Source organism: Chelon labrosus (assembly GCF_963514085.1).
Source record: "Chelon labrosus genome assembly, chromosome: 12".
Taxonomy (NCBI): Eukaryota; Metazoa; Chordata; class Actinopteri; order Mugiliformes; family Mugilidae; genus Chelon; species Chelon labrosus.
The window spans coordinates 3,185,107-3,257,195 of NC_140345.1; the positions used below are offsets into that span (position 1 = coordinate 3,185,107).

General features: G+C 40.9%; 2 protein-coding genes and 1 long non-coding RNA gene across 4 annotated transcripts; all 3 read right to left on the reverse strand.

Annotated features, from left to right (window-relative positions):
- Positions 1-5,906: 5,906 nt before the first annotated feature.
- On the reverse strand, positions 5,907-21,983 carry LOC311496319 (protein NLRC3-like). 2 transcript variants are annotated; one of them, XM_084556132.1, is made up of 13 exons: positions 21,967-21,979; positions 20,356-20,449; positions 15,150-15,239; positions 14,937-15,026; positions 14,724-14,813; positions 14,511-14,600; positions 14,162-14,225; positions 12,297-12,525; positions 10,114-11,917; positions 9,847-10,020; positions 9,128-9,301; positions 8,401-8,447; positions 5,907-7,896 (listed from the first exon to the last, which is right to left on the reverse strand). In XM_084556132.1, the coding sequence occupies exons 2-13, from the start codon at positions 20,433-20,435 to the stop codon at positions 7,364-7,366; spliced, it is 3,465 nt and encodes a 1,154-aa protein (XP_084412258.1). In that variant the 5' UTR covers positions 20,436-20,449; positions 21,967-21,979; the 3' UTR covers positions 5,907-7,363. The 2 variants fall into 2 exon arrangements, with proteins under 2 accessions (XP_084412258.1, XP_084412259.1); XM_084556133.1 differs by lacking the exon at positions 15,150-15,239 and having other exon boundaries at positions 21,967-21,983.
- A 14,318-nt stretch (positions 21,984-36,301) lies between these two features.
- Positions 36,302-39,043, reverse strand: LOC311496329. The gene is made up of 3 exons (XR_014699349.1): positions 37,718-39,043; positions 37,429-37,623; positions 36,302-36,644 (listed from the first exon to the last, which is right to left on the reverse strand). It is a non-coding gene; the product is annotated as an uncharacterized lncRNA (long non-coding RNA).
- A 6,097-nt stretch (positions 39,044-45,140) lies between these two features.
- On the reverse strand, positions 45,141-55,262 carry LOC311496328 (uncharacterized protein). The gene is made up of 4 exons (XM_084556143.1): positions 53,613-55,262; positions 53,329-53,470; positions 52,637-52,789; positions 45,141-47,077 (listed from the first exon to the last, which is right to left on the reverse strand). Exons 1-3 carry the CDS (start codon positions 53,658-53,660, stop codon positions 52,650-52,652), a joined length of 330 nt encoding a protein of 109 aa, XP_084412269.1. The 5' UTR covers positions 53,661-55,262; the 3' UTR covers positions 45,141-47,077; positions 52,637-52,649.
- Positions 55,263-72,089: the final 16,827 nt, after the last annotated feature.

Genomic DNA, 72,089 nt, shown 5'->3' on the forward strand with positions numbered 1-72,089 from the left:
ACCAAGACATTACAGTAAAGAACAAATCTATTTTTCTTCCTTCTTGGTTCGCAAAAGGTATTTCTTTCATTATAGACTTATTTGACAAGAATGGAAACCCCCTTTCTTATGAGAAATTTCTTGTTACCTACCAGTTTCCTATAAGATCTAAAGAATTTAATCTTGTGTGCAATGCAATCCCTACTGGTATCATTCAGTTAATGAAATATCACTTGTCATACAGCTCAAATGTCAGTGTAAACCCTACTCTAGCCATTGATAGTTGCCCTCTCCTTGATAAAAAATGTAATAATAACTTTATTCGTAACGCTTTCCATGCTAAAAAGAAATGCTCTCCTAGAGGGAAATTTTTCTGGAATAAATCAATTAATGATATTGACTGGAAGAAGGCATGGTTATTACCTTATAAATTTTGCCTTACCAACAAAGTTAAAGAATTACACTTCAACATTTTACACAAAACTTACCCTTGTAATGCATTACTATCTACATTTATGGATATGGATAATACATGTACCTTTTGTGATATGGAAGAATCTCTTTCTCATGTTTTTTATGAATGTAATGTTGTTTTTGATTTCTGGGTTGATCTGAGAAATCATCTGTCTCATTTGTTGAGTAGGTCATATATGTTTTCCAAAAGAGATGTTTTCTGTTATTTCATCCATGACGACAAAGCGATTGACTTTCTGACCAATTTCTTTATTCTTTTATGCAAGTTTTTTATCCACAAACACAGACTACTTAAAACCAAACCAAACCTGAAAATATTCTTAATAGAATTTCAATCTCTCCTGAGGTCTCTAAAAATGGTGAAAGATAGAAAGAATGCACTGCTTCTTGAATACCATGAAAAGCTAATGTCTTGAATACTATGACAATCTAATGTCTGTATGACCCTCCTTTAGTTAAAATTGTATAACTATGTGACCCTTGTATATCTTCGTTATTATTATTATTTTTATTTTATTATTATTTATTTTACTTTATTTTTATGTATGTGTGTATTTTTTATTTATTATATGTTGATGAAATGAATACTGTTATTTGATTGGATATAGATTACTCTATATTTGCATTTGTACTTGCACCCTTTTGCAATAAAAAAAAAAAAAACCTGCCATATTTTGTCCTCGGAGCCGAGCCGTCCAAGTAAGTAAATTTTAAATGGTTTTAGCTTAGTTAGTTCAGTTGGTAATGTGCATTGGTCTTCTAATGTCTCTCCATCTCAAATAATCCGTCAGTTTAACCTGTGATGAATGTTTCATATTTGTTCGTTTTTCGGAAATACGTTAGCATGTAGCGCTAGCTAGCTAGCGCCGCCAGTGTCACAGCAAGTATTTAATGAAGGGTTGAGCCTCATATTCGACTGTAACAAGTATTCGGCACCGATAGTATATACGAGTGAAACAGTGCGAGACCTGTTCTCGTTTTTATGGAAAAATGTGTGAACAGTGGGAACATTATACCCGGTCAACCAAACCGCCAATTTAACGTTAAGTGACGTCGCGACTGGTACAAGAAGCTTTGCTTTGCTCGCACTCAATCAGCCTGGCACAGCATTGGCAAGACAGCGAGATAACAGAACAACTCATAGTCCGTGGGGAAGAGGACGAGTGTGAAAAACACTGACCACCGCGGTAGTGTATGGACTATATTTTGTGTGTAGAGTTAGATGCTGTATAAACACGTAGTGATAGGTGATTGTTTTCATGTGCGTACTGATATGTGTGCCGTTACACTGTGTATCCATGGCAACGCGCAGCAGTGGGGGTGAACGGCCGCGCAGCCCGCCAGCATGAGATCAGACTTGGGTTTTTTGGCCAATGGGAAAGGAGCCCTATGTCATTTGAAAACGGGTCGACCCGCGTTTAAAAAAACAATATATATATATATATATATGATACTACATTCTGCTCTGGTTCTATTCCAGAAGTCTGGAAATCAGCCCTAGTGACCCCTTTACATAAAGGAGGGGACCCAAGTGATTTGAATAACTATAGGCCAATCTCCAAGCTCCCATGTTTAGCTAAGATGTTTGAATCCTTTGTAAATGAACAGTTTCGTTCCTTCTTGTCATCATATTCTATATTAAATCCTTATCAGTCTGGGTTCAGAGCTGGCCACAGCACAATTACAGCAGCAACTGCTGTAGTAAATGATATAGCTACTGCTGTTGACAGTAAGAAACATTGTGCAGCTTTGTTTATTGATTTGTCAAAGGCTTTTGACACTGTTAATCACAGGTTACTTCTTGAAAAACTGTCCTCTTTTGGTCTAGATGAAGTTTCCTTTAAATGGTTTCAAGACTACCTCTCTAATAGAACTCAGTGGGTAGATGTGACAGGATCAACCTCAGAGCCATTGAGACTAAATAATGGTGTTCCACAGGGCTCAATTTTGGGGCCACTGTTGTTTACGTTGTATATCAATGACATCTGTGCTTCAATAGAAAATTGTAAAGTACATTTCTATGCAGATGACACAATCCTTTATGCCTATGCACCATCTGTAGAGCAAGCAGTGTCATATCTTCAATGTGCATTTGATTGTGTGCAGAAATCTTTGAAAGATCTTAAACTGGTTCTGAATGAAGCTAAAACTAAGTGTATGATCTTTACTAGATCAAGAAAGTGTGACCTTGATGCCTATAACATCTGTTCCTTAAATGGGACACAAATTGAGCAAGTTTCTCAATACAAATATCTGGGTATTTGTCTAGATAACAAACTATCATTTAGAACACATGTGCTTGATCTCACAAAAAAGGTAAAAATTAAATTAGGTGCACTTTACAGGATTAGATCTTGCTTCTCTTTAGAAAACAGAATGACCATTATTCAAGCAACTATAATGTCAGTCCTAGACTATGGTGACATTGTGTATATGCATGCAGCTCCTTCCACTCTGAAATCACTGGATGCAGTTTACCACAGTTCACTACGTTTTATAACTGGAAATGGTTTTAGAACTCATCACTGTAATCTATACCAAAATGTTGGATGGTCTTCCCTCTATGATAGAAGGGAAAGGCACTGCCTCCTTTTTGTTTATAAGGCATTAATGGGAAAGTTACCTTTTTACCTAACTTCTCTTCTTAACATAAAATCAATCTGCCACAATACACGTTCACAGGGATTTATATCTCTTCAAACTCCTCAAATTAAATCTGAATTTGGTAAATTAGCTTTTACATTTTTTGCATCTAATAAATGGAACAAATTGCAAGAATTATTAAAATTAGATAGGTTTGTGTCTCTTGACCAATTCAAGGGTATGATTGATGATATGGCTGTTGTACAATGTTCTTGTTTTGACTAATATTTTAGACCTTTTTATATCATTATTATTATTATTATTATTATTATTATTGTTTATACATACATATTCTTCTTTTCTTTCTGTTTATAATAATTATTATTATTTCATTTTTAATTATTTTATTACTTTATACTTTTACCATTATTATTATTATTATTTTGCCCTTTTTATCTTTTATTGTTCTTGTTTTGTTATTCTGATTATTGTTGTTGTATGTTTTTGTAACTCAGGGCATTGCTGTAAAAGAGCTTGATGCTCAGTCAATTTCTCCCTGAATAAAAAACGGTTGATGATGATGATGAAATACTAATGCAATCAAATCAATTTTGCTGATAACGGTTTGTTGTAGTTGTGGTCCACATTAATTGTGCAACCCCACTGAGGAGAGGGACCAGGATGTAGATTATGACAGACAGTAAACCTCCTCTAATTAATGTGCTTGGATATGCAATTTGATACAGACTGAATGAATAAGAAAATGAAACAAGATAGCTGGCTCTGTAAGATGGAGGAGATGGAGAGAAACTCTGGGTTTGTTGAATGAAACCTGCCAGTGAAAAGGTCAGAGTTTAAGTTACCGCTCTTGAAGTGAAATCTCAGTTTCCATCATTTGAGGGTTGACAAAAATCCGAGTTCTGATATCAACTGAATTCACGTATCATGTTTTTGCAGGCATCAAACCAAAGGAAGAGAGCAGCAGCTTTGCAGGGACTGCCATGGTACATGAAGGGAAATCCTTCTAATTGATGAAGAGATGTGAGGTAATCAGCAAAATGTCGTTCAGTGATGCAAAAATAGTTCACAATGGGCAGGGCTACACGTATCATTTCAGGCATCCTCTGTGTGGATACACTATATAGCAAAACATGTCTAAAGCACAGGCCCCTTTTTGTTTTTTGTTTGTTTTTGCATGAAGCCAACAGATCCTGGGGAGGACGTCATCAAGGGAATGGTGATTGGAATCCTTTTGGTCGTTGAACATGTGAAGGAGCCCCTTCCAGTTTCCTACAACGATGTTGCTGTCGTCATTGAGGAAAAGATTTTGTGACGCTTTTGTGCACCTGCTGTACGTGCTGAACCTTGACTATCCAAAAGACTTGAAATACTTTTGAGGTGATTCAACGCCTGTTCATGGGAATTGTGTCCGAGATGTGCACTCCCAGGGTCCACTCTCTAAAGAATAAACTGTTCAGTTAGAGGGATGGTTTAGGAGGATGTTTCTGCATTTGGCCCTGAGGAAGAATTCTCATTTGTTTAAGAGGAGATGAAATGTATCACACCACCTTGTTTTCATGTTCTGACTTATTTCTGTTGCTCTGTTTGGAGGAACACTAATCCATGTGATGTTGCAGAGAAATTGTCAAGAGAGTGGAGATTTCAGTAATGTTTGAATGTTTTCATTTTCAACATTTTGAGCAAGTTCCTCAGAGATACATTTATTTTTTTGTTTTTTATGAATCTCTGTGCAATTTACTGCAGCAATTCTGAACATTCACATTATTGTTTTTCCCCAAAAGAAGGGTGCTCTTCTTTTTATGTATTATATTATTATTTATGTGTGTGGCAGTGTAATTTCAGTTTGTAATTTCAGATCTTTGTTGACATCTCGACATCCATTGACTATTATTTTGAAGCAAGGCTGGTTGAAGTGGGACTTGTTGGGGTTTTAATAAAGGTCCTTATTGAATTGTCTTTTCAGCTATTTTTTCATGTATTAATATTTAAGTTTGACTGGCTAATTCTCATATAGATTCTAGTAATTTCTGTAAACTCAAGTAACTTGGCAATAGAGCATGAGAAAAAAATAATGTTGCCCTAACTTGATAAAATAAGTTCAACCAACATCTTTTTTTTAGTTCTATTAAGTAATGTTTTCCAGTCCACATCCACAACAAAACGCAAGTTGTATCAATTATGTATTCCATGTTGAGCCAACTTGATTCACAGTTGTAGGAACTTGATAAAATAAATTCAACCAACATATCTTAAAGTTATTTCAAATAATATTTTTGAGTCCAACTTACTTGATACAGGAAGTTGAGTCAACAGACTGCATGTTGCATCAACTCATGTTTTGAAGTGAAATGGACTTGACACTATAAGTTGACTCAAATTAACTCAGTCAAAGCAACAAGATGACTTGACTGAGTTAAGCTGAGTCAACAAATCTTTTTTTACAGTGTAATGCGAAGGTTCAGTAAGGACAGTCTGTTCACACGCTCTCTGTCCCAGCTCCATTCTCTTCATCAATTCCTCTTTCCAACGTTGTCAAAATCCTTCTCAATTTCAATGTCACTTCTCTTGTTCAGTCGTCTGTTTGCCACCATTTCTCTGCATCTGTCGGTTCCATGTCCCTGTTCTTTAAATTCATTGCAATTCTGGCACTCTTTCTTTCGGACCACCTGTTGTGCTTCACTCCTCCTCCACATCTCCACGTCTCCATCATCCTGTCTGGTCAACTAGTGTCAAGCTAGTGTCTAGACTAGCACCTATGATCGACCTTCATCTGGGACTCTGCTCTATGATGTTGCTTCTCATCAAAGTACCTATTAAAATATTACTTACACAAACTTATGTTACTTCAATAACTTTATTTTTTTACCTCCAAACTAGTGAGTTTATATGTTACATAAACAGAACATGCATGAAATATGTGAAAAACGTTCTCAGTAATGTCCACTGGGATACCGCCAAGTTAAACAATTAATTCTTTCATATTTCGGAAATGTGACTAGATGATGACTAGATAGATAGATGGATAAATGGTAGCAGTGCTGTTGAACTCCATAAAAGTGTTACAAAGGAAGATGAAAGTCTTATTATCTACCGTTTTCTTTCTAGGATCTATATGTACACGTGTATGTATCCTGCTGTTAATTCTGTAACCATGTTAAAACAGAGACCTCTTTCCCATGACCTAAGACTGTTCCATGGTTATTGTGTCAATTTCTTATGAAACTGTTTTCTCTGCGGAGAGTATCACTCTCCCATACTTTCTGCAGAGATTCATTTTCTGTACTGTTACACAGTTCATGCTTCTTAAATATCTGTGGTTGCTCCATATCTGTTCTGACGTTCAATTCAGTATTTATTCATTAAGAGATATTTTCCTAAGTTCTGAAAGAGATTTTTACAAAACTAATTTGCAAGTTGAATAAAAATAGAAGTCTGACCAGGTGTATTATTAAAAATGTTGCATACGCCTTTGCTTTTATCCAGCTCCTCTCTGTGGTAATATTTTTAAATCCAAAATGCTGTCACACATCAGCTTTCAGTCCTCACAGCTGAAGCTTTTCAGAACCCTCACACGTGGGCTCATGTCATTGTGTGGTCTCATAAGACTAGTCATGTAAAGCCAGCGTCATGAGACTGCTGTTATATTTCAAAATAGAGAAAGACGTAAATTTCATTTTTTTTAATAATTCAATTCAAGTATTTAATGAATTAATATCAGATCTTTTAAATAGAGATGCACCGGATCCAGGTTCCGGATCCGGATCCGGCCGGATAATGGCGTTTTTATGGGGTCCGGTTACTGCCGGATACCTAGCGTGGCAACCGGATCCGGACCCGGAAGAACGTGATTACGCGGTTAATGTTTAGAGAAGCCATCCACTACATTGTGTTAGCAGTCCTCGTCGGAAATGGAAGCAGGGAGCCGAAAAAGTGCTGTGTGGCAGTACTTTAAACTGGTAGAGGGAGATTCAAGTCATGCGATATGCACGCTTTGCTGTCAAAGTTTGTCTCGAGGTAAAAACGTTAAAGTGTACTCAACATCTCCGCTGTTTTACTGCATTATAATGTACAAGCTGATGATCGGAGTAGGATCCGGATCCGGTTCCGGATCCGGCAGGATCTTAAGCAGTGGATCCGGTATCCGGCAGGATCCTAAAAATCAGGATCCGGTGCATCTCTACTTTTAAATGAAGACCGATTTGTCTCGGAAAAATGCTTTTTAAGCATAGAAAGACTGAGGAACTTTTTCAGTCCCTCCAAAGTTGTGTCCTGGTCATTGTGACAATGAGAATAAGCTTTGCTCTATCTAACACAGAGACACTGATGAGTTAAATGGCTCTGTCCTTATCCTGAAAGCAGGGTAGACTGGCTCAGTGAATGTGGTGTAGAAGGTGTGAAGGTGGATCAGTTTGTCAGAGGAGACATTGAAGAAGGACAGAGTGCCAGCACGCCAGTCCTGATACACTCCAACCTTCCCACTGTTGGAAGGAGTTTTATAGATGGAAGATGGTTTATTACTGTGTAGACCAGAGTATTCACCATCAGAGCACTTGAGGCTCCAGGACTGATCATTCATTCCAAGACAACAGTCATTACTTTCCCCTTTCCTTCTGATTCCTTTGTAAGTCACTGCTACATACACGTGTCCTTCCCACTCAACCTCCCAGTAACGGCGACCAGTCAGGCCATCAGTACACAGCAGCTGTTTCCAGTAGTCAAACCTCTCTGGATGATCAGGGTATGACTGCTTCTTTTTCCCTGCTGTCACTTTTCTGTTAAGATCTGACAGAACAAGGTTTCTGTGTGCTGTGTCTGGATCCAGTGTGAGTTCACAGGCATCTGATGGAAAGACAAAAGACAGAAGTAGTTTATTATTTGAACAATTTTAAACATTGGCAATGATTTACTAAATTTACTTTTATTTATATATGCCATTGTTTATAAGTTGTTCTAAATTTGATTCAAAACTAATTTTAAGTGTGCTACATGCATTGTGAAGTTATTATTTTTCCACCTAGTACCCGTAATGTTTGACTAAGAAAAAAAATCAAACAGTTTTATGGGGACTGCACCTAAAAGAGATATTGGGCATGTGTTTTTTTCAGGAGCACTAGAAGAGATGTATTATATTGAATGAAGACACACAAATGAAATATTGTAGTTAAAAGATTGATTGCTGTTTTGCATCAGGATGAGGTCCAGCGGCTTGCTAGTTTTGTGTGTTGGTGCAGTGCAGACCTATTCAAAGCTCAAATGACAATAATATGGATAGATCCTGCACCCATGGTATGAAGTCACATGATTAACAACTAATGGCTTAAACATACTGTCATTCAAACTTACATTTCTTCAGACCAGGTTTCATAAACTGTGATCCATCACCGGCAATGCTGGAACAAAAACAAAAAACAGCAATTAAGATCTAATAACAATGTTATAGGAGCCACATCTCTTTATTTGTCTGTCTTTCATGGGTTACGTCAGGTCTCCACAGGTGGCAGTATAGCGTTTTCTTTATAAGCACGGCGCAGGTAATCAAGAGTGGCATGGGGTGGAAGATCATGCGGTTTTTACCACTCACATGACTCACTCACCTCACCTTCGTTTGTTTTCCAGCAGCATCACATCGTCATGCTATCAGTTATTTTTTGCATCAGTATAATCATGTTTTGTTGTAACTTTTGATCATTAAATGGGAGCGTCACCCAAACGTGGACAAGCGTATGGAGACAGTCTCCCACACCCATGCACGAATGAGTACAGGAGGGCAGGATAGTCGCTATACATGTTAATCCGTAAAACAACATTGTGAACTACATTACATTTACATTAGAAATAGCAGTAACAGTAACAATAATAGTCTCTCTGGAATATCCGGAAGATATATTAAATCTTTGAAATATGTGGATATTTCAAATCTTGGGCAAACACAACTAAAGCTGTCTGCACAGATCATTGGAGTGTGTTATGAATGTATCTATTTTGTATTATATTTCTATTTGACATTTTTAATTAGTTGTCCAGTTCTGAATCTTTAACAATCTCAGACTACACCCCTGCCTGTTCATACCAGAGAGTGTCCAGTGTCCACTTTGGATCCTCCAGTCCAGCAGAAAGCAGCTTCACTCCAGAGTTTCCAGGATGATTGTATCTCAGGTCCAACTCTTTCAGATGAGAGGGGTTGGAACGCAGAGCTGAGGCCAACGTAGCACAGCCTTTCTTTGTGATTAGACAGCCTGACAACCTACAAACACACACACACACATAAAGAAAGAGAGCGAACAACAAGATGATTTGCAGCAAACAGCTAAGACTTGTGGATCTGCCAGTTACAACTTGGACAATATTTTGCCTACCTGGATGCTCTTTGTAGGCTATTCAATTGTCTGTTGACCACAGACATCTAAAAGGGTTAACCTGCCTCTGCCTGAGTTACACAGTCTGCATGTGATACCGGCATGTATCAGCCACTGATTGCTCACTAAATCTCCCAGTTCTAATTTTTAAGAGTCAGCCATATAAAGTCTTGACTACGCAAGCTAATGTATGAGAATTAATTTAAACTTAGCACTGAAACATAATTACTCAGTGCATACTGTGTCTGTCTTTGTTCAGTACAAATATTGTACATAAACTACTATATACTGTATCTTAGAAGCTGTATAATATCTGAGACTGTGAAAGTCCTAAGGAAAAAAAGTACTGTGGAACTGGTCATTTAATTTAATATGTTTTAATCTTCTAAGCAATGATTTGGATCATCTGGTGAAAGATTCTATGAGTTCTGACCTGAGAGCTTCCAGTGTGCAGTGAGGACTCTTCAGTCCTTCACAGAGCAGCTCTACTCCTGAATCCTGCAGGTCGTTGTTACTCAGGTCCAGCTCTCTGAGACTGCAGGACTCAGAGCTGAGAACTGAGGCCAGAGCTTTACAGCTTCTCTCTGACAGGTTGCAGCAACTCAAGCTAAAGAGTAAAAAAAGAATAAAAAGTAACTGTTTTTTTTCTTTTTACATTTTAATATACTCGTGCATAGAAGCAGCTATTTCCTTAACTTACACAGCTATAGTGGAGGCTTTGATCACTGGCAGCAGCCTCACCAGAGCCTCATCTGAAGCAGAGTATTTCTTCAAATCAAACTTCTCCAACCTCTCTTCAGAAGACAGTAAGATGAAGACCAGAGCTGACCACTGAGCAGGAGACAGTTTTTCTGTGGACAGTTTTCCTGATCTCAGGTATTGTTGGATCTCCTCCATTAGAGAAGTGTCCTTCAGCTCATTCAGACAATGTAACAAGTTGATGCTTTTCTCCGGACATGGAATCTCACTGATCTTCTTCTTGATGTACTGCGCTGTTTTCTGATGATCTGGTGAACTTCTTTGTGTCTGTGTCAAAAGGCCTTGTAGAAGAGTGTGATTGGTCGGAAGTGAAAGACCCAGGAGGAACCGGAGGAAGAGATTCAGGTGTCCATTTGGACTCTGTAAGGCCTTGTCCACTGCATTATGGTAGAGAATTAATGGATCTGGTGTGTCTCTAAACAACTTCCTCCACAGGGTGGTTGATGGTCCTCCTGACAGCAGACTGACACCAGTGTTGAAGAATGTCAGATGGACATGAAGAGCAGCCAGAAACTCCTGAACACTCAGATGTACAAAGCAGAACACCTTATCCTGGTATAGCCCTTTCTCCTCCTGAAAGATCTGTGTGAATACTCCTGAGTAGACTGAGGCAGCCCTGATATCAATGCCACACTCTGTCAGGTCTGATTCATAGAAGATCAGGTTGCCTTTCTGCAGCTGATCAAAAGCCAGTTTACCCAAAGACTCAATCATCTTCCTGCTCTCTGGACTCCAGTGTGGATCTGTCTCAGCTCCACCATCATACTTGACCTTCTTTATTTTGGTCTGAACCACCAGGTAGTGGATGTACAGCTCAGTCAGGGTCTTGGGCAGCTCTCTTCCCTCTCTGGTTGCCAACACTTTCTCCAGAACTGTAGCAGTGATCCAGCAGAAGACTGGGATGTGGCACATGATGTGGAGGCTTCGTGATGTCTTAATGTGGGAGACTATCCTGCTGGCCTCCTCCTCATCTCTGAATCTCTTCCTGAAGTACTCTTCCTTCTGTGGGTCAGTGAATCCCCTGACCTCTGTGATCAAGTCAACACACTCAGGAGGGATCTGACTGGCTGCTGCAGGTCGTGTTGTTATCCAGAGGCGAGCAGAGGGAAGTAGTTTTCCCCTGATGAGGTTTGTCAGCAGCACATCCACTGAGGTGGACTCTGTATCATCAGTCAGGATCTCATTGTTGTGGAAGTCCAGAGGAAGACGACACTCATCCAGACCGTCAAAGATGAACACAACCTGGAACTCTTCAAACTTGCAGATTCCTGCTTCTTTGGTTTTAGGACAGAAGTAATGAACAAGTTCCACCAAACTAAACTTTCTCTCCTTTAGCACATTCAGCTCTCTGAAAGAAAATGGAAATATGAACTGGATGTCCTGGTTGGCTTTGTCTTCAGCCCAGTCCAGAGTGAACTTCTGTGTTAAAACTGTTTTTCCAATGCCAGCCACTCCCTTTGTCATTATCGTTCTGATTGGTACGTCTCTTCCAGGTGAAGCTTTAAAGATATCTTGACATCTGATTGTTGTTTCTGGTCTGTCTGGTTTCCTAAACGCTTTTTCAATATGTCTGACTTCATGTTCACTGTTGACCTCTGCAGTCCTTCCCTCTGTGATGTAAAGCTCTGTGTAGATCTCATTCAGAAGCGTTGCATTTCCTGCTTTAGAAATCACCTCAAATACACACTGAAACCTCTTCTTCAGACTAGATTTGAATTTATGGTGACACACGAGCCCACGAGTTTCTACAAAGGAACATACAAATTGAATTAGATTACACCGGTTTCTGCAGGTGCCTAACTTCCATTAACCTTTACTAATATGGAGCAGAAAAATCATAATTGGCATTTTCAGAATTAATGATCTGAATGCATGACTTAAGGTAAACAAATACATGAATAATTCATAACTGTCTCTGACAAATGTTTTTTTGCCTCTTTGCCAGTTCGTTTGCCAACTGCTCCTTGTGAGAAGCATATCAGCCAGAAGTCAGCAATTTTTCATCTGTCTTATGGTTTCTGCTTTTGAGTCCTTATGTTGCCTTGATAGATTCTAATAACTGGCATATTCAGAGCAGACTTTAGATGTGTTTGTGCTGTACCTAGAATATTAAAAGTCTCTTACTGTTTTGCAGAGATTCAGCCAGCTCCTCCTGCTTCATTATCCTCATGAACTGCAGTGTAATCTCCAGAAAAGCCTCTTTAATACTTCTTTTCTTCGCTCCCTCTTCTCCATTAATCACCTCATTGTCCTGACCTTGGCTCTCAAAGCCTTCTGGGTAATCTGGACTCAGATACATCTGATACCTCTTCAGCTCATGCTCCATAAACGTGTTGATGTTCTGCTGGAGAACCTGTAATTAAATAATGCAGGGGTCCAGATTTAAAACTGCATCATTTTGAACAATAGCAATATGTGGTGCATTCTTGTCCTGCATTTGACATTTCCACTGAACGAGAAGTTAAGGATACACATACAATTGGTGAAAACAAGCGCAATATGAAGGCGAAGGAATGTACAAGGTATTTTGCTCTCCTACAAGTATTTTAGGAGACTTCGGTTTAACAAGCATGTATCCCCATACTGATGTGTACATTATTTCTTACTTCATCTTCTTCTCTGTATTGTTTTTTTTCCCCCTGATGAACATCAATCTCAGCTGTGTTTGTCTGAAACGATTATCTAAAGATAAAATAAGAACTAATTGAACTATGTGCTGCCAACTTGCCAACATGTCCACAGTCACAATGCCAATATGCAGGCTCAGAGTGTGTCCCAGTTACTGTCTGACATGAAACCTAAATACTGCACATACAGTGCTCTGTTTTCTGGTTCTATGTGCAAATACCAGAAACAATGCTTGAACACTGAAGATTCAAAAGAAGCTAGAAGATAGTTTTAAAAAACTAGGCTTGAAACCCACTGTGATGATACAAAATTTTGGATTCTGACTTTACTCTGTTATTCTGCCACAAATTTCCATTTTGGACTTATATTGCAGTTTGTACTTACTGTTTTACTTTGAAAGGATCTATTGATATACATATAGAGGTTACATATAGATATAGAGAAACAGAGGACGGTCATTCTGATGATGCGTGTGAAATGCATCATGGGATACCTGGCTGTACATGGGTGCAGATCCTGGGGTGGTGTGGGGGGACATGTCCCCCCCAATTTCTGAAAAACATGAATCCAATTTTTTGGATTCCTGGTTACATCCTGGTGGACTTTACTTTTGTTGGACTGAGTTTTGGTAGATTACCTTTTGTTTGGATACCCTGCCTGGCTGTTTTAGCTACTCTGTGATCTTATACAGCAGGGATGGGCAACTTAAATGATGGAGGGGGCCACAATTTTTCATCGACACTACTTGAGGGCCACATAGGACCGCGCACTTAACCAGATATGATAAAACTGCCATTTTAAATATGTTTGTGTGTGTATAATTAGATTATATTTATATATATATTTATAATTATATATGTGTGTGTGTGTTTATTTAAGCAAAAAATAACCACTTACTGGGATTTTTTTTAATTTTTTTTTATTAATTTGTGCATTTTTACACTAAGAAAGAGTTCAACATTTTCCCTGTATACCCACTCTACCTCACCACTATCAGTAGTGGGCTTTGGTAAAATGCCGCCTTTGTTTGCGTACTTTTGATTTAAGGTCCGCTACGATATCAGCCCTTGCAGCTTCAGTATACTTCTCGTATTTAGCTTTGTGCAGCGTGTTGTAGCGGCGACTTAGATTGGAATCCTTCATGGCAAATAACGTCTCTAAGTAGACTAGTTTGCTTTTACATTCTGTAAACAGATAACCTTCTTTCATCTGAAAGACCCGATTTTCTCAATCAAGTTTTCTCTCTCCTCCGCTCTTAGCCACGGCTCAACGTCTCTTCTTCACTGGTAAAGAAGACCCGGTGGAAGTGTGTGCGAGGCAGCCCGCGGGCCGTTGCCCATCCCTGTTATACAGTTACTAACCTTAAATATGGAGTCAAGTTCTGTTTGATGACCAGTGGAAACCTCTGATGACTCCTGGGGAAAGCTGTGGGGAACATAATATTCATTAGTGATGATGAATGGATTGCTTTTAATGTGAAGAAGTGTAGTGAGAACTGGGCCTTGAGGTGGAACATCTACCAAGTACTTTTGAGACATAAGAAAGAAATGAACAGAAACCTAATTATGAATGATTAAAAACTGTGATCGATCAGTGAACACGTAGTCAAAGCATACCTGTGATTATGACAAGACTAAACAGAAAGTAATGTTAGTGTTGTCGTTCTATTCCATAAAGACTTTGTTGGCCTACCATGAAACTGAATCTTACCCTTTGAAATCAATAGGATGACCCCTGGATTTATCGCTCTTTATGGATACGCCACTTGGTAAAGGAGAGTTTTCTTTTTCCTGTTTAGTCCTAAAAGAAATGGAGCATTGACAAAAGTCAGATGGAGGATGCAGAACTGATTACAAAAACATAAAGCAGACCAGGTTTGTGCAAGAATAAATTATGTTGATTTACATTAAAAATGAATCTTACCCTTTGAAATCAGTAGGATGACCCCTAGATTTATCGCTCTTTATGGGTATGCCGCTTGGTAAAGGAAAGTTTTCTTTTTCTTGTTCAGTCCTGAAAGAAATGCAGCATTGACAAAAGTCAGATGGAGGACGCAGAACTGATTACAGAAACATGAAGCAGACCAGGTTTGTGCAATCAAAAATTGTGTTGATTTACATTAAAAATTAATCTTACCCCTTGAAATCAATGGGATGACCCCTAGATTTATTGCTCTTTATGGATATGCCGCTTGGTAAAGGAAAGTTTTCTTTTTCTTGTTCAGTCCTGAAAGAAATGCAGCATTGACAAAAGTCAGATGGAGGACGCAGAACTGATTACAGAAACATGAAGCAGACCAGTTTTGTGCAAACAAAAATTGTGTTGATTTACATTAAAAAGTAGTCTTACCCTTTGAAATCAATAGGATGACCCCTGGATTTATCACTCTTTATGGACACACCACTTGGTGATGGAGAGTCCACTTTTTTGTCCTTGTTCCTGTCAGGACCATGTAGTGTTTGTAATTTTTTTTAGTTCAGTTTTCTGTCCTTTTTGTCACTTCCTGTTTTATTTTGTAGTGAGTCTTCTGAACTCTGTCTTCCTGTTTAGTTTTGTCTGTGATTGCTTTCCCCGCCCTCATGTGTTTCACCTGTGTCTCATTGTCTCCCTCTACCTCGTGTATTTAAGCTGTATTCCCCACTCCTTCTGTGTCAGATTGTCTTGTAGGTTTACCTGAGGCGTTCAAGACAGTTTCTTCGATGTGATTACTGTGACTTTAGCCTATCATTATTACCTGAGTTTTTTGCCTGCCGGATCACTGTACCTTAGCCTGTATCCAGACTTCCTGGTTTTGACCTTGCTTCTGAATAAAACGACCTCTGAGCTTGCCTGATCCCTGACTCCTCCATTGTGTCCACCTGATCTCTATCTGATAGTTACTTATAGAAAAAGAGCTGTCAAATGTCAGGCGTACATTTGTGGTACTCAAACATATAATAAACTAAATTACGCTGGGTTCCAAATTATTATATCGTATTATATCGCAATATGGATTTTAACAAAATTACCAATGATGACTATGGCATTTTTTGCAAAATAACTCAAAATGCAGTGTTCCAAATTATTATGCAAACCAGAGTTTTTTTCTCCTTTTATGCCCATAGCAGCCAAGGACTCAATGGTATTTTTTGCAGCATGGGATGCATGTATTGCATGAAAATGAATGGCAGCAAAAGGTCAGTCAGGAACTCCACATATTTTGCAGAGGTCTTGCTGGGACATGGTGGCCATCCACCACCCATCCAGACTCTTTTAGTCTCCTAAATAGCCTTCATGTATTTCTGAGCCCACTGCAATTGTTTCTCCTTTTGGGCATTGGTTATGTGCGGACGAAATACAGCTTTATGCACATCAGCAAGCCAGCGGCTGCAAATACCTGTTTGCTACTCATAAGTGGCTTTTTCACAGCTGCTCTCTTAATAAAATGAATTTGCTTAACTTTCTGTAGATTCTAAATTGGCCGTAGGTGTGCATGTGAGTGTGAATGGTTGTCTGTCTCCCTGTGTTAGCCCTGTGATGGACTGGAGACCTGTCCAGGGTGTACCCTGCCTCTAGCCCGATGACAGCTTCCCCCCGCAACCCTTCACAGGACAAGTGGTTGTAAAAGATGAAGATGACGATGAAACTTTCCTTAATACACACTCTCTCTTCACTTCTCATTTAATATCCAGTGTTTTCATACATTTAGCAATATACTGCACACTTATCATCTGCAGAAGGATCTTACATGAAACCTGTGACTTGCTTGATAATGTGGAACAAGTAAGCAGTCTCCATCTAATTAGACTGACCTGTAAAACTAGTAATCAGATCTGTCTGAGCTAGGTTTAACAGACAGGAGAAGCAGCACAATTGAAAACTTTCACTGAAAATTTAAAATCAAACGTTTGTTTAATTGAAATCGTATTTGTATAATCATTTGGAACATAGTGTAGAAAAAACCTACTCACATTGTTCAATTCAATTTAATTCAATAACAATATTAATTGTCTCAAGAGGCTTTACGAAACCCCCAGAGCAAGCCTGAAGGCGACAGTGGCAAGGGAAGACTCCCTTTTAATAGGAAGAAACCTTGAGCAGAACCCAGCTCATATGGAGGGACACATCGGCCTAAGGCCAGCCATTGTCATTATATTACCATTGTCCAAAATTCAAATCCAAAGTATCACCTTATGTATTCCGCGTTGACTTTTTATACTCTTCCCAGTACAAAGGGGCCCTGCCATGCAATGCCTTCTAAATTCATTAAATCTCTGTACAAGCAATCCAAACATACTAAGGGGATAGCAATATGTTGTTTTTGTCTATCCATACCAGGGGTCGCGTTAACCAAATATTTTCCGTCATTGACCGTTTTTTTAAAACGGTGACGGAAAAATCTGAAGGCCATCTGTCATTTTGACAGATTGCAATTCACACCCCAGACCACTTGGCGGCGAGTGAGCATATTAACTGGCTCTTGTCTGTCTTGATTAGTACTGTAAGAGTCAGTTAAGTTTCGTTTCTCTGCAGGCCGAATGAGTGGCTGCTGACTATCGGTTAAGCAGGGATCCACGAGCAGCTGCGTATTGTGCGTAAGCAGTAGCGGTTTTAGGCATGGGGCGGCATTTTTTCTTGACACAAAGGGGGCGGCACGAGCACTTGGGAAAAAAAATACATATAAATCTGCACCGCTACATGGTTTTCTGTTATCTGTCATAGGTGCCGTGCACAGAAGCTGTGTGTGAGAAAGTAGAGGTGGGCGGATCGATCCAAATATCGATAATATCGATACCAACGTTGGTATCGAGATTGATCGATACCAATGTAATGAGATCGATACTTAAGTTTCAGTTTCTCTTGTTTCATTAAAGAAGCGACCTGATTCTGCTTGTCCAGATGCCGCTGCTGTCACAGAGCAGATCAGGCTCATTTTGCTCCTCCTCCCCCTCGCGTGTGTTTGTTGTACCATCACGTGACTCCGCGGCGCCAGGTGATCGAACAAGCCCACCGCTACCAGCCAGGCCCGGCCAGCAGCAACGCATTACACACAACGAGAGAAAGAGTAGGGCTGTTTGGTTATATTTTCGGGCCGAAAATGAAACGACAGCAAGTTGTGCTGTTTGTAAAAAGGTGGTAAGATACAGTGGTAACACAACAAACTTGTAAAAGCATATAGAAATTTTTAAAATCCCCGCCCACTTGGCCCCTACAGATGCTGATAAGAAGAAAAAAAGTGCACTAAAGGGGAGAAATGTTGTCTTATTTTTGTATTGTATTGTACTTGCTAAACACGTCCTTACATTATTTACAATATTTGTTGTGGAGTGATAATTTTCTACACTTTGTTTATTTAAGAAAAAAAAATCCAGAAAGAAGTTCAATGACGGGAGAGATTTAGTTTTTATTGTAGTTTCTGAACACTCTGCCTGAAAAATAATTTTTTATTTGTCCTCAAGTGATCATTTTGTGTTGTTTCTGAACAAAAACTTTTATTGTGATAAAGTATTTTCTATTTAATTATAAACCAAATTCTGTACTGGACTTTAACTGATTAATTATCCAAAAGGCAAATCACGAAAACACTTAAAATGTCATGAGAATTAATTCAGATTTAGATTGATTCAGATTGATGGTGCATCCACCTTAATTTTTAAAAAGTATCGATATCAGTATCGGTATCGGCGATACTGGCCCAGTATTTACTTGGTATCGGATCGATACCAAATCTAGCGGTATCGCACACCTCTATGAGAAAGAGAAAGGGAAAGAGAAAGGGAAAGGGAAGGGGGGGGGGGGGGGGGGCTCACCTCTGGGTCTCTCCCAAATTAAACGGACGGTGGGGAATCCACTGTATAAAAGGGCTACAGTCAGTCACACCTTGACTTTCTTCCATATAACGCATATTTCATTCATAATATTATGAATTATTATCCTGCACGTTTTTGTTTTTAGGAATTTTGTGAAATGGCCAAATAAAAATAGGTAATACAAAACGATTATGTGGTCACCAAGGTGAATTGGTTTAGTCTTGACTTCTGGTCGTGAGTGACAGCTTTGGGGGATGGAAATCTGTTGATTGTCGAGTGTCAAATAAACGCAGAGATGGACAGAAAAAGGTCAAAGCCATCAGGTGCCCAGTTTAGGAAAAAAAGAAAAGAAGAAGAGGAGAAACGAGCAAAAGATAAAGGTATGCTATGTTCCCTCTGTATGATTACAGTCCACGTCATAAATGAAGGGCTAATGTTAATTGGTGGTATAAGTTTGTTAGCCTTTTTGCTATGATCGTCTTAACATACACCAGATCTAATTTCACCGTAAGATTGTGCTTTGCAACAAAACTGTTACAAGTTCAGTTATTTTTTATTTCCACGTTGGGTCCTAATTAGCCAACGGAATTTTCATATCTGTAGGTAGTTTCAAAGATGAACATTTACCATTTGCTACAACTCTATTTTGTGTCAAACATAGTTTAACCAGTCATAACTAAAAGTGTGCCAAGCGTAGAATTCGAGGCAGTAACCAAGGAGCTAATTGTTCCTCCCTGAAAGATTAATTTATTATAGCGTCTAATGACAGACATTTAGCGTGTAAGGGCATGTTTATTTAAATTTGCGTTTTGTATAAGAGTTATATTGTAGTCTACGGTCTTTTGATGTCAGTTTCAACTGCAATTTCAGGGGCACTTCTAAAATATTTTGGAGCATCCTCTGCCACTGGTCAGGGTGAACCACCCACCTCCCCTGCTAGACAAGACCTGCCATCTACCTACCAATGTTGGAGGTGGAGATTGTTCACCTTAAAAAGGTGGAGTGGGTATCGCCCGGGGAGTATTCAATGCAGAACCACCACTGTGCGTAAGTGAGTGAGTGTCTGAGTGCCTTAGTTGTATAGTGGTCAAGTCGGCTAGTAAGTTTTGATTCTCTGTCGAGTGAGATGTAAGATGTTTGAATGGTGCAGTTTATTGATTATATATCAATCAAACGTGGTAGGACTCAACCGAGCCGGTTAAACAAACTCTAGATTCATGATTCTTGAGTCGTCTCTGATGGCCGGCCAAAGATTTGGCTCATATAACCGCGGTTATATGAGCCAAATCTTTTTTTCCACCGCTACTGAATATTAATTGAAAATGAATGAAAATTAAATGCTATTGAATGTCATTATTATCATTTAAAAATAAATAAATAAATAAAGTGACGGGTAAAAATGGATTATGACGGGATTTTTATGACCCTGTCAGTCAAAATGACGGACAACGAAAAAGTCTAGCGCAACCTCTGATCCATACATATGTCTATCACACACCCATCAACAATAGTCTTGACTCATTCCCAGTTTGTGCTCAGGTACGTGCACTCAATGATCCTGGCAATTCCTGATGTGTCCCCAGAACACATCCAGAAAGGCATGATTCCATAGCTAACTTACCTTTAATGAGATATTAACTGTAAATAAAAAAGTTGTTGTTTTTGTACGCACGCTCCACTTTCTTGCTTTTTTGTTTCGTTTTTTCAGTTCCCAAGGTTTAGCCACAGTCCTGATCTGACATAGACATGATGAATCATAAGCTTACCTTTTTGGTTTAGTCTCTTCTCCAGAGGTGCTGTCATGTGAGGATGGGACACTTTCATCTTTCTTCTCAGGCTCACTCATGGTAGCTTTTATACCTTTATAAAAACAGACCAAACATTACCTGAACTAATTAATTACAACTTGGCTGGTGTCATGTAACATCATCAGTTTGTATCATAAGATTCCACATGTATTCTTTAGTCAGATGTATGTATCTATGACAGATGTATGTTTATCTTGCTGTTCTCTTGTCTCTCTTTTCTGTCTGTACCCGGCTGGCCTTAGGCAGATGGGTCCCTCCATATGAGCTGGGTTCTGCTCAAGGTTTCTTCCCGTTAAAAGGGAGTTTTTCCTTGCCACCGTCGCCTTCAGGCTTGCTCTGGGGGTTTCAGGCCGAGTTTTGTAAAGCGTCTTGAGACAATTTGTATTGTCATTGACGCTATATAAATAAAATTGAATTGAATTGAATTGTACGACATTCCTAATTCATTATTTCATTTACAATTGCTTGATCTGATCAATGTTTTTCCTCTGAAGAAGTCACCAAAGTGATAAATTGCAGCTTTTATTTCTGAGACACCAGGATCCTCCTAGTGGCGCTGTGTGGCTTCTTCCGGCACTCGGTGTGTTTATGGGTGAGGCGCAGTAGGCGCTTCCGTGATCCTTTGTGACTATTTGTGCCAATCGTGTTGTATTGAAATTAAATTAAACAACACTGACGTGACATTTAAGCAGCAACAGGATGCAGACAGATAAGGACAGGATATGACTCGGTTGTATTTAAATAGTCTCCATCCTGTTACTGCTCAAATGTCCACTTCGTTGTTTTTATTTTACTTATACATATACGTTAAATAAAAATTAAAAAAAATCATGTTGATCAGCCTTGTCCCTGCCCTGCTTGCGCCAGCGAGTGTCAACTGCCGAGAAACATAATTCAGAATCACATACTGATGACGTGGATCAGGAAGTGCGATCCAGAAAAGTACTGAACAAAATTGGTGCATTATGAATTATGTGAAATGTTAAAGCTAGTTGTGTTGAATCATTAACAAATAACTATGCTGATTAAATGTTTTGTGTTCACAATATTAATCTACATCCCTGTCACTATACTGGAGAGCAAATACTTCCTTAATGCAGTAACACCACCTGATCCTGATTATTATTGTTCCACTTTTGTCAGTGAAAAGTACAGTTAAAAACAAATAGAGAGCCTTGTATATTTATTTTCGCTTTCAACACTACTTCGCAAAACCTGTTTTACTTGTAAGCAATTTCCCTTGTGGACCATTGGCGTTAAGTCAATCTAAGTCTAAATTAATATTAGCAGTTACTAGGTCTTTTTAAACGGTAATATCAGTAAGAATGTAAATGTCTGTCCAATTTGAGACTACATTCGCATTTAATACAGCTTAAAGAAGTGAAACTGATTTAGAGAATAGCCCACAACGACCAAAGCAACAAATGCGCCTGTGTTGAGAGATTTGGAGGTTTTATATTTATAACATGAAGCTCCACAGATTTTAAATACACACTATTCAAAATTTAGTCTAGAAAGACTGAAGCGAGAAGGTATTAATGAAAAACGAGAACGTGAAATCGTTCTTACCTCGTGCATACAAATGGACAAAATTGAAACTGAAAGTTGAAAAAAAAAAAAAAAAAAAAAACTCTGTCCAACAGCTGTATGTCGCTTAACTGGTATTACAATGCCGTCAGATTATTGTCTTAGAGTCAGTCAGTTGACGTATTAGTATTTTTCATGTAGCCTATACTCATAACATAAAATCATTTTCAATATTATGGCTGTAATTCAGGCAGTAAAAACAAAAGAAAGAAAGAAAACCAGTTGGTCTCTAGATGGTGCTGCTGCCAAGTCACATCTCCAACAGTGTAATATGTGCAGTAATTGTGTGTGACCCATTTCAAAGGGTGACATAATGACCAGTTTTAAAAGCAAAACAACAAAAAGCTGCTTCAAAATGCTCTAGATACAACAGAGAACCAGGAAGTAAATCAGAATCACAATGCTTTTATTGTTATTGCATTTCCACATACATGTATAGAACAATAACATGTAAATCCCACCCCCACCCTCCTTCCCCAAACTCACATATAAATTTCACAACCCCTACCTCTTCCTGCCTCCCCCGTGTACATACACCCACTCACTCATTACAAATATCAAGTGCTATCAAGTGATGGAAAGGATGTGTCAGGTCTTTCACAATCATACATTCCCTGCTGGCATCTGGACTAGTAAAAAGTCAAAAAACAAAAACAAAAACACAACAACCCAGTTACACTGCACATTTGCAGAGACAAACACCATTCTCCATGTGAAAAATTATGTGACTCCCCAAAGGAAAATTCACGGGAATTCAGGGCATGGCTGTCAAAGCAACAACAGTTGCGGTTTGTGATGTGTGACGGTTTTACCTTGGATTATTGCTTTTTATTTATGGCTTTTATTCTCTATTTGTAATTGTAATCAGTACTAATGAGAAGTATACATTTCAGATAAATCTTCAAGATTACCAACACTTCAGAGAAGAGATGAGACAGACTCCAGACAAGGTTGCCTTAAAGATCTTTTACTTGCAGCAAGGAGAGGACACAATGACATTAGCCTAGCCAATAACACAGAGTGCTCTGTCTATCTGTCAGTGAAATCTATATTTATACTACTGTGCATGTGAGTCATAAGTGGGTGTAATTGTCTCTGTGGTTACGTGAATATTGTCATATATGTTTGAGAATCAGAGAACATGTTAAGTTTTCCATCAATACAGATATTTTATACAAGAATTTGAGTATTTGTGAATCTTAGATTTCAATTTCAATTTCAATTTTATTTATACTAGTGCAGTGCCCGTCGGAAGTATGTATTCCTATAGTGGGAGCCTACAGGTGCTGTGTATGAGGATTAGTGGAAATATTAGAGCGGAGAAAACCTATTTTACCGATATATTTTACATTTCTTATCCAAACAACGTCAAACTTAGCAGTGCACATCTTCGTGCCCGTAGCGAGACACCTGCCCAGTTTCAAATCAATCGGGCCAACGGTTCGCGAGATATGCGTGCCACAGACACACACACACACACACACACACACACACACACACACACACACACACAGACGCTTCTTGATTTATAGATAGATGGTAGCCTGGCTGACGCGACTGCACATCTCAATGAGATGCTGGTCTGGAAACTACGTGTTCATTTTCTCGTATTTGAGGCGTGGTTTTACAAATGCCTAGAGCCGTTTATTGGGCGCTACGAATGTCTATCAAATGCGCCTGGTAATTCCCATGCTGCCTTGCGCGCGATTCATAGCCAATCGTATCATTTATACCAGATAACATATGTAGAGCACCAGAAATTCGACGAGGAAGAAGAAGAAGCTTTACTGTCCATGAGAAGACGATGGCGTTTAATGATTATTGCCGTTTGAGCAAAGTCAATATGAGGGTAGAAGGCATATACGGTCACTCTGCAGACCTATTGTATCAAAAAAAACACAGAGTCTATCTCGCTAAGCCCCATAGCCTTAGCCACCAACGGGGCTAGCTGGTAAATAAGGCTTTGCCAAAGCCTGTTGGTAGCAGAGCAAACACATCCTTCTTGGCAGTGAAGTCTTTCAACGCCAAACGTTGCTCTTTTTTAAAAATAAACTTGCGTTCTAAGCTACTTAAAACACTGTCTAAGGCTGCATCGAACGGTAACGTTAGGTCTGCTGCCATGTTGGATTAACACACTACAAGCTTCGGTGTCGCGCATAGACGTCGTCATCGTCTTGCTGCCCCCCCCCCGTTCTGTGATTGGTTCCCTATCTCAGGTGAAAATATGGGCGATGGTTTCCAGACTGCTTTTGCAGCGAGAATGAAATCGCGCGCGAAGCAGTATGGGAACACCCAGGCTAGATAGATGGCGGACTACATGCTAGTTTTCCTGCCGGAGAAGATATTGAGCCTATTAGGGTTACCAGGGCAAAATATCATTTCTCCTTGAGTTTGGTTTCTTCTAAAGCCGATTTGTAAACAGTGCTCAAGATTTGTGCGCATGCTCCGCCTCTTCCTCTCCGTTTTTGGTGAATTTCTGAAAGTGGCTGTTTTTGATGCCATGGCAACCGGAGTAGTGGAAATATTAGAGCGGAGAAAACCTATTTTACTGATATATTTTACATTTCTTATCCAAACAACGTCAAACTTAGCAGTGCACATCTTTGTGCCCGTAGCGAGACACCTGCCCAGTTTCAAATCCATCGGGTCAACGGTTCGCGAGATATGCGTGCCACAGACAGACAGACAGACACACAGACGCTTCTTGATTTATAGATAGATAGCGTCAATAACAATACAAATCGTCTCAAGACGCTTTACAAAAACCCGGCCTGAAACCCCCAGAGCAAGCCTGAAGGCAACGGTGGCAAGGAAAAACTCCCTTTTAACAGGAAGAAACCTCGAGCAGGGGGGGCGACACACACAGCAGTAAACATTCTACATAGTAATAGCACAGAATTGCATGACTAGTAGTAGATAGGAAATTAGAGGGCAAGAGCTCTGTGCCAGAGAAAAGAAAGTGGAGGATGCGAGAGAGGAGAGAGAAGAAAGAAGGAGGACATGTGTTTGGTGCATCGTCCCCCAGCAGCCTAGGCCTATAGCAGCATAACTAAGGGATGGTTTAGTCCAGCCCTAACTATAAGCTTGATCAAAAAGGAAAGTCTTAAGCCTGACCTTAAAAATAGAGAGAGTGTCTGCCTCCCGAACCCTGCAGAAGAACAGTAGAAGATAATCATAACTGTAAAAGACAATGAAAGACTCATTGTTTTATTTCAAATAAGACTTCATGCAATGTGAAGAATGAATAAGAGAGACCAAGACAGGCTGGAATGACTGCAAGATATCAGCCAGCTGCCATTTTGCTGTGGGCAGGATGTCGAACATTCATCCTCAATTCTTGCATTCTCTTCCATTTCGTCCATGATTTTGTCCCATTCAGGGCATGGTTTTTCTGTCGTTCCATGAATCCAGGTACCATTCATTCATTCATTCATTCATCTTCTATACCCGTTTAGTCCTGTTAAGGGTCACGGGGGTCTGCTGGAGCCTATCCCGGGCGAGAGGCAGGGGTACACCCTGGACAGGTCGCCAGTCCATCGCAGGGCCACACACAGAGACAGACAACCATTCACACTCACACACACACCTACGGGCAATTTAGAATCACCAATTAACCTAATGAGCATGTCTTTGGATGGTGGGAGGAAGCCGGAGTACCCGGAGAGAACCCACGCAGACACAGGGAGAACATGCAAACTCCACACAGAAAGGCCCCCGTCGGCCCATGCATTCAAACCCAGAACCTTCTTGCTGTGAGGCATCAGTGCTAACCACCACGCCACTTGTGCCGCCCTTAACCTTGACAGAACTTAAAAATTCATTTTATAAGTCATTGATTTTTATGACAGCACAGAGTTAAAATGAAATCTTCAAATGCCCGCAGAAAGAAAATCCACACAGAAAGGCCAGCTGGCCCATGGATTCAAACCAGTGACCTTCTTGCTGTGAGGAATCAGTGATAACCACCTCGCCACTGTGCTGCTCAAATCCAGGTACCAATTGCAGGTTCCAAACTGTAAAAATAAGATGGGGACAACAGAAAACAGTGTTTGTGGCTTGTGTTTTTTAGGCACTATGCATATACTGTAATGTAACATTGTCCAGAGATGTACCTAAAGACATTTTAGCAAGTTTAACATGACATCCCTCTCAGATATTAAAGTAACACCAGGTGGCATCTTGCTGTTGTTTGTAATGGCAGAATAATAAGAGTGATGGGATGATCCACATACCTGCATTGAGAATGAGTGTCCATAACGTACATATGTTGCAAGCCCTCCAACTTATACGACCATATAGGTCGTTTACATGCTCTCGAATACGACCCATGGGAGCGTTTCTTGTAATAGCGCTCCTACCGCTAACAGGAGAGTATTGCGGATTGCGGGGATTAATCCACTACATCGGTATGTCATAGTTGGACGAATTAAGGTAAATACAGCAAATGTGTTTAATTGACATTTGAGAACAATATAACATGTTGTCAGCTCGTTTTAATGTTGTTTCGCTGTCTAGTATACTATCTAGAATTACTACGGGGGATAAAATTAACGTTATAAGAGCTAACGTTACATTAAAACAACGCTTGCCAAAAGTTATATTTTTGAAAAGTAAGCTAGCTAGCTAGCTAGCATTATAACAGCTATGTAAATATGACTTCCAGAGGACGTCAGGACATGCACAGGTGAAAGCCTGGAATGGAAAAGGACAGACAGATAAGACAGGTGTCCATTGGTGTCTGTAAGCCGATTTTCAAATGCTATTATCATACTTTACATACTTAATTTACCAATCACAGTAGCCTATCTATTGTTCTGAAGAAAAAGCCTGTATTGAAGTAGTTAAGTAATATATTAATTTATAACTGCCCTATGCCTGAAATCAGGCATGGTCCCTGAGAACTTGAGGCCCTCATGACAAGTCAGAGTGATCATTGGATCATTTAAAAGTGTATCATCATCAGTAATTTTATTTTCACTATATGAATACCTGTCAAACTGTTTCAGTGAGAACAGTCTCATTCTAGCCTTCTCTTAACCCATAGCATCTTTGTTTGATTGGCCATGATTTCTACAAAGGAACATAACATGCATATAATAGTAAGATATTGACTGGAAAATAAGGGGTAAACATGAAGTTAAACAGACAGGTAGCTCCTTGATTAGACAGTTTTGCTGTTGTCATCCAGCATCAAAAGGACTTAAAGTCAAATCTAATTTTATTTATATAGCCCGAAATCAAATCAATTAAATTTGTCCCAGGGGGTTTACAATCTATACAGTATGTGACATCCTCTGTCCTTAGACCCTTAATGTCACTAAGGAAGAACTACTATGATCTGTGTTGGGAAACCAAATTCTGACATAAGTTTCTGCAGTACATTATATTTCTGATGTTAGAAGCATTATGTGTAATGTTATACTGCAAATTGAAAACATGACATGTTTACATAGTATGTATGTTGTGTACTACATGCATACTGTGTTACATAATGTACTTTTTTATCTAACTTGGCTACACTAATTTATTGCATCATCTTCAAATATAGGCTGTTGCATACATATACAGAATGTGGATCATTTTACCAGGTATTACAAAATGCCTGCATAACTGAGGAATCAATGTATCATTGGAAATTGTACATTTTCCAATAATATTCAAACAATTTAACAGTAATACTTAATGCTGTCTATCTGTCTGTCTTGCAGTGGGACAAAGTGGAAAAACTCCTGGGAGCCAAAAGACAATATTCAAAGCTAACATCCTGAAATAGCCAATAAATTGTTTGAGACTGTTACTGTGTCATATTGATTTTGTTGTTGTTGCTGTGTTGCATTGTTTGTTATTGTTTCTGTGTTGTATGATAGTTATGGAGACTGACAGGGGATTATGCCATATTGTGGAAATCAAAAAGTGTTCAAATCAGAATCAGAATCAGCTTTAATGGCCAAGTATGTGCACATACAAGGAATGTGACTCCGTTAACTTTACTCTCTTGTACATAAACACACAAACATAAATAAGTGAAAGAAAATTAAAGTAAAAATAAAATAAATCTCAATCTATACACTTAAAATATAGAATAAGAGCAGATATGTACACCAAAACCAGGGTTTTGTACAGTGACTATATACAGTAGTGCAGAGTTATTGTTTGTTCATGTGAATGGTCTCACACTCTGTGACTGCTCAGAGTTCCTCAGAGCGACAGCCTGGGGGAAGAAACCGTCCTTGTGGCGGGTTGTTTTGGCGTACAGTGCTCTGTAATGCCGGTGTGACCAGGGTGTGAGGGGTCTGGCCCGCTTCCTGAACCTGGACCGGTACAGGTCCTGGATGGAGGGAAGGTCAGTGCCAGTGATCTTCTCTACAGACTTGACTGTTCTCTGCAGTCTGTCCCTGTCATGCCTGGTGGCGGATCCAAACCAGACAGTGATGGACGTGGTCAGGACAGACTGGACTATTGCTGTGTAGAAGATGGTCAGCAGCTCCTGAGGCAGGTTGAACTTCCTGAGCTGACGCAGAAAGTACAGCCGCTGCTGGACCTTCTTCCTTACAGAGTCTATGTGGGAGGTCCACTTCAGGTCCCGTGAAATTGTGGACCCTAGGAACCTGAATGACTCTACTGTAGGGACTGTCCTGTTGAGGATTGTGAGAGGAGAGGTTGATGGGGGTCTCTTCCTGAAGTCCACTGTCATCTCCACAGTTTTGAGCGGGTTTAGCTCCAGGTGGTTCTGACTGCACCAGAGGACCAGCTGTTCCACTTCCCTTCAGTATGCAGACTCGTCGCCATCCCGGATGAATCCAATGACGGTGGTGTCGTCTGCAAACTTCAGGAGTTTCACAGAAGGGTCCCTTGAGGTGCAGTCAGTAGTGTAAAGGGAGAAAAGCAGTGGGGGGAGAACGCATCCCTGGGGGGTGCCAGTGCTGAGGGACCGGGTGCTGGATGTAAAGTTACCCAGTTTCACCTGCTGCCTCCTGCCAGTCAGGAAACTAGTAATCCACTGACAGACGGAGGGGAGCACGGTGAGCTGGGACAGTTTTTGGTGGAGGAGCTCCGGGACGATGGTGTTTAACGCAAAGCTGAAGTCCACAAATAGGACCCGTGCGTAGGTCCCTGCAGAGTCTAGGTGGTGCAGGATGTAGTGGAGAGCCATGTTGACCTGTTTGCTCTATAGGCAAACTGCAGGGGGTCTAGCAGGGGATCCGTGATGTCCTTCAGATGGGCCAGCACCAGTCGTTGACGCACATCCTGTTCGCAGATCCTCAGTGCAGGCAGGGGGTTGGGTACGGGGGTGGTTTGGGGTGCAGCTAGGCCTTTTGTGATGGAGATGGCGGGGGAAGTGAAAGGTGTGAAAGTCCTTTCGAACCTGGAGTAGAAGTCACTGAGGTCCTCAGCCAATATAGACATGTTTCTTTTTTAATAATTTTTATCGTTTGATTCAGACTGATATTTAATTGATGACAAGAGTGAAAATCAGTTATTATATATGATATAACTGCTTTATGATCTGATTTGCTTGATCTTTGAGGAGGCAGGCTACAATGATAGTTTTAAAATAAAATAGGCTACGTGCCACCTGTCTCTCTCTATGTTCATTTCCATCCAATTCAGTTTCATGATTGTTTACAGTTAAATTAGCAACCTGAATAGTTTTGTTTTCACTAAAAAAAAAGGGTGAGGGTTTAACAGACAACTTCATCCAATCACACCCATTACAGTAGCTTAGCCAGCATCAGAGGTAGACTTTTTCGTTGTCGGTCATTTTGACTATTTTTACCCGTCACTTTAATTTTTAAAAATGATAATAAAGACATATTCAATAGCATTTAATTTTCATTAAAGTTTCATTAACTTTAAGTACTTTTTTCAGAACAGTATTGACTTTAAATGGTAAAAAAAAAAAAAAAAAGAAAAAGTTTCAGCTGCCGACAGTCAATGCTGCCGATATGTCTTGTCCGTACTCGAGTACGGAACGGGACTGCTAGCGTAAACAGCTCTTAGACGGTACCGTAGGGTTGAAGTGCTTCGGTGGTATGCAAATTCCATTTTGGTACATAGACATATATTCTGCATAGACATATATACTGGATATATGTCTATGGTCTATGGTTAGCCGCATAGACATATATACATAGACGCCTCATTGAGCGCTGGACCGTATGTCAACGTCGCCGCCATATTGGAGGAGGCAGCTCTGTCCCGCGAACCAATACGAACATGTCTGCCAGTCATAGTTTTATGTCAGGTTCTAGTTTTTTAAAGTGTGTGCATTTTTGCCCTTTTGGATTTCGTGCCACGTTAGCAGCGTTCTTAGTTTTTGTCAGTTTTGTCTTTTTTTTAATTAAATATAGGGATGGGCAGAACGAGGCTTTGTGAAACAACGAAAAGTTCGAAGCAATTGCGCCGGAATTGTGTCGAGGCTTCGAAACAATCCGACACACGTAACTCCATGGTGACATCTAGTGGCCTGTTTTGCTAACATCACATTTTGACCATGAAGCACAACTGCTTCAGACAAAGAATATAAATAGCCGACGTGGAACGCGATGTTTCGTCAACCGCCACGTGGTTCAGTGGTTAACTCACATGCACTTGTTTTGGCCTAAACGGCCGAGGTTCGATTCCCTGCTGATGCTTAAAATGTCTGAACTAGTTTATCCCTAGATTAAATTGAGCATTTTATACATATCTGCCAGTTACAGATGTTTTGTTATTTCAGTTTCATAGTACACTGATTCTTGAGAGTTGGGACAAAACACGTTTCAAACATGTTTCCCTTCAGAACTGGATTTGTGTCAACTCCGTCAGACACACTAAAAAGTATACAATTTTAATTCTTTCAATCCAGCAAGAATCTAAAGTTCTGAAGTATGTTGTAATAGTGTTTAGTTACTCTGATATGTAATAAAATACAATATATAAACTTAAGTTGTGCTTTCACACTATTCTGAAAACCCAGATTTCTAAATGTTTGCATTTTCAAACTTTGTTTTTAATTTCAATATTGTAAAAACAAATTCCTTAGATAAATAAGACATAAGAGGATGTAGATCAGATGGTCCTTTATTACAAAAACAACATAAACTGAAGGAAGAATTTTTTTCCCCCAAAAAAATTACAAAAACATACATCTGATGGTGTTGACGAAGACCTGACGGTGTTTGACGAAAAACTGACGGTGTTGACAAAAAATGTGTGTGCATTGCTTATTATTGAACAAATATGCTTTTTAAACACTACTACTAAAACTACTCCTTGTTATTAGAGTATTGAACTTACTGTTAAACAATTTATAATAAACATACTGTACATACACCGTTACCAACTATTATATATTACACCGTTTCCAACTATTAAAAAAACAATAATGGAAACCAGGGGCCCTTCCTTGCCCTCCTCCACCTCTGTTTTCATCTACCTCCCCTCCACCACTTCCTGTTCTCATCTTTCTTTCTCATCCACCTCTTCTCCCCCCCCACCTCCTCCTCTGCTTTTCCTCTCCGCCACATCCTCTGTGTCCACCTCTTGGCCTCCTTGTCTAACCTTCGCTTATGCCTTGAGCAACAGGCGTCGGACATGCTCACGCTCTATGAAGTCCATCACATCAGGGGCTATGCTGTAGATCTCTCGTGTTCTTAATTGGACTGGTGATGCATTTCCCATTAGTTTCATTATGATGTCTTCAACTGGGCAGAAACAGACATCCTTTGTGAGAAGCTTAGGCTGATACTTTGCTGTAGGACCGTGGGGATGCAGAAACTCCACTTTCACATCTTGATGCTCAGTATCTACAGCAATGGTCTTAGCTAGCCACCAGTGGTCATCATAAACTACTGCTAGCCAGTCTCCATTATTCAGGCTGCTAACAGTCGTTATCATCACAGTACCCTCAGGACCTTTCAGAGACTCCTCATCCAACTCCTCCTCCATCATGTCTTCCATTTCCATATCTTCTTCCATCTCCCCTCCCATCTCTTTTTCCATCTCCTCCCACAACATGGCCAAATGTCTTTTCTTCCCTGCCCTCCTTGTATCACTCTGCTGTTCCTCTGGGTAACCATGGAAATAGAAGGTAGCTGGGCAGAAGCACTGACACACCAACATATTGCTGCAAAAGCAGGATAGTTGTCTGTGGTGGATCCTGTTCTCATGTGGGATGACCTGGTGTATTTGTCTGGTTGAGGGAACCTGTTTGAGAGGATGCATGAGAAGTGTGTCGTATCTTTGCATGTCTTCTTCTGCAATGTGGTACAGCTGAACGCCCTTCACACTGTTTGAGACTGTCTGTCTGTCTGTCTCTATCTCTCTCTGTCTGTCTGTCTGTCTCTATCTCTGCCTGTCTGTCTGTCTGTCTGTCTCTATCTGTCTGTCTGTCTGTCTGTCTCTATCTCTGTCTGTCTGTCTGTCTCTATCTCTGCCTGTCTGTCTGTCTGTCTGTCTGTCTGTCTCTATCTCTGTCTGTCTGTCTGTCTCTATCTCTCTCTGTCTGTCTGTCTGTCTCTATCTCTCTCTGTCTGTCTGTCTGTCTCTATCTCTGTCTGTCTGTCTGTCTGTCTCTATCTTTGCCTGTCTGTCTGTCTGTCTGTCTCTATCTGTCTGTCTGTCTCTATCTCTCTCTGTCTGTCTGTCTGTCTGTCTCTATCTCTCTCTGTCTGTCTGTCTCTATCTCTGTCTGTCTGTCTGTCTCTATCTCTCTCTGTCTGTCTGTCTGTCTCTATCTCTCTCTGTCTGTCTGTCTGTCTCTATCTCTGTCTGTCTGTCTGTCTGTCTCTATCTTTGCCTGTCTGTCTGTCTGTCTGTCTGTCTCTATCTGTCTGTCTGTCTCTATCTCTCTCTGTCTGTCTGTCTGTCTGTCTCTATCTCTCTCTGTCTGTCTGTCTGTCTCTATCTCTGCCTGTCTGTCTGTCTGTCTGTCTCTATCTCTGTCTGTCTGTCTGTCTCTATCTCTCTCTGTCTGTCTGTCTGTCTGTCTGTCTGTCTGTCTCTATCTCTCTCTGTCTGTCTGTCTGTCTCTATCTCTCTCTGTCTGTCTGTCTGTCTCTATCTCTGTCTGTCTGTCTGTCTGTCTGTCTCTATCTCTGCCTGTCTGTCTGTCTCTATCTCTCTCTGTCTGTCTGTCTGTCTGTCTGTCTCTATCTCTGTCTGTCTGTCTGTCTCTATCTCTCTCTGTCTGTCTGTCTCTATCTCTGCCTGTCTGTCTGTCTGTCTGTCTGTCTCTATCTCTGTCTGTCTGTCTGTCTCTATCTCTCTCTGTCTGTCTGTCTGTCTCTATCTCTGTCTGTCTGTCTGTCTCTATCTCTCTCTGTCTGTCTGTCTGTCTCTATCTCTGCCTGTCTGTCTGTCTCTATCTGTCTGTCTCTATCTCTCTCTGTCTGTCTGTCTGTCTGTCTCTATCTCTCTCTGTCTGTCTGTCTGTCTATCTCTCTCTGCCTGTCTGTCTGTCTCTATCAAATTCAAATTCAAATTCAAATTCAAAATGGGCTTTATTGGCATGAAAGTTTCTTAAAAAAACAATATTGCCAAAGCAGAGCATTAAAGTACAATACAATAAATCAAAGATATATACATTATGAACATTCTATTAGTTATATACAGTGTGTGTGTGTGTGTGTGTGTGCCTCGATCACTCACTGTCCCTCAGGGTGTGGCATGTTAACACATACTGGGCAGCAAGGTGTGCCCGCTCTCCTTCTCCGAGGAGTATTTTTAATTTGGAGAGGTCGTCCAGCTCTTTGAAACCTGGAACCAAAGAGCTGAACTTGTTCCAATAAATTTTTCTAGTGTCATTTAATTTTGTACATTGTAGGAGAAAGTGCATCTCCGTCTCAACCTCACCTGTCGAACAGTGACCACATTTTCTGTTTTCTTTTGGTTGCCATGATTTTTTGTGTCTTCCTGTTTGGATTGCCAGTTTGTGGTCACTGAGCCTGTACTTGGTTAGGATCTGTCTCTGCTTTCTATCTCTGACAGTAGAGAGATATTCTGCTAATTCATAATCTCTTTTAAGGGCAAGATAACATTCCAATCTACTTTGGCTTTTAGTTGTTTCTTCCCAATGGTCCAGATAGCTTTCTTTACATTGTGCTATAATTTGATTTACCCTGATTACTTTTTGTAGAGCAGTGTTGTTGTGAGGCTGGTCAGACTGTGTCTGAGAGGGGGCAGTTAGCCTCAGTACCAACTGACATAGGGGACTCTTCTCTGGGCTCAGCTCTTGGGTTTGGAGGGCTTTGGAGTGGAGGGTGTCTCTGGGGCTGGATTTCAGGTGGTTAAAGAAGTTGAGCGTTCTCTTCTGAATGTTGATTATCAGTGGGTATCTGCCTAATTCTGCTCTACATGCATTTGTTGGTGTGTTTCTGTGTACATGTAAAATGTATCTGCAGAATTCTGCATGTAGAGATTCTGTTGGATGTTTGTCCCAACGGATAAAGCTCTGATGACTGAGTGGACCCCATACTTCACTACCGTACAGCGCAATGGGCTGGATGACACTATCAAATATTTTAAGCCAGATTTTTATTGGAATATGGACATTATAAAATTTTCTCTTAATTGCATATAGAGCTCTTCGAGCTTTTTCTTTTAGTGCATTCACTGCCATGTTGAAACTCCCTGATGCTGTTATGGTTATACCAAGGTAGGTATAACTCATGCTGTGTTCAATGACATGATTATTGATGGTAAATTGGTGTTTGTTCTCATGACACCTGAGACCACGTCTCATGACCTCTCTCTGTCTGTCTGTCTGTCTGTCTGTCTATCTGTCTGTCTGTCTGTCTGTCTGTCTGTATCTATCTCTCTCTGTCTGTCTGTCTGTCTGTCTCTATCTCTGTCTGTCTGTCTGTCTGTCTGTCTCTATCTCTGTCTGTCTGTCTGTCTGTCTCTCTCTATCTCTGTCTGTCTGTCTCTATCTCTCTCTGTCTGTCTCAATCTCTCTCTGTCTGTCTGTCTGTCTGTCTGTCTCTATCTCTGTCTGTCTGTCTGTCTCTATCTCTCTCTGTCTGTCTGTCTCTATCTCTCTGTCTGTCTGTCTGTCTGTCTGTCTCTATCTCTCTCTGTCAGTCTGTCTGTCTCTATCTCTGTCTGTCTGTCTGTCTGTCTGTCTACACAATAATAAGCAGACTACTGCCTGCCCATTCTCTACAAGTCAGATATGTATGGTTAAATAATGTAATGCATGCTATGTATGTACATTTATGTGTAAATAAAAACCTGAAATAACATTTTAATCCTCTACTTTATTCACAAATAATATTATATTAGCACATTAAGAGGTTATTGGTGGATTTGTCAACTCCGTCAGCTTACAGATCAACTCCGTCAGACATAGAACCTGACGGAGTTGACGTCTGACGGAGTTGACGTAAGGGCATGTATTTTCCCTCCAAAAAGTGTATTGTACACTGCAGCTAGCTAGTTTTTTCTCAGTTGCTAGCTGTCCCAATAACCTCACTAAAATGCTTAAATTCAATCCACTATGGTTTAAAAAAAATATCTTAACAGAAAGATGGTATTGACATGGTCCAGCTGTGACCATAGGAATACTGACACTGTTTGTCTAAAATATCAAAAAATGTAAAACATACCAGAGCATGTGTGGTAGTGTTGCATTCACCACAGGCAGGGAGACGAAAAGGGGTCCTCAGGGATATAGCTGGCCGTGCTAAAATCTGACGGAGTTGACAGAAACTGAGGACACAACTTTGATAGGCAGATTTTTATGGAAAATACTGTTTGATGTTCACTTCATGCATCGTTTTTTATGTTTATAGCCCTTCTTTTTTATATATGTTTTCACAATTTTAGAGATTTTTAAAGTTTTTTGGGATTGTCAATATTGTGACCTCTTGCTGAGGACAAGTGCAATAACATGGACCTTCTAACCACAGACCATACATTTGAACAAATTTTCCCCAAAAAGATAAAAAGTATATTCTAAAAATCACGTAGTTATACACAATTCCTTTAGATTTAACTTAGCTAGTATGTCAATCATGATGAATTTCTTCATTTTTGATATAAATTAGACTTTTCTCTGAAGGACATGTTTTGTCCCGACTCTCAAGAATCAGTGAGTATATTATCCTTTGGGATATACTCAAGAAAAATGTTACAATGGTTTTAAAATGTATGCTTATGGCCCAGGCTTTTTTTGGGGGGAACATGTTGTAGGGAAATAAAGGATAAATGAATGAAGCAGGTTAGACTAATCAGGTTCAACATGGGAAAAATAAACAACAACACATTTGTATGTCAACATAAATTTTTATTTAATAATAGTTGTTCTGCCGTCTTGGCATTTAATCTGTTTCTTGTTTTGGAGTAAACCTCCCCAGCCTTGGAAAAAAAAATTTCACAAGGCACGCTTGTTGCTGGCATGCACAAATATTTTTTCGCCATTACACTCAGGTTTGGATAAACCACTCTCCTCTCTTGCCAGTACTTTAAAGGGTCAGCTGTTCTTGGAATAAAGGTATCAGTCATGTATTTTTTAACTTCCACTGTGGCATCTGCAGTGGCGCTATGAATGTGTTGGGTTTCACCAACATGGTGATCAAACAAATCCCATAAACTCTCTGATGGGGATGTTGATGATGATGATGATGATGATGATGGTGGTGGTGGTGGTGGGTCTGAGCATGTTGATGCTTGTGGCTCTACTTTAATGAAAAGAGCAGTTAGTTATACAGCATAAGTATACTATCGCATCCTCCACTTTCTTTTCTCTGGCACAGAGCTCTTGCCCTCTAATTTCCTATATACTACTAGTCATACAATTCTGAGCTATTACTATGTAGAATGTTTACTGCTGTGTGTGTCCCACCCCCCTTCCCCCCCCTTCCCCCCCTTCCCCCCTCTTCTTGTGAGTATCTCTGGCCTGGAGTGGTGTGTTTCCTGTGGAGCTCTATACTACATCTGTTGTCGTGGTCTCATCAGCCTGCCCAGTCTTCATGGAATCCTGCAGTTATCCACTCCTACCTGAATGAACAATTCTCCAACCTGCCTATGATTCCTCTTACATTTTCAAACTGTCATGTAACATCATCAGTTTGTATCATAAGATTCCACATGTACACTTTAGTCAGATATGTGTATCTATGACAGATGTATGTTTATCTTGCTGTTCTCTTCTCTTCTCTCTTTGCTGTTCTCTTCTCTCTTTCTTCTGTCTGTACCCGGCTGGCCTTAGGCAGATGGGTCCCTCCATATGAGCTGGGTTCTGCTCGAGGTTTCTTCCTGTTAAAAGGGAGTTTTTCCTTGCCACCGTTGCCTTCAGGCTTGCTCTGGGGGTTTCAGGCCGGGTTTTTGTAAAGCGTCTTGAGACGATTTGTATTGTTATTGACGCTATATAAATAAAATTGAATTGAAATTGAATTGAATATATATTATGTTATGTTAGGCTACATCACCCAATACACTGAAATGAAAACTGACACTGCTCACCACCAGGTGTTGTTGTCGCTGGGCGCATCAGTGAAGCACACTCAGCAGTGAGATTCCTCTCAGCTTCCTGGGCTTTTGCAGGATTGCCAAACGCCAAATGTTTGAATCTCGGGTCCAGCAATGTCGCCAGGGTTAGCACTCTAAATGACTCGTATGACCCACATCTGGAGTGCAGGCCGTCCTTCAGGTGGGTGCCTAATGTACAAAACAGAAACCAACACAAAACATTAATTATATCAATCAACATGATATGACATACGGTAATTATAGTACTGTTATTGCAACCTACCTAATTGCACAGTTGGCTCCCGTGTTGCAATTGACATTTTTTCATTAAGCTTGAACTGCAACATCCTGTACAGGGGTATCAGCTTTGACGCAGACACCCTTTGTTCCTCTGACATCTCCACAGTTGCCAGTTTAAAGGGCTGAAGAACAGATAAGGACTCTTGTACTAGGTCAAATTGAAAACTGTTAGAGAGGAGTAACATCACTGTTCAGGTTGGCAAGGGCGGCAGCTACAACTTCACGCTGATCATACAGTCTCTCTAGCATGTCGAATGTACTGTTCCACCTAGTTTCCACCTCCTGAATCAGTTTCAGGGCAGGCCTGCCCACCATGGTCTGAATCTGAACCAGTTTGTCCTTTGCTTTGCAGCTGGATCGGAATAATCCAACTATCTTCCTTGCTTTGTTGCGGATGTCTTGAAGTTCAGGTGTTTACTACTACTTTTTTACTACTTTTTTACTATTATATTTAGTGTGTGGGCAAAACATGGCAGATGGTGGATATGTTGCAACTGGACACTCAGGACCATGTTTGCTGCATTGTCTGTCACCATGCACTGGACCTTAGACGCAATGCCCCACTCAGCCATGAGAACAGTGTTGGCCTCCATAATGTGCTGGGCCGTGTGGGTTCCCACAAATCTGGTGACACTAAGTAACACTGTTGCCATTTTCGCCTCAGGTGTGACATAATGGCACGTCACACCAAAGAAGCCATCCATATTGATAGATGACCACATGTCAGCTGTAAGGCTAACAAAATCAGCCTTCTGCAAATCATCCTTGACTTGCTCCTTGGTGCGGTTGTACTTGTCTTCCACCATCTTTGCCAGCGCCTTCCTGGATGGGAGGATGTAGTTGGGGTCCAGCTTTGTCACAAAAGCCCTGAAGCCTTGGTCCTCGACAATGGTGAACGGCTGCATGTCCTTCACGATCATATCCACCAAAGCCTCATCCAAATCCCCCACCCAAATTTCTCATGTTAGTAAATTGGATTTACAGCAGCAGTACAACAGTTTATAAAACATTGTTTAGTATTTTAGGCGTAGGCCTACAAGCTTTGTGTTTTCTATATTTAAACATTCGTCGCCATTGGTGGCACAGCACTAGCATTACTGACAGAAAATCGGGTTTAATTGCCGCAGTCACTCTGTTGCTTTTGTTTCATTATGTTCTGTCTCTATCTGGACTATACATAATGGACGATTAAAGCAGTTTTGCTTACTTGAACTTTATTGTGTGCAGTCAACATCTCACAACTCTCTCACTAGGTAACGTTATCCGAACTGGTCCGCGTGCGCGGTGTAACCTCTAAATCAGTCCCCCGTACAACAGTACTTAAATAAACAATCCTATTGTTACAGCTTTGACTGAGATTAAGGGCGTAGCAATTGACTGTTATGTGTTTTAATTTATCCCATTTTGGGCATTCTTTGCTAATCTCAACACACTGGGATTTTATTTATATTTTTAAACATACCTCTATGCAGTGGCCCAGCAGCAGCAACAGCAGGCCTAGGCAGGGGCATCACCTTCTTCTGCATCCCGGAAAACTACAGGGTGACTGCTCCTCAGATGGCGCAACATGGTGGATGTATTATTGCAATAGGCAAGGAACCTGTCGCAAAAGATACATCTCACTTTATTAGGGGTTTCTAGTTGGAAATGCTCCCACACCACTGAACGTGTTCTCCTACGTGGCATCTTCATCCTTAGCCTATCTATATCCTAACCTAACCAAACACTACAACTATCTGTAACCTAGTCTACCTCGCGCTAATCTGCTACTATCTAAATATTAACATCACTCGACTATATCTATCTAAACTACCGCTCACTGTTTGTCTCTAGCCTGTCAATTAATCTATATCACTAACCTTATCTATCAATCACAAAAATGCACTATCAATCGCTATGTCTCTATATGTCGCTATATGTCGTTATCTCTCAAAATCTCTCTCCTCAGAAAAAACCCACGAAGATAGGATGTGTTTGAATGACTTAAGCATTGTGGGACTTGGCTAATTACTCGGCTAATTGGCTCGCGCAGCAAGTGTGCCACCAGGTGAAACCAGTTAGAAACACCACGAAGCCTCACTTAGCCATGGTCACGTGACATGGGCGTTTTGAACCACACTTCGAAACACTTTTCGAAACACTTGCGTTTCGGAAGCTCGACCCTGTTTCGAAACGTCAGCTTCAAGCGTCACACCCCTAATTAAATATCTTTTTTGCCTACTCCTGCCTCAGCCCCCTTCTTGACACTGTTCTGCAGCAATGAAGGTTGAATCAGCCTTGAAAGCTGGTGCTACTAATTCCTACAGGTGTTCCAACTTTTCTTGGTTACTTACAACCCCATCTGTCTGCATAAAAGCAGTGTTGGACCACCAGGGTTGGGTAGTAATGGATTACATGTAATCTGGATTACGTAATCAGATTACAAAAAATAAAGTAACTATAATCAGCCCAGATTACAATACAAAAATTGTGTAATCAGATTACAGTTACATTGTTGGGGATTACCTGATTACATTTTATCAATAAACCTTTGATTAATGAGCTTTGAAACATTAGATGTGAAAAAATCCTAATATGTTGTAAAAAGAACATGTTCACTTTTGTTCTATGATATGTTTACAGACTTATTTACAGACTTATTTTGAGATTTTGAAAGACATGTTGTGGATATGTTATGAGAAATGTTCAGAAAGAGAAATATGAGAAAAGATAGAAAAATGTTTTAGGAATGTTTTTAGTTGTAAACATTCAATATGATGTGAGAAAAGAGTTAAACAGGTTGATATGAGGATATGGTCTGAAAAACAGATATGTTCAGAGTAAAGAAAGTACTTAGTAATAAATACAAAGTTTTTAGTTAATACAGTTTTTAGTTCATTCACAAAGGAATGCTTTACTGAGAGCAAAAAGTTTTCTTAGATGTAATGAAATAATAAAGAGAAAAATAAAAAGAGAATTCATTGATCAATTCTGTGACGGTGTCTTTTACTTAAGGTGCATATTTATTGAAGTAATCTAAAAGTAATCAGATTACGTTACATGTTTTTTGTAATCCAACTGATTACGTTACTGATTACAAAAATTGCCATGTAATTTGTAGTCAGTAATGGATTACATTTCAAAGTAATCTGACCCAACCCTGTGGACCACACTGTGGTACCAGACCCTCATGAGCATCAGGTGAACAGTATTGTACTGCAGAAAGTAGTGTGTTGCTACAAAAATGTTGAGAAAAAGGCAGTTAACAATGGAAGAGAGACAGACCCATCATAACACTTAAAAATGTAGGTCTTTCCTACAGGGACATTGCAAAGAAAGTCAAAGTGTCAGTGAGTACAGTTTTCTTCACCATCAAAAGGCACTCAGAAACTGGGAGAAACTCTGACAGGAAGAGGTCTGGCAGACCCAAAGCCACAACTGAATCAGAGGACAAGTTTCTGAGAGTTAACAGCTTGCGTGATAGGTGGTTCACAGGACAACAGCTTCAAGCACAGCTCAATAGTGGTCGTAGTAAGCAAGTCTCAGTTTCAACTGTGAAGAGAAGACTTCGAGCTGCAGGTTTGACAGGACGAGTTGCAGCAAGAAAGCCATTGCTAAGATGTTAGAATAAGACAAAGAGGCTTGTCTGGGCCATGAAACACCGCCATTGGACTACTGAAGACTGGAAGAAGGTATTATGGACTGATGAATCAAAATTTCAAATCTTCAGTTCATCACGCAGGATCTTTGTACGCCGTCGAGTAGGCGAGAGGATGGTTCCACAGTGTGTGACATCAACTGTCAAACATGGAGGAGGAAGTGTGATGGTCTGGGGCTGTTTTGCTGGATCCAGGGTCGGTGACTTGTACAGAGTGAGAGGCACCCTGAACCAAAACGGCTACCACAGCATTCTGCAGCGCCATGCACTACCCTCTGGTATGTGTCTAGTTGGTCAGAGGTTCATCCTACAGCAAGATAATGACCCAAAACACAAGTACAAGCTATGCCAGGAGGAGGAGGACTGTGCTGGCCACTATGGAGTGGTTTGAGATAGATAGATAGATAGATAGTTTCTTTATTAATCCCAAACTGGGAAATTTCTCTGTTGCAGCAGCAATGTACAGGCATTCAACCATACATAAATATAACAAAAGCTAAACAATATATATATCAACAATAAAAATAAAAATAGAGAACTAAAAAAAGAACAAAAGTATACACAATATTAACATGATTATAAGATAAGTGAATAAGTGAATATTAAGAGTGAATATTAAAGAGAAATATTAGATTGCAATGAGGTGTGCTGAATATAGGTAAGATTAAAAATTTACAGCCAATTACCCAAAACAAGCATGTGCAAATGTGCAAGAAAAAACAATAAGTAGGAACATTGCAAACATTGCAAAACAAGCTGATTAGGGCAGGAAAGATTTCCTGTAGCGTTCTCTGAGACAACGGAGTTGTCTGAGCCTTCTGGAGAAGGTGCTCCGTTGTCTGTCTATTGTGTGGTGGAGACGGTGGTCAGGGTTATCCATGATTGATAACAGTTTGTTCAGAGTCCTCCTCTCCAACACCGATTCAAAGGTGTCCTGTCTGCAGCCAATAATATTGCCAGCCTTCCTGATCAGTTTGTTTAGTCTGTTGGTGTCACTGGCTGTAATGCTGTTCCCCCAGCAGACCACAGCGGAGAAAAGTATGCTGGCCACAACAGACTGGTAGAAAATCTCCAGCATCTTGCTGCACACATTGAAGGACTTCAGTTTCCTTAGGAAATAGAGTCTGCTGCAGCCCTTCTTGTACACAGCTGTACTGTTGGTCCTCCAGTTCAGTCTGTTGTTGATGGTCACCCCCAGGTATTTGTAATCCTCCACCATCTCCACATCCCTACCCAGGATCCTGAGGGGCAGAGGAGCTGTTCCCTTCCTCCTGAAGTTGATCACCATCTCTTTGGTCTTGTCCACGTTAAGCAGCAGGTGATTCCTTCCAGCCCACCCCACAAATCCGTCCACCAGCCTTCTATACTCCTCCTCATCCCGTCCACCACTTATACACCCTACAACTGCAGAGTCATCAGAAAATTTCTGTATATGACATGACTCTGAGTTGTGCTGGAAGTCAGTGGTGTATAAGGTGAACAGGAACGGAGAAAGCACAGTGCCCTGTGGGGCTCCCACACCATTCACCACCACATCAGATAGAACATGACCCAGACGCACGAACTGTGGCCTGTCTGTCAGGTAGTCAGTGATCCAGGAGACAGTGGACGCACCAACACCCATCGACTGCAGCTTGTCACCCAGCAACAAAGGCTGGATGGTGTTGAAGGCACTGGAGAAATCAAAGAATGTGATTCTCACTCAGCCTCCACCACCATCCAGGTGTGAGTGAGCTCGTTGCAGAAGATAGATGACAGCGTCATCCACCCCCAGACACGGCTGGTAGGCAAACTGTAGGGGGTCTAAAGACGATCTCACCTGTGGCTTTAGGTGGGCCAACACCAACCTCTCCAGCACCTTCATCACATGGGATGTAAGGGCAACTGGACGGTAATCACTGAGGCCAGATGGAGATGACTTCTTAGGCACAGGAACCAGTCAGGAGGTCTTCCAGAGAAGCGGCACCCTCTCCAGGCTGAGGCTCAGGTTGAAGAGTCGTTGGAGAACAACAGACATCTGGCTGGCACAGGTCCTCAATATCCTGGGGCTGATGCCATCAGGGCCTACCGCCTTGCGTTGGTTCAGTCTCTCCAGCTGTCTCCTCACCTGGCCGGTCGTCACAGTCAAGCAGGGGGTGGGGGGAGTGTCTGTGGGGGGGTGAGTAGTGAGCTTAGTTCCCATTGTCTGATCCTGGAGGGTCACCGCAGGGGGAGGAGTAGGGGGCATGAGATGTGGGAGCGTTGGAGGCAGTGGGGAGGTGTGGGGGGAAGGGGTAGAGGAGACAGGAGTCTTGGAGCTAAACCTATTGAAGAAGGTGTTAAGCTCGTTAGCACGCTCCAAGTTGCCTTCAGACAGCCTGCTTCTCCCCCCACAGCCCGTTATGTCCTTAATTCCTGACCACACCTCCCTCATGTTCTTCTGCTGGAGTTTGGCCTCCAGCTTCCTCCTGTAGGACTCTTTGCACTCTCTGATCTTGTCCCGCAGTTGGTGCTGTACCCTCCTTAGCTCCTCCCTGTCTCCAGACCTGAAGGCTCTCTTCTTGTCGTTCAACAGAGTCCTCAGGTTGCTGGTAATCCAAGGCTTGTTGTTGGAGTAACAACGAGCCGTCCGGGGTGTTATGACGGTATTCTCACAGAATTTTATGTATTCTGTGATGCAGTCCGCCATGCTGCTGATGTCTTCCCCATGAGGCTGGCAGAGTGCCTCCCAGTCAGTGTACTCAAAGCAGTCCTGCAGGGCCTCCTCAGCCTCTGGTGTCCACCTCCTTACAGTCTTTTTGGACACAGGCTGCCGTTGGACAAGCCGTCATACTTAGGAGTTAACAGGACATGGTTGTGATCTGACCTGCCAAGGGGGGGGGGGAAGGGGAGTGGTACTGTATGCATTGAGGGTATTTGCATACAGAAGGTCCAGGGTTTTGTTGTCGCGGGTGTGGCAATCCACATACTGGGTGAAGTCTGCGAGGGTCCTGTCCAAGGTGACATGATTGAAGTCCCCATTTATCACCATAAAGGCGTTTGGTGAACTGGACAGAATAGTGAAAGCCAAGCAACCTACAAGTGCCACACATTTTTGGGAACTTCTGCAACAGACTTGGGAAGAACTTTCTGAGGAATATTGTAGAAAGAATGCCACAAGTGTGTTCAGCTGTTATATCTGCCAAAGGTGGCTACTTTGATGACTCAAAACTTTAGAATACATTTTGGTCTATAAATTGATTCCATGGTTTCTTTTTCAACTCAAATTGCTTATTTGTTCAATGCTTTCATTTCAGAGTGCAATGAATCAGAATCAGAATACTTTATTAATCCTTCAAGGAAATTGTTATGTTGCTGTTGCTCCCATAAAGTGACAGTTGCTAGTTGAACAAAGGTAATACAAAAATATATAAAAGTAAGATGCATTTAAAGTAAAGGAACAATATTGCACAATTATTCACAATATACAGAGGTAGAATTTGCAAATAAATTAACAGCGTCTAAGTGTTAAAGAGTGACCAACACTCAGCTGGAGGAGTTATAAAGTCTGATGTCCACAGGCAGCAATGACCTCCTGTGGCGTTCTGTGGTGCATTTGGGTAGAAGGAGTCTGTTACTGAAGGTACTCCTTAGACTGGCCAGTGTGTTGTGGAGTGGGTGATATGTGTTGTCCAGGATGGTCTTAACTCTTGCCAGCATCCTCCTCTCTGACACTGTGTTTAAAGAGTCCAACTCCACCCCGACAACATCACTGGCCTTGCACTGAATAATTTTCAGAAATACTTTTTCACACTTTTCCAGTGTGGTGTTCTAAAACTTTTGACCGGTAGTGTACTTACAAAATCACAAGACAGAATGTTGAAAACAAGTTTGATATATTTATAGAACACTTTTAAACATACCATACAGCGTTTTTACAAATACTTAAATCATGCTTATGCTTAAATGCTTAAATCATTGAAATCAAGTTCTTCTTTGCTGAAAACTGAAAGGAAAAAGTGCACATTTGCATGTAAAAATGTAAACAAAACAGTGTCTCCACCTGAGAACTGAAGTCCTTCCTTGTCAAAAAACAGTACAAAAAAGAAAAGAAAAGTGCACATCTTTGGAACCAAAAATAAATACCTTGACAGAAACAAAAATGTGGCATGAAGGATGGTTTATCAGGTAGATTAAATGCAATCAGCAAAAACTGCTATAGAGGGATTGCACATACATCACACCCCAATCAGCTAGACTGAATATGACAGAGTAACTGAGTGGCAAAACAATGGGCAGCATGCCAGCAGTGACATCACGTGAAAACCCTTTATAATTTATGACAAGTGAAAACATTATCTATTGTTTACCATCACATAGAAGCATTAGTATTTGTTGTTGGAATTCTTCTATTTGTAGTACTGATAGTATGAGTGAGTGAGTGTCATAACTGTACTGTATGTCTTTCCATATTAACTCAATCAATATCATCTCCAACATCACAGTACATGGGACATTACAGTCATTTGCTAATAACAGAAGGGGGAAAACAATGTGTATGGATTTATATTAGAATGAGGTTTGTCTTAAATTAAATGCACTCACCAAGTATAGCATCAAGCTTTGTGTTATCCAGTTGTGGCTTTGACTCCACATCTTTGTGAGCCCCTGACTGCCTCCCGGTCAAACTTGAATTGGACAATGTTTCTCTACCGTAGATGAGCACAGCGAGATCCCTAATGTACAACGCTGAACTTGCAGTCCGCAGAGACTTCAGTTTTCATCTTGGGACTTTTACATCATAGTCTGGCACAAGAGGCACCTGCAAAACATTTGAATGTTACTCACCAAATAATGATTAAACAGTTACATACAATATTCTATGGAAATCTACTGTATCTATTCACCTGTGCAGTGAATATGCATAGGCATATAGTCAATAGACTATAACTGAGAAATCTGGGGGCGTCGTCATACCATTTCCTAATCCATCATTGTTGAGCTGAGTTGCAGGCCACACCCTCTCTGCCTGGCTGCTTCAGCACTGGGTGTGGCTCCCAGCCTGAAGACAGCTAGATGATCACCAGGTGGGAATGATCTGGTAATCAGGGCGGAGTTGTCAAGTTGTTTATGTGACAGACTGATATCGTTTAGTTTTTGAGTAAAAGTAAAAGGGAGAAGCTGGTTGCGGGGTGCCGGCCGACGGCCTGTACAGGTCCGGTATTCGGTGCTTTGCGCTACTTCTTCCTGGCTGGTGTGACTGAGATTGATTGATTGATTGAGTGATTGAGTGATTTTTTATTTATTTTTTTTATTTTTATTTTTTTTTCTCTCTTTCTCTCTTTCTTTATATTATTATTACTATTATTAGCTTGTGTGGTGCTGGTAGTCTGGGTAGGTGTATGGCTGTTGATTCGGAGGACAACGGAGGAGATAGGCAGGGTTGGGAGAAAGTGGAGAGAGGGAAACGTGGTCGCTCTCAGGAGAAGGAGGGAAATAGGGTGGTGAAAATGGTGAGGGCCGAAGAGGAATTACGGGTCATTTTCAAACTGAAGGATCAGGTGGGAGGAGGGTTTAGAGCTATGAATCCTCTTAAAGTTGCTGAGTCTCTAAGGAGTGCAGGGGAACGATTGGATGCTCGGATCTTGCCTAGTGGAGCAATGCTTCTGTTATGTAGAAATATGGATCAAATTGGGAGAGCTAAGAAAATTGGGAAAATATCAGGGAAAAAGGTGGAGGTGATCATTCCTGAAAAGAAAAATGAGTTAAAAGGAGTCATTTATGGAGTGTGTGCTGACATATCAGAGGTGGAAATTAAGGAAAATATAAGAGGGGGAAAAGCAACAGATGTGAAGCGGTTTAAGGCCAAGGAAGGTGGAACTAAAAATACCCCAGTGTTGATAACTTTTGATGAAAGTCTTCTTCCAGTTCGAGTCTTTATAGGATGTTTGTCTTTCCAAGTCAGGCCCTATCAAAGACCTCCTTTGAGGTGTTTCAAGTGCCAGAGATTTGGCCATATGGCGGCTTCCTGTAGGGGGAACAGGCGTTGTGCTAAATGTGGAGAAGATCATGACATCCTGAATTGTGAGCAACTGGCTTCTAAATGTTGCAATTGTGGAGGAAACCATTTGGCTTCAAATAAAGAGTGTGGACACTTTCTAAAAGCGAGACAAGTTCAGGAGATTAGAGACCAGCATAAAATCTCTTATGCAGAAGCATTAAAGAAAGTGGAAATGTCAAAGGCCTCAGGCCCAGTTGTGAGAATGCCTTTAAGCGATCCGGTGGTGTCCAGGCAGCAACCTCCTCAGGTTCTATCAAGGCAAGAAATTGTAATTAAAAAGGAGGCCCTCCTGGCATTTATGGTTGATGTGGTCTATGGTGCTCGGGAAAAGAAAACGAGGTCAGATGTTATTAAGTTTGTGTCTGAAGCTGCAGTGAGATTTTTGGGAGTAAAGGATTACTCCCCTCAGTTACTGCATGAGTATATGAGGGTAAGTCAGGAGCAAGCAGACCAGAAGTTAAGCAGCCAGTCTGAGAGGGGGGAAGAGGAAGACATGAATGATGGTGACCTGTTTGAAGATATGGATGATGTTTAATCTTATCATGATGTTTAGCATCCTCCAATGGAATGCAAGAAGTTTAATAGCTAACGGACAAGAATTTAAGAAATTAATCAGGGATTTTGAAGTTAAGCCTGATTTCTTGTGTGTCCAGGAGACGTGGTTAAAACCACATCTTGATTTTGTAGTTCCAGGATATATATGCCTGCGCAAAGATAGGTCTGATCAATCAGGGGGTGGGTGTGCAACCTTTGTCAAATCAGGGATCCAATATAAAGTCTGTGAGTATGAACTATCTCTTGAATGTCTAATAGTTGAAGTGTGGAGTCACCAGGGCAAATTAAGTTTAGTAAATTTTTATAATCCCTGTAAACCTTTAGGCTTGGCTGAACTTGAGGAGCTACTAAATAAGATATCTCCCCCTCTTATTTGGGTAGGTGATTTTAACGCTCATAACCCTATGTGGGGAAGTAAGGTAAGGGATGGGAATGGTGCTGTAATTGAAGAATTGTTAGACAACTGTAGGCTAGTAGTTATGAATGATAGCAGACCAACTCGATTTGACATAAATACTCTTAAAATGTCTTGTCTTGATTTAACTATTGCATCTCCATCCCTAGCACGAGTAGGTGAGTGGGATGTACTGGGGAAGCATTCAATGGGTAGTGACCATTTTCCAGTCTTAAGCCAATTTGGAAGATCCTTAATAGTGGTCCAGGGGGAATTAGGTAAAAGATTTGATTTTTCTCGAGCAGAATGGGGTAAATTTGGAGTAGAAATTGGAAAAAGTTTAGGGGAAATTAATAGTGAAGAATCTATTGATGAGTTTAATGATTCCTTAAGTAAAATGATTTTTGAGGTGGCTTTAAGGACAATTCCATGTAGAGGGGTTCCAAAGGCTCGAGTAATTGTTCCGTGGTGGAATAGTGACTGTGATAAGGCTGTGAAAGAGAGAAAACAAGCTTTTAAGCTTTTGCGTAGATATCCAACTCAGAATAATAGTATAAAATTCAAACACTGTAGGGCAAAGGCAAGGAAAATAATAAAAGATGCTAAAAGAAAGTGTTGGAGGGATTTCTGTGGGACCCTGGGACCGGATTCCTCTGTCGGGCAGGTTTGGTCAAGGGTTCATAAAATGTCAGGGAAAATGGTGAGGTCACTAATACCAGCCCTGTCTGATGGTAGTAGTGAAGCAGTCAATAATATGGAAAAAGCAAATATATGTGGCAAAGTTTTTCAAGAGGTACATAATTCCAAGTCTTTAGGGGATTATGGTTTGATGAGGAGGGAAGACATCTTGAGAACTGAAGGGTGGAAGTTAAATGTTGTATCTTCAGAAAATGAATTTCTTAATGTATTTTTCTCTATGAAAGAGCTTAAACAAGCAATTCAAGCAGGAGCTAAGACCACTCCTGGTCAAGATAATATCAGATATGAAATGCTTCAACATTTAGATGATGTAGCTTTGGAGGAAGTTCTGGCTTTGTATAATTATGTTTGGGAGGCAGGTGTTTTACCTAAAGTATGGAAACATGCTGTTGTGATTCCTGTCCTGAAACCAGGGAAAGACCCCTCTTGCCCGTCGTCATATCGGCCTATCGCTTTAACAGCCGTTTTATGCAAAGTAATGGAAAGAATGGTAACAAATAGGTTGGTTTATTTCCTTGAGACTAAAGATTTTTTTGTGAATTATCAAAATGGGTTTAGAGTTGGAAGAAATACTATGGATTCCATTGCAGTGTTAGATCAAGATGTTAAAAAGGCCATTATTAACAAAGAAGGGGTAATTGCTGTGTTTTTAGATATTGAAAAGGCGTATGATTCTATGTGGAAAGAGGGGTTACTAATTAAGCTCCATGATGCAGGTGTTAAAGGTAGGATGTTTTATTGGATTAAGGATTTCCTTAACAATAGATCTATTCAAGTCAAAATTGGGGGAGATCTCTCTGACATTTTAAACATTATAAATGGAACTCCACAAGGATCAGTTATTAGTCCTGTCCTCTTCAATATAGTGATTAATGATATATTTTCAAGAGTTCCTAATCATTTTGGGAAGTCTCTGTTTGCAGATGATGGGGCTATCTGGAAGAGGGGGAGAAACTTGCATGTTCTTTTTCATCAGATTCAAAAGGCTCTGGATCAGGTAGTTCAGTGGGCTAATGATTGGGGCTTTAGAATTTCATCCTCCAAAAGTAAATTTATGATTTTTGGGAATAAGAGGAAAATTCCTGCCTTGAACATTTTGCTGTATGACTGTCCAGTGGAAAGAGTTAAAGAGTTTAAGTTTCTCGGTCTATGGATAGATGAAAGACTAACATGGAAAATTCATATAGAGAAAGTTGTATGTAAGTGTGAAAAGGTGATTAATATCCTTCGATGTCTTGCTGGGAGCGACTGGGGTGCTGATCGAGATACTCTAACTATGATTTATTGGCTATGATTAGATCTATTCTGGATTATGGGTGTGTGGTTTTTGGTTCCGCTTCCAAATCTGTATTATGTAAACTAGACCGGGTTCAGACTAAGGCCTTGAGAGTCTGTAATGGAGCCTTTAGGACGACTCCTATTCCTGCTCTACTTATTGAAATGAGAGAATTACCACTGGAAATCAGGAGGAAAAAGTTAGGGCTCCATTACTGGGCTAAGCTGAGTTGCTCAAGTTCTAGTTCTGCCTCAAGGTGTCTGCTAGAAAGTTCCTGGGAGTTTTCCGGAAATGGAAAGAAGAAATTTTTTTTACATTGTATAAAACAGTTGGCGGGGGATTTTGGAGTAGAATGTCAGAGAATGTCTGGGCATGTGTGGACTCCTGTCCCGCCTTGGTTTCTTCCTGAACCTGAGGTTTTGCTGTCTCTCCTCGAAGTAGGGAGAAATAGTCAGTGTAAAGATGTGAAAATGATCCTGAATCAGCTTGAAGGATTCGTGAACATTTTTACTGATGGGTCAAAGGATCCTGTCTCGGGGAAAACTGGGGCTGGGATTTTTGTTGCAGATGAGAATCATCAATTCAGCATTCGCTTATCAGACAATTTATCTGTATTTTCAGCTGAAATGTTGGCAATTTTAAAAGCTTTGGATTGGATAGAACAAAATAAGCCTCAGAACAGTGTTATTTGTTCAGATTCTGCTGCCGCTTTGGTGGCTCTAGAAGAAGGCTCCTCTAGTGCCCGTCCAGATCTGGTAATGGAGATTCTGTGTTGTCTCTTAAGAATTGAGAGATCAGGGTGCCATGTATGTTTTATGTGGGTGCCTGGACACTTTGGGATAGAGGGAAATGAAGTTGCCGACAGGTTGGCTAGAGAGGCATTGTCTAAAGAAAATATAGAATTGAATGTCATGATGGGTAAGAGTGAATGTGTGAGTATCTGTAATGTAAAACTTGAGTTGCAGTGGCAGAATGAGTGGAACCAGGAGCAGAGGGGAAGGCATTATTTTAGTTTACAACCCTCAGTAAAGTGTAAAAAATTGAGAAGTATGTTTGGGCGGAAGGATGAAGTTGTTTTAACGAGACTGAGGCTGGGGCATTGCTGTCTGGCCAGTTGCTTAAAAGTCATAGGTAAGCATGAGAATGGGTTGTGTGAGTGTGGAGAATTGGAGACGGTGGTGCATGTGCTTCTTTCTTGCAAGCTATATTCCAGTCAGAGACGACAGCTATTTATAGACCTGTATGATCTGGGTCTGTCTGTGATTTCTTTTCGAGGTATCTTTGCATCAGGAGAAAAATCTAACTCCTTTGGGAGGGCAGTATTAAAATTTCTGCACTCTGCTGGATTATATGTGAAAATTTAATTAAGTAGTTCTGGGTATGACCGGTGGAGGGCAGCATTACGCTGGATAGCGTACAGCCTGCCGGAAATCAAGAAGAAGAAGAAGAAGATCTGGTAATCAGGGGAAGTGGAGTCACTCACAGTGTGGTAAGCAGACTGTGAAGATCTGTGGAGAAACTGGGCCTGGAAAAGTGACACCGCAGGACTAAAGCTTGTTCAAACAAGGAAGAAGGAGTCGGTGAGCTTTTGTTTGTGCCACATGGACTTTAGCATTTAGGTGAATCATAAAATCAAATTCAGGTTAAAATGTTTGTACTGGGAAAAATCATGTGCTTGAATTGTAAGTTAAAATATCATACATTTAATATCATGTAGGGTTAAAAGTAATGTATTTTAAAGGACTTTAAAAGGCTAAAAAGCTAAAAGTACAGGATTGTGTATTTGTAGGAGGTTAAAGCTGCTAGAGTTTAAGGTTAAAATCCTTTGAACAGTGCTTTAAAAGTGTCAAATTTATTTGGGTGCTTTAAATATGGGATTCCTTTTCTACTTGCGTTCAAGATTAATTTTCGAGTAGTTTAATATTAAGTCTTTGATCTTGGATTATGTTGGTTTATTATGGTTTCTTGGGGTACATTTTTCTTGACCTATTTGTGTTTGGGTTTAAGGTTTTTCACCTGCATTTGGCCACGACAACTTTCAAAATAAAAGAAAGAATTGATTCCTGGTCATTGAGTGAATTCCTGTTCAAATCTTCAGTTACAAGCTGCCCTTTCAAGTGGGGGGAAACTGCGGGGTTGAACCTCACTACAGTGAGGACCACTTGACAAATCATTATTGGGATACGTCCAGCACAAAGTTGATGAATATGTTTTCTTTCTAGCTTATGTGTACAATCAAAAGATGTAGAGGGAAATTGTATAGCAAATATTTCCCCACATGGATAAATAACATACAGTATCCAATCATTTTGAGGTACTTACCATATCATCAGGGTCAGACAACACTTGAGGAGGTGGAAAAACTGGTGGGTCTACAGATGGTGTGGGTGTTGACCAGGTGGATGCAGGAGTTGAGATCTGAACTGTGATTTTTTTCGATGATATCTTTCAGCTGTGTCACTACTGCTGGAAGCTCTGTAAAGGGAATGAAAACAAGGGAACAAAAGCTTTGTGTCATTACTTTGAGACCATTTTAAAACATTACATTAGTCATTTGTGTTATGAAGAACGTGGCTGAAGGTGGAGCTGATTAAGAAGAACAGGACGTAGGAGGAGACTGAATCAGCCATAACCTATAAATAGAAGATTGTGACCAGGTGTGGGCTCTTTTCCACACTTGGCAGCAGATCCCAGCTCTCCCTTGCAGCAACTGTTTGTCTGTGTGATTTATGAGTCTCTTTGTGTTCATTTTACAGATGTCAATGCTTCGATATTGGACTATCTGTTTAGATGAAACCAGCTTTGATTGTTATCAGCCTACCACCTTCTCACATTGACAAAGATAATAAAATAAATTAATGCTCTGGATTTCTGGATCTCTTGCAGTTCACTGTGCCTGACTGCACACGCACAGTGTTTTTCTGACTTCAGGAATCAGTATAGGCACACTACCACAGTCTTTAAAAGCTGGTGTTTTATAATTTGCTTTATTTAAATTAATAAATAGAAAATACCTCTCATTGCATCTAGTATCTCTTTCACATGGTCTTCTTTCAGGCTCTTGATTTCTCTCTGAAGCTCTTTCAGTTTCTGCTGTCCCACATTCCAGTTTCTGGGTAGCTGCTCCTCATCTGACTCCTCATTTGAGTGAGATAGCTACACCAAAACACATGAAATCAAAGAATCAGCCTTCTCTGTGGCAGCAAAATTCACACTGTAATTATTGCATCAACTCAAAGTAATATTATATATATTTATTTTAATATATAATATATTAAAATATGGTCAAATATTTTACCGCTGAAGATGCTTTGTTTGCCAGCTGCTTCTTCAGCTCTGCTATCATTTGGTTTGCTGACCTTTTTTCTGTACAGGTTGCTCTTTTTCTCTTCTGTCAAAATTATAATGCAGTTTTGTATTTTTATAACGGGCATGTAATAACATCCATGTTAATGATTTAGTACTTACAGAATCCACTGCACCTGATGGATCATACCTAGATTCAGAAATGCGTAAATAATCAAAACCATCATTTAATATGGACTTGGCCAATTATTAAATGTATTTAATTATCTGCTGATACTTATCAGGCCTAAAGAGACTCAGAGTCTTAGCATTTTGCCAAATTTATGTAATTGATAATATTCTTTAATGAAGGATTTACAAAAAAAAGAAATAACTAAGATTCACACATTTATCTAACAGTGGGTAAAACCAGGAGAGGCACTACCGTTTTAAACAAGTGCATTTCTATACACACCAGAAATGATAAAGAAATGTCACTTCTGTTCTAAATTACACTCGACTGGTGTCATACGGCGTTATTTCATTCATTCATTCATCCATCTTCTATACCCGCTTAGTCCTGTTAAGGGTCACAGGGGTCTGTAGGAGCCTATCCCAGCTGTCAACGGGTGAGAGGCAGGGGTACACCCTGGACAGGTCTACGGTGTTATTTATGCAGGCATTACCTTTTTTGGTGGAACTTCATGATCCTCCTCCTCCGCTTTTTTTTAATAATATACTGAACAAAAATATAAACGCAACACTTTTGTTTTTGCTCCCATTTTTCATGAGATGAACTCAAAGATCTAAAACATTTTCTATATACACAACATAACCGTTTATTTCAAATATTGTTCACAAATCCGTGTAAATCTGTGATAGTGAGCACTTCTCCTTTGCCGAGATAATCCATCCCACCTCACAGGTGTGGCATATCAAGATGCTGATTAGACAGCATGAATATTGCACAGGTGTGCCTTAGGCTGGCCACAATGAAAGGCCACTCTGAAATGTTCAGTTTTATCACACAGCACAATGCCACAGATGGATTTGAGGGAGCGTGCAATTGGCATGCTGACAGCAGGAATGTCCACCAGAGCTGTTGCCTGTGAATTGAATGTTCATTTCTCTTTCCAACTGGCCTCACAACCACAGACCACGTGTAACCACACCAGCCCAGGACCTCCACATCCAGCATGTTCACCTCCAAGACCGTCTGAGACCAGCCACTCGGACAGCTGCTGCAACAATCGGTTTGCATAAAGAATTTCTGCACAAACTGTCAAACCATCTCAGGGAAGCTCATCTGCATGCTCGTTGTCCTCATCGGGGTCTTGACCTCACTCCAGTTCGTCGTCGTAACTGACTTGAGTAGGCAAATGCTCACATTCAATGGCATCTGGCACGTTGGAGAGGTGTTCTCTTCACGGATGAATCCCGGTTTTCACTGTTCAGGGCAGATGGCAGACGGCGTGTGTGGCATTGTGTGGGTGAGCGGTTTTCTGATGTCAATGTTGTGGATCGAGTGGCCCATGGTGGCGGTGGGGTTATGGTATGGGCAGGCGTATGTTATGGACGACGAACACAGGTGCATTTTGTTGATGGCATTGTGAATGCACAGAGCTACCGTGATGAGATCCTGAGGCCCATTGTTGTGCTATTCATCCACGACCATCACCTCATGTTGCAGCATGATAATGCACGGCCCCATGTTGCAAGGATCTGTACACAATTCCTGGAAGCTGAAAAGATCCCAGTTGGCCAGCATACTCACCGGACATGTCACCCATTGAGCATGTTTGGGATGCTCTGGTTCGGCGTATACAACAGCGTGTTCCAGTTCCTGCCAATATCCAGCAACTTCACACAGCCATTGAAGAGGAGTGGACCAACATTCCACAGGCCACAATCAACAACCTGATCAATTCTATGCGAAGGAGATGTGTTGCACTACGTGAGGCAAATGGTGGTCACACCAGATACTGACTGGTTTTCTGACCCCACCAGACCTCCCAATAAAACAAAACTGCACTTTTCAGAGTGGCCTTTTATTGTGGCCAGCCTAAGGCACACCTGTGCAATAATCATGCTGTCTAATCAGCATCTTGATATGCCACACCTGTGAGGTGGGATGGATTATCTCGGGAAAGGAGAAGTGCTCACTATCACAGATTTAGACAGATTTGTGAACAATATTTGAGAGAAATGGTTATTTTGTGTATATAGAAAATATTTTAGATCTTAGAGTTCAGCTAATGAAAAATGGGAGCAAAAACAAAAGTGTTGGGTTTATATTTTTGTTCAGTGTAATAATACATATACTGCACGTTCTAACTGTAGCTGTTGTTCCCATCCAGTCAGCAGATATCTTTCTACTGTGCCTAGATCAACTGGGGAAGCTGCAGTGTGTTGCCTAACAATGTTAGTTTTTATCAAGGCATGACATTTTATAATTGCATGATGTGGAGTTGAGGAAGCACATAGTGAGGCAGCCTTATGTCAGGCTGTTTCAAAATAACAGCATCTGTAGGAGTAAAACATAGACTATCAAGCTATTTAGACCTGAGGCTGATTCTGAAAACGCTTTCTACATCCTAATGCCTGGTTTATACTTCACCGTGCGACACATGTTTTAAGGGTAAAAATACTTTACGCTAGACTGATGTTACTGCTTAAGTTTGCTGCTACACATTCTCATTTCTATCTTTTTGCTATATCTATCGGGCAGTGAAGACCAAGCAGATGGTGACAAGACCCTGTATCCTGGTGCACCTGTTTCAAAGGGAGAAAGTGTATTGATGTTGATGCCCTATGTGCTGCGGAACAATTTAATGGGCAAAGCACTTACTCATTCACTGGAACTGTTCAACCTAATGTTTCCAGGTCTGATTCCACCCTCACATTACCTTTTCATCATAGTGTGAAGTTCACTTTTATTGTGAAAAATGTTTAGCATACCTTGGCATTAGTGCACACTGTCCCTCTCATTGTACATTTTGCAACACAGTGTTTGATGCCAACACAAGTTTAAAAAAGGGCTTCTACTTTCTTGTAATTCCCCTTCATGCACAGATTAAACAACTTCTACAGGATGTCAGTCTTACTGAAAAAAGTAGATCCTTTGGTGTTTTAACTGACATACAGTGGTGGAGAGTATCAAAAATTGTGTGACAGTGGAGTTCTTGGAAAAGAGGATTTGACTCTGATTTGGAATTGTGATGGTGCACCAGTGTTCAAAAGCTCTAAATGCAGCATTTGGCCAATTTAGTACCAGATAATTTAACTGGAACCAGAAAAAAGAAAAAGGCACATTTTGATACAGGAGGACCACAACAACCACAGACCCCCGGGACATCACCCTTCACACCTTCGATGCCAGGTTCGACAGGCTGAACACAGACTCACTCTCAAAAGCCCCCTGTGACCCCACGGACACTGCCTTCCAGGTTACACACGCACAGGTCCTGAAGGCTCTGAAGAAGGTGAACCCCCACAAGGCGGTGGGACCAGATGGAGTGCCTCCCAGTGTACTGAAGGCCTATGAGGAACAGCTAGCCGGTGTGTTGGGTGACATCTTCAACATTTCATTATCCCAGGCTGTAGTCCCCCGTATCTTCAAAACCTCCACCATCATACCAGTCCCCAAAAGACCAGACACACCCACCCTAAACGACTTCAGGCCAGTGGCACTCACACCAGTTGCCATGAAGTGCCTAGAAAAATAGTCCTCACCCACATCAACAACACAGTCCCGGACATGGTCGACCCCCTCCAGTTTGCATACCGCCCCAACCGATCAGTGGACGACGCGGTAGCAATAGCCCTTCACCACACCCTGCAACACCTGGAGAGCAGCAGAATGTATGCCAGGATGCTTTTCCTGGACTACAGTTCTGCATTCAACACCTTCCGCCCAGGTAGACTGATCGAGAAGCTGGCAGACCTTGGAGTCCCTACTCCCACCTGCAACTGGATCTTGGATTTCCTGACCGAAAGACCACAGGTGGTGAAGATGGGAGGACGGGTGTCTGCTGAGCTAAGGGTCAGCACAGGATCACCACAGGGCTGCTCCCTCAGCCCCAAACTCTTCACCCTGTACACACACGACTGCGTCTCCACCCAGGACAGCACCATCATCATCAAATATGCCGATGACACCACCATCCTGGAGGACCCTGGTCAACAACATACTGGTCTACGGAGACCTCATCCTCAACACAGACAAGACCAAGGTAATAATTCTGGACTTCAGGAAGAATCCTCCCCCTCTACAGCCTCTTTTCATCAGAGGGACTGAGGTGGAGAGGGCAGACAGCTACAGATTCCTGGGACTGCAGGTCACATCTGACCTGAGCTGGACTCTCAACACCACAGCCACAGTGAAAAAAGCCCAGCAAAGGCTCTATTTCATCAGGCTGCTCAGGAAAGCTGGTCTGAACCATCGCCCCCTCACCCAGGCCTACAGAGGGCTGATAGAGAGCATCCTCACCACAGGCATCACTGTCTGGTACGGCAACACCACACAGGCAGAGAGGAAAGCTCTGCAAAGAGTCATAAAAACCGCTGAAAGGATTATAGGGACAGAACTTCCTTCCATGAAATGTATGTACGTGCAGCGCTGTAGGAAACGAGCAGAGGGAATCATCAGAGACTCACTCCACCCAGCTCACTCTCTGCTCAGACACAAACACTGCACGTACAACCTGAGACACAGCAGAGCGGACAGTATCATCACACACAGAACTCGCTTTTTGGCAAAACAAAACTACTGAATTTGTGTAAAAATAACCAAACACTACCTCACTTTAATTACATGTGCAATAGTTGACTTAATATTATCTGTGAAATAGGACGATGTGCCATATCCCCTCCTGTACAATGTCCAATTTCCTGATCAATGTGTAGTTCTCCGATAAATGTGCAATAGTCTATCAGTGCAATATTCCCAATACTCTCTCTCTCCCTCCCTCTCTCTCTCTCTCTCTCTCTCTCTCTCTCTCTCTCTCTCTCTCTCCTGCCCCCCCCCCCCCCCCCCCCCCCCCCACCTCACATTCCCAGAACTAGTCTGTTTATTATTATTTATTACTCTGTCACCAACATTGCCCTCTCCTGTGTTTAGTACCTGAAGCTAAAAATGTGTACATATCACTACCGATGTCAGCATTATGGTTTGGACCAACTAAACCATCCATGTTTACATTGCTGACACCATTTGTTAAAGAAGCTTCATTATTAGAGACTGAAGGTATTGGCTGGCAAGACAGACAAGGACATGGTCATGTTTCCAAAGTGCTTGTGTTGATTTGTAGCTCTGATTCTGTGGCTCATCCATTGCTTTGCAACACAAAACAGTTCAATGGTTTCTACGGCTGTGATTTTTGCTTGCACAGAGGTGGGAAATCGTATCCATACGAAGAAATGAGAGGGATCATTTCAGTCATGCAATGTCAGGAACAATTGATGAGCCAGTGTGTGGAGTCAAAGGGCCGTCTCCTTTAATGCAGCTTAAACACTTCCAAATGATAAATGGCTTCATTCCTGAATATCAACACAATGTGTACCTTGGAGTCACTTGGCAACTCTCTACACTGTGGTTTGATACAACAAACAGTGATGCCCCCTGGTACATGGGTAAAGAGACTGATGAAGTTGATAGGCGACTTGTAAAAATCAAACCACCTGTTGAGATTACTAGGACACCACGGTCACTGACTGTAAGGAAGTTCTGGAAAGCTTCAGAGTGGTGAGCATTTCTCCTTTTCTATTCTCTACCTGTATTGAAAGGCATACTCCCTGCAAGATTTTGGAACCATTTGTTCCTACTGGTGTTTGGCATATATACATTATTGCAGGATGCCATGAAGATCGAAAGCATCTTTTTTTTTTTTTTTTTTTTAAATAATTATTTTAAAATATTTTAAAGTTTTACAAAAACAAACAAAACATGTAAATCAAACAATCCAGAGCATTCAGGTCAGCAGGTAAAATAAAATAAAATAAATTGCCTCAGAAAATAAAAAACATACAATAGCATTGCGTCCGTGTAATGTAGAGTCACAAAAATCCATAAGAGATGAGGAGGCTTGGTAAAAGCCAGCTGGCCAAGGAAGGAAGTCTTTTCAGGACAAGTAAATCAAGACATCAGTCAAAGCACCGAGGATCAAGGAAAGAAAAGTGAGAAGGAAAGGAACAGCTCTATTCTGTTTTCTTGTTTACATATAATATTCATTTCAACCAATACTTCTGGGCTTTATTATGGTTCTAAGAGAGAAAGTCAACATCTCCATCTCATGTATTTCTTTTACAGTGGCTGACCGCTCTTCCACCATCTGTGACTCCCTGTTAAGCCCTCCATCCTCCATTGCCCTGAACTGGTGGTGGTGGAGTTTATTTCACATATGTTTAGCCAACCATTTTCTGTCAAAATTATGTTTGCTTCCCTAATTCATAGTTACATTTAACATATGTTAAATTTTTTTTTGTGAAGTTGCAGGCATAAGTATATTCTGGAAACCACTTTCTTATGGGTTTTACCTTTATAAGCGTCAATGAGAATGTCAATGAGGTCCATGTTTCCTTCCTTTAGGATTTTAATATTCCTATTGAAATGATGCCTAAGCTGCAAATATCTGTAGAAATCTTGTTTGTCTACATCATGGTTTTCCTGTAGTTGCTGAAAACCGTCCAGGCCAGTATCAGATGAAATTACACAGTACAGAGTAATGCCTTTTCGTGTCAGTTCCTTAAGAGCGGTAGAGGGGAGAGTTTTTAAACTGCTTTAACACAACCAGCTCACAAAGACCATCAAAATCATCAACATCTGCTGCCGTGCACCAACAGACAAGGAAGACAAGTCCTGCAAAAATTCCACATTTGTTTGCTTATCGCCTTTCACCCAAGTCCTAAATTTCTGCCGATAAGCTTCAGGGACTAGCTCGTATGCTTTCAACACAGCTGCCTTTACCATATCATAATTCAAATCTTCAGCACATATAGCTGAATAGGCCTCCTGAGCTCTTCCAGTGAGGACACACTGAAGCATGAGCACTCTGTCTTCATCTGGTCACCTTCTTACATTGGCAACCTTTTCAAAGAGAGTGAAAAAAGAATCCAGGTTTTGCTCATTGAACTTTGGCACCAACAGCAGATTAGCAACAACTCTTCCTCTTCCTCATGCAGAAGCTGACTCCTCCATCTCAGACCTCCCTGGAGAAAGCTTACTCTCTCTTATAAGTTGCAACCTCAACTGTTCCAGCTCCAATTTCATTCTTTCAATGGTAAATGGCCTTGCTTTTATATGGCGCATTTCTACCTATTGGTACACAAAGCACTTCAAAGCACAGTCACAGACACATCTACCCATTCGCTCACACAAGCACATTCTGGGAACAGCTCCGCCTTTTTGTAACCTGGGCACATTCTGCACCACAGGTGCTCCAGATCACATAATCAGCTACCTGCAGGAGAGACAAACAGTGGTTACTCCCAAAGATGACACCAGGGGTCATCACACCCACCAACAATAGTCTTGACTCATTTCCAGTTTGTGCTCAGGTACGTGCACTCAGTGATGCTGGCAATTCCTGATGTGTCCCCAGAACACATCCAGAAAGGCATGATTCAATAGTAACTTACCTTTAATGAGATATTAACTGTAAATAAAAACGTTTTCGTTGTTGTTTTGTTGTTGTTGTTTTGTTTTGTTTTGTGCACGCTGGGGCCACACACCAGCATCACACCTGTCCAAAACCCGAGATCATAGCAAGTTACATGGTTTATTAAAAGAATCACATTATAGCAGTAATTTCCATTACTTTTAATATAAGTAATTTGGCCCACTTAACATGAAAAGGACAAAAATCTTGTTGTTCATGAGCTGTGTAGTATGTTATATGTCAGTGTGAGGGTCCTGCTGTGGTCTGGGTGAGGGAGAGTCCTGCTCTGGAAGAACTGACACATGTATACCTTTCAGAGATAAAATAAACCCTGTATTAAAAAAATATTAAAATTAACAGAATAAAATAAATATCTTTCTTAAACAGAAACCTGTCCTGCTTAACTTAAAACTGTATAAATTAATATAAAACAATAGAAAGCAGAGCATTCCTCTTGTAATAGTGCAATAAGAAAAGTTCAAACAGAAAGTTTGAGGAAAAGTTGTTGCTTTGTTGTCTTCCGGTATTTTCTTCTCTAGCAAAGGTACTTCGACCAATGAGATGAGCGGGATTCCCGCTGTCAGCTCATTGGTCACGGAGCAGAAGAATAAGTTTACCGTAAATGTTCATATAAAGCGTCCTGTTATTCATTAATTCCATTGACATTTAACACACTACTTTTGATTCTCACGGTAATACGGGACAAAGTGCATCATAAGCTTAAAGTTTTTGGTTTTGTCTCTTCTCCAGACGTGGTGTCATGTGTGGGCGGGACACCCTCATCTTTCTTCTCAGGCTGATTCATGGTAGCTTTTATACCTTTATCAAAACAGACCAAAGATTACTTGAACTAATTAGGGGTCCATGAAACAACGTTGCAGGATCCCTGTTGATTTTGTTGCAATTTTTATTCTTCTTATTATTATAATGATTAATCTTATTCTGCGTAGCTAAAGTGTCTGTCCAGGACAAACTGCAAAGGCGAAAGGCATCAAACTTGGTAACTTGGTAGAAGTCCTACCATGTCACTTTGCCAAGGTGTCAATATTCATGCCTGCAGCTAGGTGGCGCTATAATAAGCCAATTTACGTTTTGGCTCATATCTCGAGAACAGTATGCTCTAGAAACAAAATTCTTTCTCCCTCCGATTCCTTAGATAGCACTGGTTCTAGTGGACTAGGCCACACCCATTTCCACCTGCCATTTTTTTCTGCCATTTTGAAAAAAATTGCACCTCAAAGCAAAATCAACTCCTCCTAGCCCGTTCATCCAATTATCACCAAACTTGGCATGTATGATTTATGGTCAAAGATAATGAAAAGTTCTCAAAATATTTCTCAAGTTAATATTGCCAAGTTAATGGCTAATTATTTTTTACAGAGTGGCACAGTATAACTCCAAAGCTAATATTTTGTGAAGTATATACCCAAACTTAATCAAACTTCATATCATTGATAATAATATGATTCTGTACAAGCACCCCGACTTTTGTGACCCTTGGTCTCTAAGGGGCGCTACAAGCAACATTTCAATATCTCAAAAACTGCAATAGCTAATTTCATGAAATTTGGCATACACAATCTGTAACATACTTTGTAGATGCCCATCAAGTTGCGTAACATTACTACTACAGGGGGCGCTGCACGTGACACGCAAATATTTCATATGACTTTAAGGCATATAACTTTTGAAGTATTCACCCAATCCTTATGAAACTTCGCAACCGGTATTATAATATGCTTGCATACAATCATGCCGAGTTTCGTGAAATTCGGGCTGTAGGGGGCGCTACAACCACTACATGTGTATATCTCAAAACCACCACAGTCAACTACTTGTTGACCTGTAATTTGCGACTGCTATTTTTTTTGCAACATGGCTGAATATTTTTCCAATTCTGAGGTTGTGGACGAACCATAGCAGTAGCAAATTACGCGGCGCTCAGAGAAGACAGGTCCAGGTCAGGAGACATCATCCGGGGTCTGTAGGTCAATCTACAGACCCCGGATGATAATAACAGGTAACTCCGGACTCAACGTGGAACAGCACTAGCACTAGCAAAATATTGGTGAAATGAACAAGTTTCGTGGCAGATAATGCGTTATTTAGAGGCTGCGTTTCGGTGCCCCAGTCACTCCCACTATATGGATATACGCTGATCTAATTATCTCCCGAAGGAATACGAATTACACAAAAGTTATATGGGTGAGAAAACGGCCATATTTTATGCCAGAAATAAGGTCCAGGTTGTAAAAAAGAGTAGTTCCCCTTTAAGTAGCAAGAGGATGGAGACAGATGAGGAGTGGATAAGACTGGTTGTATTTAAATAGTCTGACTAGACTAGACACACAGGCGTCTCCATCCTGTTGCTGCTCAAATGTTCACTTCAGTGTTGTTTTTATTCTTCTTATACATTATGTTAAATAAGAAAATAACTTGTCTAATCTAAGTCTAAATTAATATTAGCAGTTACTAGGCTTTATTAAACGATAATACCAGTAAGAATGTAAATGTCTGTCCAATTTGAAACTGCATGCGCATTTAAAACAGCTTAAAGAAGTGAAAGTGATTTGGAGAATGGCCCACGTGGGCTATTGTATACTGTCGAAGGAGGAATATTTTCCTCTCCTTCAGCCCAGGTTCTTTATACCTATTGGAAAGGTTAGTTCGACTATGAATAGATCACCCGACAACTTCTCTCCAATCAACAATTTATTTGACACGCAGAGAATAGGTACAGGGTCAGCTCTGAGACTTCAACTTAACCACCTTAAGGGTAGGAGAAGAGAAGCCCCCAACTGAGTGTACACACAGGTTTTATTCTATCTGGGCTCCACCCGAGGACAATAGGAGGAGCGCGGCCTTTAGTGTATCAGTGGTCTTCTATGTGTGGCCGAGACCGGCCCTAACTGGTATCTTCAAGGTGAAATATGAGTGTGGTGCATCTTATCTAGTGAGCAAGCTGCAGCAAAGCAGTAAATAATCCCGTATCTGAACAGGACTTCTTTCTGTCCTGTTCTGTTTCTTTCCATAACTCTTTTATATCTAACAATACGTACGTAAACAACAACCAAACCAACAGATGTGCCTGTGTTGAGAGATTTGGAGGTTTTATATTTACAACATAAAGCTCCACAGATATTAAATACACACTATTCAAAATTTAGTCTAGAAAGACCGAAACTTGAAGGTGAAATCATTCTTACCTCCGCTGTGTGTTCCGGAGACACAAATGAAAATGAAAGTAACAAACAAAAACCCTGATCAACAGCTGAATTTTGCTGAACAGCTGTTGTTGTTTGTTTGGTATTACAATGCCATCAGATTATTGTCTTAGAGTCAGTCAGTTGATGTATTTGTATTTTTCATGTAGCCTATACTCATAACAATTCAGGCAGTAAAAAAAGAAAGAAAGTTGTTTTCTAGACGGCGCTACCGCCAAGTCACATCTCCAACAGTGTAATATGTGCAGTAATTGTGTGTGACCCATTTCAAAGGGTGACAACATGACCAGTTTTAAAAGAAAAACAACAAAATGCTGCTTCAAAATGCTCTAGGTACAACAGAGAACCAGGAAGTAAATCAGAATCACAATGCTTTTATTGTTAGTGCATGTCCACATACATGTATAGAGCAAGACTACAAACATTAACATGTGAATAAATTTCACTCCCACCCTCCTTCCCCAAACTCACATGTAAATTCCACATCCCCTTCCACTCCCTGCCTCCTGTACATACACTAGGGCTGTAAATCTTCCTCTATTACCCCATTCAAATTTCATTCATAATTTTTTTTTAATATTCGAATTATATTTGAATATTTAATGCTCAAATTTTACTTATTAATAGCCTATTTAGGCTACTATGTATCTATCTAAACACACACACTGTAAAAACGGGCTTATGCATTGCCAATGCACTATGAGCTCGTAGTTGACTTGTTTTACATTATGTCCACTAGAGGGCATTTCAGTATTACTAATAAACATGTAATTACCAACAGGCGATAGCTTTCTTGCTAAGTAAGTAATGATTAAGCTTAGACACAAAATTAATAAAGTTGTCAACTTTAATGAACATTTTCATTATCAACAGTTCTCTCGTTGTTCTTGTATGAGGGCTGCGTAGATCGCATCATTAGTTACACACATTTCACTATTCCTTTTTCATTTAAACACATCTTAGTGGGAGGGCGATCTTGAACAAGTATTTTGTCACTGTTGGTCGAAAACACAAATCTATCCAAACAAATTGGCATTAAAGAAATGTTGAACAAAAGTAAACCAAAGTGCGCTGCTTAAGTGCGCTAACAGCAACACTAACATTAGGCCAGTAGGCCAGGCTATAATAGTCAACATGGGCAAGATGTGGTCCTAAAGGTTGTTGGCCAAAAACACAAGGCGATCTACGTTTTCTGGATCTAGTGCAGAGCGTTTTTTAATTTACTATAATCCCCGCCGTGGAGAAAACCCTTTCTGCTCTAACCCAGGTGCCTGGGATGCTCAAGTAGCGCCGTGCCAGCTGGGCAATGTGGGAGTACTTAGACTCTGATGTCTTCCACCACGACAGTGGATCGCTGTCGGTGGGTATCACTTCTAATATTGCCCCGTCTCCGTGTGTTCACCGCTATAGGCCATTTTTAGATTGTGCATCAGGAGTGACAAGCAATTTGTTATCAAACGTTCGCTAAAGATAGTCAACACATTTTTTTTTCAACACATTAAAAAAACACCATTCGAATAGTAGTTTTAACATTCGATTAGTATTAATTTTTTAAATATTCGAATTATATTCGACTACCGAAATTCGTTCCAACAGCCCTAACATACACCCACTCACTCATTACAGTATAAAGTACTATCAAATGATGGAAGGATGTGTCAGGTCTTTTACAATGTTACATTCCCTGATGGCATCTGGACTGGTAAAAAGTACAAAAAAAAAGAAAAGAAAGAAAGAAAAAAGAAAAACACAACAACCCAGTTTAATTGCACATTTGCGTGGGTTTGACTTTTCAGTGACTGTGCAGGAGGCTGTTAAGGAGCAACATAAAAACAATTTTCACATTTGAAGAGTGAGGTAGGATTAGCATAAGATTAGATAAACTGTCACACAGTTATACACTCACACCGCCACACTGACATTCAAACACTATTTACATACTTACACACACACACGCGCACACGCACACACACACAAACACACACACGCACAAACTCTGGTGAAGCTGTTTAACCTGAAGGGATCGTCATTACCAGTTTATTCCAAAAAAGCAGAATCATTATCAATGCAGGGGGTTATTTACACTAAATTTTGATTTAAATGTTGTGGTATTTCAGCTGTAATTCTGAAGAAATTTTAAATAAGTTAGTTGATAAAGTTGGTAAACAACACTGAAATTATGAAACAACAAAGTGTTACCGCAACGTCCTATAAGCTTCCAGGAACACTTCATGGTTCACTGTCATGATGACTAGATTAGTTTTCTGTTCGAAATGGTTGACCTCTAAAGTTCTTTTGTTTTAAAGACATTTTAATGTGAAACAAACTAACACACACAATTAAGACAAGCTATTAATCATGGTTGTTCATAGTTGGGACGTTTCAGTTTGAGGTGCTAGTTTGGGTATAAACTTCAACTTGCAGTTACAGAAAAAAATCATTAACTACTGTCAGTATCAAACTTGTACATTTCCAAAAATGAACAACATCGAAACCATTTCTAAAGCATTGGAAATCTTGCTGTAAGTTTCCTTCTTATACATTACATGCACCAATTTAAAACACCAACTAATTACAGCTGCCATCAAATGTAGCCTAGTTTATATATTTATGGGCTTTGTTATCTGTCTGTTTACATATAGTTTCTGTGACTGTATGTGGACAATTTATTTTGGAAGAACATAATGTTCTTGGGTTAATGAGTTAATTCATTAAATACAGTAAATAATAAGTTAAAAAGGGACTGTACATTTAATTTGAATATTTGATTTAATTAATGGGTACAGACTATTATTTACAAGTAAATGTATGGCGTTGTGTTTGAAGGGCTTCATTTCTCATGATGTTCTTGGAGCAAAGATGGACGCACAACGTTATGACGCAAAGAAAAACTGAAGTTTTGTTGTTAGCAATGAGACTGTGAGTAATGACAATCCCCAGCCTGCTCGGCTAAGTGATGCTAGCTCTGCTTCTACTGGCTCCCAGCACAGTAACCCGACAGTGAGACTGCCAAAGCTGATTATTGAGAAATTTAACGGAGATGTATGTTTATGGCAGGAATTTTGGAGCCAGTATGAGACTGCTATTCACAGTAACGATGCCCTTTGCAAGAGAGAAAAGTTTACCTACCTGAAAACTTCACCCTTACTTAAGGGTAAGGGTGAAGTTACCCCCTTACCTCACAGGAACAGCTGCAAAGGCAGTAGCAGGGCTCACACTGACGGACAGCAATTATGATGCTGCAGTGGATATAGTCCAAAAGAGATTTGGAAGAAAGGATCTCATTGTAAATGCTCACAGCTTAATCTCACTCCAATGAAGAAATCTTGTGATGTTAGCGCTCTGAGGAAGTTATATGATGAATGTGAGATCCAGATCAGGAGCTTGAAGTCGCTGGGAGTGGTGTCAGACACCTAACGAGGTATGTTGTGTCCCATATTGCTCCAGATGATGCCAGAGGACATGGCTCTCGAGTATAGCTGTCAGAAGGGAGATGATGATGAGTGGAAGGTATCTCATGTGCTTAAGTTCTTGCAGGAGGAGGTACAAAGCCAAGAGAGAGCCTTGCAAACGATGAGATCATGCAGCCACAGAGAGAGCCAGTCTGTTCAAAAACTATTGAGCAAATCATACACAGCCAGTGACATGAAACTGAAAAAAACAAGCATGATATCAGCGGCTGCATTGCACACAGCCCACTAGAAGATACAAAACTGCCTTTTCTGCGATAGCGCCGACCACAAATCTGAAAATTGTCCTGACCACCAGGTGGCAGCACACAAGGAAAGACTGAAGAAGCTTGGCAGGTGCTATATCTGTTTAGGACCCAAACACATCGCAAGATTCTGCAGATCCAAGGGAGTGTCATGTGCCAAATGTGGAGGCAGACACCACGCAGCAATTTGTGAGGTAAATGAAGCACCCCCACCAGATACTTCAAAAAATACAGACACTGTCATTTCCTCAGTAATTCCCCAAACAGAGAAAGGGGAGCCTGGCCATGAGAATACCGTGCTGCTACAAACTGCCAAGGCATTGGTGGTAGGGCCCGCGGGCAGGATGGAGGCAGCCAAGTTTCGTGCATGAGAATGTGGCAAGGGCATTGCAGTTACCTGTCATCAAAAAAGGGACATTCACACTCCACACATTTGGCTGCCATACTCCAACAACAGCGAGTCGCAACATAGTGAGAGTTAGCTTGGAGAATGTTTGTACAGACTATCCTGGAGATGACAAACCTGAACTTTCCGTGCTAATTGGCTCAGATTACTACTGGAGGATAGTGTCAGGCAGCGTAGAGAGACTGACAGAGAGCCTGGTGGCATTAGACAGCATTTTGGATGGGCAGTGGAGGGTCCAGTAGCAGTGTCCAGTATGACAGAGACAGCGTGTATGCACATTCAGCTCAGTGAGGATGCACAAATTGACAAGCAAAAGCTCACATCGTCGGGCATCACAAGTGAGATACCTGAGAGTCCAGAGGATGTGGAGGCACAGCAGCGGTACGAGGAAACCTCCATCTTTAAAAAAGTGGAGTTGCCATGGCGACAAAACCATCCTCCACTTCAAGACAATTACCACATTGCAAAAAGCAGGTTGGAGGGATTGAAAAGGTAACTAAGAAAGGATGTCACACTCTACAGCAGGTACAATGATGTAGTGGAGGACTACCTAAAGCAAGGAATGGCTGAGGATGTGCCAAAGGAGCATACTCCACTACCAGGCAGTGAGACATATTAATTACCTCATCACGCTGTATTGAGGGAGGACAAAGCGACAACTAAACTGCGTGTCGTGTTTGATGCTTCATCCCACGAAGAAGGAAGTCCCTCATTAAATGACTGTCTTCTAACAGGACCCAATCTGAATCCAGATCTGATGAGTGTTTTGATCAAGTTCATTCATTCATTCATTTTAAGGGTCCCTGGGGTCTGCTGGAGCCTATCCCAGCTGTCATTGTGCGAGAGGCAGGGGTACACCATGGACAGGTTGCCAGTCCATCGCAGGGCTAACACAGAGAGACAGACAACCATTCACACTCAAGTGCAAGTGCAAGTCACTTGCAAGTGCAAGTGAGGTGACAGAGGCCCATGCAGTAATTACTATAGCAGGGAATGTCAGATGCAGGAATGGATCTATGTAAATGGAGGACTAATTCACTTGAGCTACAAGAAAAATGGCAAGAGAGCTTGATGGACTGCACTGAAGAGATAGAAACACACTCGTGTAGGTGAGGGAGCTGCACTCACTCCCTCACCTATCAGGTCAGGCCTTTCTTTCTTCATTCATTCATTCATTCATTCATCTTCTATACCCGGTTATTCCTGTTAAGGGTCGCGGGGTCTGCTGGAGCCTATCCCAGCTGTCATCGGGCGAGAGGCAGGGGTACACCATGGACAGGTCGCCAGTCACAGGGCTAACACAGAGACAGACAACCATTCACACTCACACGCACACCTACGGCCAATTTAGAATCACCAATTAACCTAATGAGCATGTCTTTGGACGGTGGGAGGAAGCCGGAGTACCCGGAGAGAACCCACGCAGACACAGGGAGAACATGCAAACTCCACACAGAAAGGCCAGCCCACCCATGGATTCGAACCGGTGACCTTCTCGTTGAACGCCACATAGTCACCAGGTGCTTCCAATCCAGACTAGACCATCTAGTATTTAGAGGAGGAGAGAATGGGATTGCTTTCATTTGTATTTTCTTTTTATTAGTGATGCAGTGCCTGCAATGCAAACTATTGTTCTTCACTACGTTTTTTCTTCTTATTAGTGATGCAGAGCTACGCAATGCAAACTATTGACCCCCTCATAGCAAAGCTATGTTCTTCACTACGTTTTTCTTCTTATTAGTGATGCAGTGCTACGCAATGCAAACTATTGACCCTCATAGCAAAGCTATGGGAGTCAATAGTTTGCAGTGCGAAGCACTGCAAACTATTGTTCTTCACTACGTTTTTCTTCTTACTATTATTAGTGATGCAGTGCTACGCAATGCAAACTATTGACCCTCATAGCAAAGCTATGGGAGTCAATAGTTTGCAGTGCGAAGCACTGCAAACTATTGTTCTTCACTACGTTTTTTCTTCTTATTAGTGATGCAGTGCTACGCAATGCAAACTATTGACCCTCATAGCAAAGCTATGGGAGTCAATAGTTTGCAGTGCGAAGCACTGCAAACTATTGTTCTTCACTACGTTTTTTCTTTTTATTAAACTTTTTCCTACGCGATTTTCGAAACCTTTCAACTCAAATACCGTTCGTCGCACACAGACACAAAATACATCAAAACGTGCGTCTCGATCGGACTCGGTGTGCTTCTATACAGTTCTTTCAAACAAGATTTTTTCGCGACATAGTCGCGACAAATTTCCCAATTGAAATGAATGGAGAAGCCCGAAAAAAAAAATAAATCAACAGACATTTTCAACAATGAACTGCTCTGGCATACTTTAACCGAGAGACTTCATTTGAACTTTAAAACGTAGGTACTCTTGCCTTCTCTTCAGAGATTCACTTCACTTATCGACAACTTTTACCGTTTTTAAACTATGAAGCCTCAGAGTTGTGTAGGTTTTTACTCAAATTTCAGGGTTTATAATGGGTGTGTATTGCGCGGAATGTTTGTGCTAGAGTGGATGACATCATCAGCTAGAGTGAGGAGGGGAGAAGAAAGTTAGTCAAAAAACTGCACAGAAACTGCTCCCGTGGCCACAAATTTCACACGACAGACATAATTTATACATAGAAACGTAGGAAAATTTGTCTTCTCACTCAAATTTGTATGCTAAAGCTGTAAGTCTTATAGTTTTGGCGTCAGACACAAAGATGCGCCAGCAACACCCATCCACAGCTCCATAGACTGCCATGTTAAAAAGGCAGGGATATTTCTGGAGGAAAGCAGAAGTAACCTTTCTTTGAATCGCTTTAAATAGGTCACATTTCTTCATTTTACCCACAAATTACATATCTAGACGTTCAGGAAAGCCTCAAGATGCCCAAAGTTAAGTCGGTTCAATGATTGGAAATACGGTTTGGCCACAAGTCCTTCCTGTTCGAGGCGATATTTCAGCATTTTCTCTCTCTCTCTCCCCGTCTTCCAACTGACATTCTAACAGGAGCAGTTGACCCTGGTAGCCATGACAACCAGACCCCAACCAGCTTACACACGTTCACACACGCAGCTGCAGGGGACGAGAGGCGGGAAAAGAGCTCTCAGTGGAAAACATGATCTGCCAAAACATTAAAACCCCCCAAACCATCCCTGTCTCCCTTGGTGCTTTCACACAGCTGCTGGGCCTCTTAGCTATAGCTCTTCTCATTGACTGAATGACAACTTCTCAGTCATGTTCGACCTTTTCCTTTATTTTAAACACAAATTATATCTGGCTGCTTTGCTGAAACTCCTGACACAACATCCCTGACCCGTTTCCTTCATCTTATTAGGTCAGTGAATAGCTTAACTGCTAACAGACGCTAACGACTAGCCGCCCAGTGATTTAGCCGACGACTAGCCTTCCAGCATAGCTCATGTATGTTAGCAAGCTAGCGGAGCTAACGGAGCTAGCTAGCCGCTACCTTAACGCCGCGGACTCAACCGCG

Bases quoted from the DNA above. Each gene is read 5' to 3' on its own strand.
- LOC311496328 (XM_084556143.1), bottom strand. From the start codon at position 53,660: ATGATAGCAGAGCTGAAGAAGCAGCTGGCAAACAAAGCATCTTCAGCG. The intron at 53,471-53,612 runs GTAAAATATTTG...GTTTTGGTGTAG, and splicing joins CAAACAAAGCATCTTCAGCG to CTATCTCACTCAAATGAGGA. The intron at 52,790-53,328 runs GTATTTTCTATT...TTCCCTTTACAG, and splicing joins GATACTAGATGCAATGAGAG to AGCTTCCAGCAGTAGTGACA.
- LOC311496319 (XM_084556132.1), bottom strand. From the start codon at position 20,435: ATGAGTGAGCCTGAGAAGAAAGATGAAAGTGTCCCATCCTCACATGAC. The intron at 15,240-20,355 runs GTAAGCTTATGA...TGGTCCTGACAG, and splicing joins GAAGAGACTAAACCAAAAAG to GAACAAGGACAAAAAAGTGG. The intron at 8,448-9,127 runs GTATGAACAGGC...TTTTTGTTCCAG, and splicing joins TGGACACTGGACACTCTCTG to CATTGCCGGTGATGGATCAC.